General features: G+C 35.5%; 2 protein-coding genes across 2 annotated transcripts; both read left to right on the forward strand.

The window, feature by feature from the left end:
- Positions 1-20,722: 20,722 nt before the first annotated feature.
- On the forward strand, positions 20,723-26,395 carry si:ch211-93g23.2 (class I SAM-dependent methyltransferase). The gene is made up of 6 exons (XM_026204810.1): positions 20,723-20,906; positions 23,891-24,051; positions 25,001-25,214; positions 25,376-25,479; positions 25,753-25,890; positions 26,212-26,395. Exons 1-6 carry the CDS (start codon positions 20,796-20,798, stop codon positions 26,306-26,308), a joined length of 825 nt encoding a protein of 274 aa, XP_026060595.1. The 5' UTR covers positions 20,723-20,795; the 3' UTR covers positions 26,309-26,395.
- A 429-nt stretch (positions 26,396-26,824) lies between these two features.
- On the forward strand, positions 26,825-36,658 carry ube2f (ubiquitin-conjugating enzyme E2F (putative)). The gene is made up of 10 exons (XM_026204811.1): positions 26,825-27,223; positions 28,119-28,262; positions 31,941-31,970; positions 32,469-32,534; positions 32,941-33,008; positions 33,526-33,596; positions 33,719-33,776; positions 34,265-34,297; positions 34,460-34,522; positions 34,789-36,658. The coding sequence occupies exons 2-10, from the start codon at positions 28,145-28,147 to the stop codon at positions 34,837-34,839; spliced, it is 558 nt and encodes a 185-aa protein (XP_026060596.1). The 5' UTR covers positions 26,825-27,223; positions 28,119-28,144; the 3' UTR covers positions 34,840-36,658.
- The last annotated feature ends 35,431 nt before the right edge of the window (positions 36,659-72,089 follow it).

The following is a 72,089-nucleotide window of genomic DNA, read 5'->3' on the forward strand; positions in this document are numbered from 1 at the left end:
CTTGAACCATAGCTCACACACGCTTGCATGTATTTATATGAAACTTGGTACACTTATAGATCTCATTGAGCCGAACAACTTTCACACTTTATGTCATAGGCTCCGCCCAACAGGAAGTCAGCTATTCAGGGCTGTTTAAAAAAAGCATGCTCTGGAATTTGAAATACTCCTCTGAGGTTTTCAACCCGTTCGCCACGAAACTCGGTGAACATGATCTCAAGACATTGGGGATGAAAAATTGCGAGGGGATTTTTGATATCTCGAACGGTTTGCCCGTAGCGAGGCGTGGAAATTATGGCGAGAAATGAGAAACAGGAAATGTCTAATAACATCCACATACATTTCCTGAATTTGATCAAACTTCATTGGTTTGTTCGTTGTATGATACCGATCGTATATATGTGACTATTAAGAGTCAACGTTATAGCGCCACCAACTGGCAGCAGGAAGTGAGTTATTTTCAAAATGTTTTGAATTCAGCATCTTATTTTTACTCGATTTACTTAAAACTTCATCAGAATAATGACAAAACACGGCCGATGTAAATCTGTTGTGGGGATATTAATATCTAATATGGCGTTGCCATGGCAACGTGTCAAACTTGAATGTTCTGTTATGATGAGTTTGAGGCAGACAACAACCTCAGATTTACATGAAACTCAAAACACATATCAGTATTAGTGATAGCTAGACAATGGCAAAAGCTTTTAAAAGGGTGTGAAGGAGGCACGCTATAGCGCCACCTTTTGTCAAAAGTGGGGGGTTTAGTTTTAGCTACAGACACCAAACTTGGTACATAAATTGTTCTTATCAAGACGGACAACTTTCTAATTCACAGTCATCAGCTACAACCAACAGGAAGTCGGCTATTTTGATTTGAATATTTAAATTGAGCTCTGATTTAATGCATACTCCTCAGAGGAAATGTTCACTATACTCACCAAACTTTGTCTACATGTTGAAAAAACAATGAGGAACTTAAATTGCGAACGGATTTTGGTTAGCTTGAACCGTTTTGTCGTGGTGATTTTTTGAAATGACAGTAAAAAGGGAATCATTAATTGTCTTGTATTTTTAAATTGCAGCTTCCAAACACTTAAAAAAAATTTCATACAGAGATCAAATCATTCTGAGGACATATGCATAGTTTCATGACTTTACAACACTGTATGATTAAAAGAAAATTAAAAAACTGTCAGACATCTCAACTCACTCTGTCCCTCTGTTTGAGCAATGTATGTGTGCTGATTGAGTGCATGTGTGTGTGTGAGTGTGTGTGTGTGAGTGGGGGATGGGCATGAGCTGAGTGGCAGACACAATGAGAGAGAGAAAGAGAGAGAGAGAGAGACTTAATCATCTCTTTAATCACCAGAAAAAAAATGTATTTTAAATTGTTATTTTTTGTTGCTGTTGCTAACATTGCTGTTTTCATTACAGCTTAAGAAATCTCTTAGGCTTTATCCTTTTCTGACAGTTTCAGGAATTAAAAACAAAATTCTAAAAATACTTATTTGTGCTGCAAATAATAATTTCAACTCATTTGATACTGACCTATTCCATCCTGTGACATGACATGTATCTACATTTTTAAAATCTCATCGATGTAACAGTAAAACTGTTCAGTTCACAGATCAAGACTAAGCTTCTTTCACAAATGCTTATAAGTCATTAAAGGATTTAATAACACTGTAAAATAATGTCTAATTTGTTAACATAAGTAAATGCATTGGTAACACTTTATAATAACTGCACTCATTAGTAAATAGTCAGTTTATGCTTTATAAAGCCTTGTCCCAATATTAATAGTCAGTAGTAAGCAGTTTATAAATACAGCTATAAATAGCTTGTTCTTGGTTTATAAGCACATTTATTAAAAAGGAGAGTAAAGGGTCAGTTATCTTCCTATGAAAAATAAAAAAAATAAAAATAAACAAACAACAACACAGATTGATAAAGAACTCAGAAATGTTATTGTGGATTTATGATAAAATCAGCATGTAAAAATGAATTCATACTCCTCCGAGAAGACATAAGTAGTTCACACCAAACTTTTTCAACATGATGCCAATATACTGAAGATGTTAAATTGCGAATGGGTTTAGGATACCTTAAATGGTGTGGCCATACCGATTTATTAAAGTAACATAAAAAAATACAATAGTTATTTTACGATATCTTTAACATTCTTCATTCCAACTCTTCATAATTTTTTATATACGTAGAATTCATCATTTGAAAGAAGCACAGTAAGTTTCATAGCTTTATCATTTTCAAGAGCCAGCATAAAATTAAAACTATCATAACATATAAATCAAGCTTGCAATTCTTAGTACCAATAATGGCCACCAGATGGCGCTATAGGATTACTTTTAAATAATTATTGTAGAAACAAGTATGATTTAAATCATTTATAGAAATCTTTCAAAGAAAAAGAATATGTATTTTACTGATAAAATGACCCTCACTTAATTAGAATAATATGCTGAAGTATTGTGAAATACTGTGTATTAAGAATAATTATTTATAGGCTTTATGGACAGATAAGTTTGGAGTGACTCTTGAAGGATCAGCACCACATCCTCTTTTACCACTGTTTAAAGAATTTATCTTACAGAACAGGTGCGAATGAATTTTGGATACCTTGAATGGTTTTGTCGTGGTGATTTTTTGAAATAACAGTAAAAAAGGAACCAGTAAATGTCTTTTATTTTTTTTAAGTGCAGCTTCTAAACACTTCAACAAAATGTACACATAGAAGACAAGTCATGCTGAGGAAATATGCATAGTTTCATGACTATACAACACTATTACAACACTATACAACACTAGAAAATTAAAAAAACTACCATACATCTGATGTCACTGTCCCTCTGGGTAATGTGTGTGTGTGTGTGTGTGTGTGTGTTTGTGTGTTAAGTGTGTGTGTGTTAAGTGTGTGTGCTGAGTTTGTGTGAATGTGTGGGAGAGGGGATGGGCTTGGTGTCAGAGAGAGAGAGAGAGAGAGAGAGAGAGAGAGAGAGAGAGGGAGGGAGACTTATGCCGCGTTTCCACCGAAATTACCCGGAACATTTTTACCAGGAACTTTTTTCCCAGGAACTTTTTTCCCCCCAGACCTGTTGCTTTCTGCGTTTCCACCGCGGTGTAAAGTACCGGGTAGATTAGGCAAATAGACTGGTGACGTAGGTCTGCGCGCGTTTCTCAATACAAAGTACTGCTGATTTGTTTGTTTTTTTTAAAAGTACGCTGATTTTGGACGTGCATCCTCGGTAGTTAGTTCAGACTTTGTGCATTCGACTCGGGAGTGTGATGTCCGCGACGACGCAAGTCCGGTAAATCTATAAACAGCAGCGTACTTGATAACTTCAGTCAGCTCGTCTTGGCTACTGCAATTTTCCTATTTACAATAAAACGAAATGGGATATAAAATACCACTGCCTCCTTTGGTTTTCATTTAAGCATAATAACAGCTGCAGAAATGTAACGTTACTTAGTTCAGGGATATGTGTATATGCAGCCATTACAATGAAACGAAATATTATATAAATTTGCCTTTTTTATTTTCATTTTAACATATAGATAAATTGAATACAGACCAAAGAAAACCTGTTAGATTTACCCCGCAGCTGAATTATATGTTATGTTTAACCACTAAAGACACATCAGAGCCAGCGGCACATATCAGAAGGTCTAGCCGATTTGAGGCTGCATCTCGGCGGATACATGAGGACTGAGCTCTCGCTGATCGAGTGGAGCTCACCATCGCAGAGATCGGCGAAACACATTTTTTAAATAGGCACGGTCTTTATAAATAAACCATAGATTTGCGTTTTAAACAACTACATTCTCGCCTGAAATACTTTTAAAATTACATTTCATGACACAATAACAGTAATATTTGAAAATGATTCAAATAAATGGTGGTTGAACTCAACCAATGCTGCGTGAACTCAGATCGCTTTGGCTACTGCAATTTTCCCCTCAGTACATTTACAATAAAACGAAATAGGATATAAAATACCACTGCCTCCTTTCGTTTTCATTTAAACATAATAACAGCTGCAGAAATGTACTTAGTTCAGGGATATGTGTAACGTTATATACAGCCATTACAATGAAACGAAATATTATATAGACTTGCCTTTTTTATTTTCATTTTAACATATAGATAAATTGAATACAGACCAAAGAAAACCTGTTAGATTTACCCCGCAGCTGAATTATATGTTATGTTTAACCACTAAAGACACATCAGAGCCAGCGGCACATATCAGAAGGTCTATCCAAGGTGAGGCTGCCTCTGGGCGGATAGATGATCACTGAGCTCTCCCTGATCGTGTGGAGCTCACCGTCTCAGAGATCGGCGAAACACATTTTTAAATAGGCGCTGTCTTTATAAATAAACAACAGATTTGAGTTTTAAACAACTACATTCTCGCCTGAAATACTTTTAAAATTACATTTCATGACACAATAACAGTAATATTTTGAAAATGTTGATCCGAATAAATGGTGGTTGAACTCAACCAATGCTGCGTCAACTCAACCAATCAGGATGTTTAGCGCCAAAGTCCCGCCCCCGAAAGTTCCTGAACTTTAAAAAAGTACCACCTCGCCAGCAGGGACTTTCTGGGGCGCATTTTTTTACCCGGAACTTTTATTTAGTTCCTGGTTCCTGCGGTGGAAACACACCAAGTACCGGACCAAGTCCCTAGTTCCTGGGTAAAGTTCCTGCGGTGGAAACGCGGCTTTAATCATCTCTTTAATCACCAGCAGAAAAAAAAAGCAATTTGGTGTTGTTGTTGTTTTTTCATCATTACAGCTTAAGAAATATCTTAGGCCTCAACATCAACTGTTGCTAGCCTACTCCCAAAATTAATAGTCATTAGTAAGCATTTTATAAATACAGCTATAATTAAATTGTTCATGGTTTATATGCACATTTATTTTGAGGAGATTAAAGGCTGTAATCTTCCTAAAAAAAAAAAAAATAAATAAAAAATAAATAAACAAACACCGAACTCAGAAACATTTATTTCAAGATGCAATAAAAGAAAACTGTACACTATATATATATATATATATATATATATATATATATATATATATATATATATATACAATTGCATAAGTTTATATACAATTTTTTTTATCAAGTGTAAAGGTTAATAATAATAATAATAATAATAATAATAATAATAATAATGCATTTTATTTAAGGCGCCTTTCAAACCACTCAAGGTCACCGTACAACAAGTAACAACAGTAACAATATTAAAACAAAAAATAACAGCAAATAACAATGTCAATAAAAAACCACAATAATATTAGAATAGCACAACATATTGTGGAATACTAAATTAAGACTTTATATATAGGCTTTATGAACAGATAGGTTTTGAGAGATTCTTGAAGTACTAGCATCACCTCCTCTTGTACAACGGTTTGAGGAATATATCTTCCAGATAGTACCGCCGCTCCCTATATGCAGAATACGCAGTCTTCGTAGGGCACCAACTCCCAGAGGGGGCACCATCCCAGTAGCTCAAAAAAAATAAAACATGCGCCATTCTCCCATCCGCGCGTGCGACCGCTCGGACATTTGCGGATGAATGTTCGTAATTGATGGATGGACATCTATGCCAGGGTAAAAGACATCAGCAATCCGGCACAGAGAAAAGAAAAATAAAGTAAAAAACAAAACAAAAACAGGCATAAAGTTGGCTTGACATTGGACATTCGAGAGTCTCAAATTTAGGGACCGTCTCTAAAGTTACATGTGATATTGTTATACACTTTTCTAACGTCAGTAGCATTTGAAGAGAATGACTTACAGTCATAAAAACAACTGTAATTGTTCATCTAGGTGACAGCTATAATGCACCATTAAATTGAATGTTTCATATTTATTAAAACAAACTGTAAGTCATATGTACATTATGCTACTTTTTCACATGGGCTCAAAAGCAAATTTGAAGCTCAATAGCATTTGAGGAAAAAGACTTGCAGTCATAAACCAATTGTAATGTGTTCATTTAGGTGTCAGCTACGATGCACAACTTATACATTTTTTATATATATTAAAATAAAGTGTTACTAAAGTTATATATATTGTTCTGTGTATGTGATTTCAAAGTCTAGACGGGTCAGATTAACCCTTTAACTGCCATATCCCTTAAAATTTGATTGCCAGAGGGTTACTGTAAATGCTTATGCCCGCTGGGCACAGTTTTCCCGATGCCACCGGGGTGGTGTTGCACTGACGGCTTGAGCCCGCCATCGCTGCTTGCAGCTATATTTATATTTGCATTCACTGGTTTGTTACAGTATATATACAGTACAGACCAAAAGTTTGGACACACCTTCTCATTCAAAGAGTTTTCTTTATTTTCATGACTATGAAAATTGTAGAGTCACACTGAAGGCATCAAGGGCTATTTGAGCAAGAAGGAGAGTGATGGGGTGCTGCGCCAGGTGACCTGTCCTCCACAGTCACCGGACCTGAACCCAATCCAGATGGTTTAGGGGTGAGCTGGACCGCAGACAGAAGGCAAAAGGGCCAACAAGTGCTAAGCATCTCTCGGGGAACTCCTTCAAGACTGTTGAAGACCATTTCAGGTGACTACCTCTTGAAGCTCATCAAGAGAATGCCGAGAGTGTGCAAAGCAGTAATCAAAGCAAAAGGTGGCTACTTTGAAGAACCTACAATATATGAGGCTTGGTGATAGTCTGGCTTTGTAAGACTAACATTTTTTAAAACAACCAATGTTTGCAGAGCTTTGAGAATCTAGAATCTTTCCTGGCCTGTAGAGTGAAATCAGCCATTGGAAATCTGTATTATGTGTGCTTAACCACTAATGCATCATGAAGAACTGTCAGTGTGGAGAAAGATCCCAACTGTCTGACCTATTGAATGCAGATCATCTTCAGACCAATAGGAATACTCTTATAGTAATACAGTTATGTATAAAATTATTATAATAGCTGTCTACTTGGGTATAATGCTAAAAATGATGAGACATAAGTGACATTTTTATTCAGTGGCTAGTCTAAGCTGGTCAATGGCTGGTCGTCTAGCAATCATGTTCCTAAAACTAGCTTGAAAACCTTTTTGTGACAGGTCTAGGTTGGTACTGCAGCTAATAACTAGTTCCCAAAAACAGCTTCGGGCATGAACTGAACTATCCTAGAGGCTTTTGTGTATTTAGTACCGATAAAATCATGCATAATCATAATGCTCTGTTGTTATTCTGTCATGTTTTCTTATGTGGCAAATAAATTTGCTGCTGTCACTCTCGGTTTATATGCAAGTGTTGACATTTTATATCAGTACTGAATGTTGATATTGCTATCTGTGCGTCCCATGTGAGCATGTTTGATGGAGATCATAAACTCTATTTAGAGAGAGTCAGTTTGGCTTTGTTGTTGTTTGCTTTTAAGTGTGATGTGTCAAGAAAAAAAAACTCCCACAAATCCTGGCGAGAGCTAAATGCAAAGCAAATAATGAAAAGAGAAGCAACAGACCATTAACTATTTTTTGCCTTGTTGTGACATAGTGCACAGAAATATTGGGCTATAAGAAAGCAAACAAGGATATAAAGCTATTACTGGATGAGATTAATTGATCTCAAATCCTATAATGGTTTAATTGACTGGAAAATAGCAGATGGTTTGATAGCTGCATCGTAAAAGAAGCTTGTCAGCAGAGCCTTAATAGCCTCTCTGTCCAATTTCAAATATTTCGCCACACATTTTATTTCCGCCGTCTTGCTCTACCGTTCTCTGCCTTTTAGAGAGAAAAGAAAACACTGATATAATTTCACTACACACAACTTTCTCTTCATCATATCTGTCAAATGTTTCTCTTTCTTTGGCTGCATTTTGAAGGTGAAAAGAAACAGAAAAATGACAAATATTATATTAGCTGTTATTATGCTAGTGAAATCAAAATAAATGAACAATTGTAGATTTTTATATTATCTAAGAGTGCTGAGTTGGTTGCCAGGTCTTGCTATGTGGGAGCTCGGATGTTCTAAGTCATTTTAATTGTGGTGATATGTGGATAGTAGGAACATTCTGTGTGGTTGCTAAGGTGTTGCTAGTTGGTTCCTTAAAAATCTAAAATGTTTTAGCATGTAATGCGGTGTCTACGATGTATTGTATGGTTTCTGGGTGTTGCTAGGTGGTTGTTTAAAAATGTGTATTGCTATTCAGCTTTTAGAGTGTTCTGTGTGGTTGATATGGTGTTGCTAGGTTATCAGCATGTTGCTATGTGGCTTCCAGGATGTTCTGTGTTCTTGTTTAAAAAAAATATTGTTTTTGTTGTATTGCTGTACAGCTCCTAGTGTGTTCTGTATTGTTGCTAGGGTGGTTCTAGGCAGTTGTTTAAAAAATATTAATGTTTTTAGTGCATTGCTGTGCGGCTTCTAGGGTGATACTGGATGTTTTAGGTGGTTGCTGATGTTCTAAGGCGTTTCTAGTGTGGTTTGTGTGAATGTTAGGTGGTTGCATTGTTTTTAAGTGTTTTGTAGTAGGCTAGATGTTTTATAGCATGTGTACTGTTTGTGTGATGATTTTTAGGGTGTTGCTAGGTGGTTGAAGGGTCCTTGTAAATGGGTGCTAGGGCATTTCTGCTGAATCTATCTTTTGCTTTTGACACTGTGAATCATCAGATCCTCCTGTTCAACCTCTCATCACTGGTCATCCCAGGGATTTTACTTCACAATCCTGTCTAACTGGTAGGTCTTTCAAGGTGATTTGGGAAGAGGAGGTTTCCAAAGCACATCAACTGCTCACTGGAGTTCCTCAAGGATCAGTTCTTGGACACCTCCTCTTCTCCACATACACTACATCACTGGGTCCCATAATACAGGCACATGTTTTTTTCCTACCATTGATGCTAATGACACACAGCTCTATCTCTCATTTCGACCAGATGAACCAATGGGAGCTGCACAGATTTCAGGCTGCCTGGCGGACATCTCGGCATAGATGTAAGAACATCACCTACAGCTCAGCCTGGAAAAGACTGAGCTTCTTGTTTTCCTTGTCACTCCAACTCTACGACATGATTTCACCATTCAGTTAGGTTCATCAACAATTACCCCATCAAGTTTGGTCAGAAATCCTGATGCTATCTTCGATGACCAGCTGACTTTCAAAGACCACATTGCAAAAACTGCTAAATCTTGCAGGTTTGCATTGTACAAAATCGGAAAGATCAGGCCCCTGCTAATGGAGCATGCTACACAACTTCTTGCCCAGGCCTTTGTCATTTCTAGACTGGACTTCTGCAATGCTCTTCTAGCTGGACTTTCGTCATGCACAATCTAACCTTCACAAATTATTCAGAATGGAGTGGCATGACTGGTCTTCATCGAACCCAAAAGGGCCCATGTCACACTCTCTCACATCAAGTTCAAGACATTGATGCTTGCATATAGAACAGCCATAGGCACAGCACCCTCCGACTTCCACTCATTTTTTAGAATCAACATCCCCTCCAGAAGTCTGAGATCTATGAATGAGCGACGCCTCATGGTACCATCACAGAGAGGCACAAAATCATTTTCTAAAACTTTTTTGTTCACCATTTCTGGCTGGTGGAATGAACTTCCCACCCCATCCGGCATTCTGAATCCCTGACAATTTTCCCTGACAACTCTTCTCTGTCACCATTTGACTTGATTTTGATTCTTTCATCTTATAAAAACAACAACGACTTTGCTTTCACTTTCCCTAATCTCTCCCAGTACAGCTTGTACTAATCTGAACAATGCCTAAAACTTTGTATTGCAAGCACTACCCATGTTTATTTGCCTCTTTATGATGAATCACTTTCTGCATTCCTCAGTTGTAAGCCGCTTTGGATAAAAGCATCTGCTAAATGAATAAATGTAAATGTCTTCTTGGTATCAATTTTCCAGTCATATTTCAAATCTAATCAATATATAATAAATCCTAGAATGGGGAGCTGGAATGGGGTTCTATACAACATGATGGGTTTACACAAAGGAAAAATGCCTTCTTAGTCCTAACTACCCTCCACAAAAGGCAAATGTGCTCTAGCAAATAAGCAAACACGTGCTTAGCACCTGCAGCATCCTGGCCTCTGTTGCACTGAAAAAAGGGCTGAGCCATCGTTTTTTTGCTTTCAATCGCTGGTGGGTGTGTGCAAAGGAGGAAGGAGGGTGGATGCAATGTGGCAGCCATTAAAAATTAATTCAGGCCCCTGAAGTCCCAGACCACCCATCAATCTCCCAATGACCATGGCTGCATCTTACTCCGTGACAGATGCCCTGGAAATGGACAGGTTGCATGTGACTTGAATAATCTCCGGGAAAATTGGAGCACGATCAGAATGTGGAAGAGAGGAGAGGAGGCCAATAGGCTCTGTCTTGGTTAATCCTGAAGAATGGCCGGTAAAGCGGTGGAAGAACGTGTCTCGAGTAAGTCTAGACTGGATGTAGCAAACGCTGAGCGGGCAGAGCTTTAATTGATGAGTGTGCATCTGTCACAGTTTTCTGAAAGGCTTTTGTATTGCTAATGCGAATAAAGAGAGTGTTAGTCAGCAGATCTCATGGCAACCGTTGCTTGAACAGAATGCCTTTGCCAAAGTGAAAAAGGATGTGTGGATGTCTCACAAGACAAGCTTAAAGAACTGCTTCACCCAAAAATTATCCAATTTGCCATTGTCAGCTGACAATCTTTTATTTTTATTTATTTATTTATTTTTCTCTGTAGAATCTTAAAAGAGATGTGTAGTCAAGTCAAGTCACCTTTATTTATATAGCGTTTTAAACAAAATACATTGCGTCAAAGCAATTTAACAACATTCATTAGCAAAACAGTGCGTCAATAATGCAAAATGATAGTTAAAGGCAGTTCATCATTGAATTCAGTGATGTCATCTCTGTTCAGTTTAAATAGTGTCTGTGCATTTATTTGCAATCAAGTCAATGATATCGCTGTAGATGAAGTGACCCCAACTAAGCATGCCAGAGGCGACAGCGGCAAGGAACCAAAACTCCATCGGTGACAGAATGGAGAAAAAAACCTTGGGAAAAACCAGGCTCAGTTGGGGGGCCAGTTCTCCTCTGACCAGACGAAACCAGTAGTTCAATTCCAGGCTGCAGCAAAGTCAGATTGTGCAGAAGAATAATCTGTTTCCTGTGGTATTGTCCTGGTGGTCCTCTGGGACAAGGTATAGAAGAATGTCCAGGCTGTTCCTTTCCATACTTTGAAAGTGGTTGATGACTAGTAGCCATATTGGTCACCATCAACTTATATCAAGGTGTATATACTGGAAAAATGTGGCATATATATTAAATCTACCCATTATTAAGGGTTAAATCTACCCATGTCATTATTTAACATTATTCCATAAAGTTAGTGGTAAATCATTATCTAAGTCCTAAAATAAAGATATACAATCTCTGCTCCACTCAGCCAGTCAGTGCACCAATAAAAGGGTAGATCTAACCTTGTCACAACACTAGATCTCATATTTTTCTCAGAGAGTGCATGTCATAATCTGTATATAATATTTGTTTATTTATTTGTGTGTTACATATTTATTTAAGATTTGTTATTACAGACTGGATTTTTATGTAGCAAAGTACAAATAAAGAGAGACATTTGAGTATTTAAATAATAATAATAATAATAATTATTATTATTATTGCATTTAAATGTTATTAATAATGCATGAAAAGTAAAATATATATAAATATAGTATTTTTATTTATTTATTTCATATGTAATATATAATCATTTTAATTTTGTAATAGTAATGATAATTTAAAATAAAAATAATAGTTTTCAGTATTTAGCCTCTACATCTTATTTGCGTGGCATTTGGGGTTGTGCTTCAAAGAAAAGTGTCATTAATGCCATGGAATCTTTTTATTGGATTGGAAACATAAAATATGAATCCCCATCCCTAGAAAAGGCTGAAATCTTCAATCATTATTCAGTCAAACATTTGTCTTCCTCCCTACCTAAGTATCATTAATTTTTAAGTGAACTATCCCTTCAAATTCAATCTTTCAAATGTGTGCTTTAGTTAAATTGATTTTGGGTACGCTAACTATATGATGGCAGCGGTGCTTTTGGACTTGACTCTATTTATCCTCTTACACTCAGTGTCTTTTGTACATAGGAGTCCTCACACCTCTCACCGCACAGCAATAACTCCCTCAGGCAAACTATGCACACTGTAAGCCTGAAACCTCCATTCACTCTGGGTCTCCATTTTCCTCCGGTTGCAGGTTATGTAACGGAGGAGCGGTTGTCATGGCAACCCCTCTACTCCAGTGCCCCGGCGGATGGTTTGATGAGCTGCCAGCAGTTGGGTCACAACTAATGGCATTCCAGCTGTCTGCCATCAGCTATCTGCACCCCGCGTGTTCCATCAGCACTGATCCAGGACCAGACTGCAAATTCCAAACCCCTTAACAAGATCATACTCCGAGATGGAACAGAATTCTGCTCTCAGATCAACATGCTCTCCTGATTTGATCAAAATAAGAGGCTGTTAGTGATTCAACTGGAGGAAGCCCCTGCTTCCACCGGGGATTTACCCAGATGCTTATTAAAGAGTTTGAAGAAAGCAAAGGCAGGAAATACCCGTAGGAAATCAAAAGGGAGGTATTTGGTAATGTTCTACACCAGTGGTTCTCAACTCAGCTCTGCACATTTTTTATCTCTCCCTTATCTAACAGGACAAGTTCAATTCATGCATTTATTTGGTAATGAGTTGATGATTCAAACAAGACATTTAAATATGGGAAGCATACAAAATCTGCAGTTTAGATAGAAATTAGATTAAGTGGAACCTATCTTCTGCTTTTCAGTTGTTTTATCATATGAAAAGATCCTCGTGATCTCACGTGTCTCCTTATTGAGATCGTCTGCTTTTCAAAAGTTTCTCCTATGCAAAAGACCTCAATATTCTCACATGTGACACCTTAGTGAGATCTGCTTCTCAGATGTTTCTCCTACGAAAAAGACTCTCATTTGCTCATGTGTGACATCTTACTGATATCTTCTGCTACTCGGATGTTTCTCTTAGGAAATAGAACCTCATAATCTCATGTGTCTCCTTACTGAGATCTTCTGCTTTTCAGATGATTCTTCTATGCAAAAGACCTTCATAATCTGACATGTGTCTATTTTTGAATTCTTGTAAGGAATTTTAGGAAAATTATTTAAATTAAATTATCTTCTGGTCTGGGAAACCTGAGCATAATTAATGACAATCTTTTTAAAGGAGACAAATGTAAAATGACGGGTGTCGTTTTCTCTGGTAAGGAGCTCATTAAATATTGATGTTCACCTAAACTTTGAGGTGACGATACATCAATAGGGCTGACGTATGTTGGAAGAGTGGAAAAAAAATCAATCAAATTAGTAATGCTATTTTGATTAAATTCCTAAAGCAGGAATTCGACCATGTCACTTAAAGAGGCATGTCAAGGACATCATGTCTGCATACAGTCATTCATAAAGCAGAGCACGGAGGTGGTAAGCATTCAAAGAGGTATGAGTGTTTTTCTAACCCAAAATGTATCCCTTGCTCAACAAATCCATGTGCTTTTGTCTTTGCAGCACGACAACAACAGTGATCAAAGGATTTCATTAAGGAAGTGATGACAAAGGAGCACAGGCACAGGTCAGTGCTTTTGAAAAATATATGTTTAACCTTGTTACCATCACCGTGGTTGTGAATGCATTAAACATTAGACCTGATTTATTAGCCACCTGCTTCTGTTGAAGGGAAAAGATCCGCCCCCTCCACACACGACCAGAATGAACTAAAAAGAATGAGTTCAAATCAATGCAAAATCAATTTATCTTATTTCACACAAGGCTGCCTCTTAGGGATTAGATGCAAGAAACTAAATAGATCAACATTAGCAAAAGGAAACTAGTTTTTATGACACAATGCTTGCAAATAAGGAGACCTTAAAAAGATGACACTGAAAATCTATCCATAATGCAGCTGGTGCATGTTTAAGAATACCATTGTAAGATTACGATGTTACAGATGAGCAAAATTCACAACTGAAGCATATTCTTCAATTGTGAATTTTGCTCATCTGTAACATCGTAATCTTACAATTCTTTGCGGTATATGAGTGTGAATTTGAACTGGCCACACTCCACAAAATGTGAAGAACTGGAAAGAATTTGAACTGAATCTGTAATGACAGGAGTAGGACATTATTCAAAGATATTTTGATTTAAAGAAATTCTCCATAATTGCAGAATTTAGGTGATCTTTTTAAGGTTTCCTCTTTGTAATGTTAATAGACTGAAGATGGTGGAGTTGAATATATAATTTATTCAAGTTTAGAAGTCATTTCACTCTAAGACAGTACGACTTACTGTATGCACATTAGTGTGTTGTACTGTATGTTACATTCTATGTATTTTAAAGTTCATTGCATGATTTTTTTGTAAAAAAAATTTCTCCTAATAATGTTATATGTTTGTATGCACTCATTATTGTTCATGGTCATATTCACTATTGATGTACTTTAATCCATCACGTGGAATTCAAGTTTACCACCTGCATTAAGCAAATTTTAGTTGTTTAAATTAGTTGCAATATTAACATTATTTTATTAACATTAAATTAATGGCATTTTCCTTTAGGCCTAGAACCAGCTTTGCATATAATTGCTCTTTAATGCCACTGTCCAAGGTACTGGTCATCGATTAAAACATGTCCAAAATTTGTTTAGATTCTGTCAATCAAAATCTCGATATGATTGAATAACCATTCAGGCTTCTCAATCAAGGAATGACGCACAAAGATCTCTCTTTCCCCCATTCATCAGTGACTTTGATATATGCCTTTGCCACTGCATCTCATCTAATTGTCATTATGGGGTGTTGGGCAGTAATTAAAAGGGGGCTTAAATGTTGCAGCACACTATTTTCCTTAGCCAAACACGCACACACGTACGTCTCCAGAGTCAGTCATACTAACAAGGTCAGATTTAGGGGTCGGTCAGACGCTGGGCTTTGAGGTGACGGTAAATGAGAATCAGGAGGAATTTGCAGCATCGCTTAAATCAGGACATAATGGTTTGGATGACAGCAGAGAGACGGGCATTGACAAAACCACATTAATCAAAGCAACCACATCTGCACTCCAATCGTTATCCCCATTTACCTGCAAATGGCTGAATCAGGATTTATATTTTTAACCCAAACAAATTTTAATCGCATTTCACTTTAATCAATTGCATTTAAGAGATGATGAGAAATTTGTTTAATAATCTAGCACCCGCAATTGTAATTGGTTATTACGAAGTTAAACTGCCCAACACATACATGCAACTCAGAATACCCTTCGGTCTCTTTTTATCCTCTCATGTTATTTGTGGATGGATGCTTGAATAAGAAAAGCAGTGTTTGCATCTTCTTAATGCATGTTCTTCCCGTGTTATACAGTGCATTTAGATTTTTAATAATGGTACAGTACTTTTTCCTGGTATGTAGGCTTCAGAGTAGGCCCAAATAACTAAACAAACAGCACTTTAATTCTCTTAAACTCAAAGACATTGATTACTATTCTTTAGAATATCGTGTGTGTGTGTGTGTGTGTGTGTGTGTGTGTGTGTTCAACAGTAAAGAGAAATTCATACATATTTGGAACAACATAAGGGTGAGTAAATGAAGTAAATGAATTTTCATTTTTAGGTAAACTATATTCCATATATCATACTAATAAGAAAATATTCTTATAACCAATTTTTTTATAAATATTATTTTTTTAATGGTTGCTAGAGTGTCCTTGATGGTTTCCAGATCATTGTGGGATGGTTGTTGAAATTATTATTATTATTATTATTATTATTATTATTATTGCTATGCAGTTGCTGTGCATGGTGTTTTGCTTGGTGATTGCTTGTAAATTTAGGGTGGACGATGTAGATCTACAGTTTAGTATTCTACCCGTCTGCCAGATGAAAATCATAATTCTGATCTCTTAGATAAGTAATAGCACACATCTTCTCAACAATTTCATGTCAAATCATTCATGTCTGTAGTGGGTTGCGTTGCGGACCGAACATTTTGTTCAAATCACTAACCCCAAGCATCTAGTGAGAGCATGTTCATTAGAAAGACGTGTTCCTCTTCTCGCTCTATTGAATTTTTAGAGCGTGTATGTTCAGATATGAATGTTCCTGTAGCAATAACCAGAGGAACATCAGGATATTGGCCATTAGTTTCGATATAAATGCATTCATAAAACTGGCCTTTGAGAAAGTTATTTGGAAGATAGCTCTTTATGTGCACAAGGCTGAAGTCTTTTGCTATAAAAGTTATCGTTCCGTTTCAATGTTCGCAGTGATGACGTTAATCTTTCTGAAGAGTGGCATCATTCAAGAATGCATAAAAAAAAAACAATGAGCAAAAATGACCTTTTCTCTTTACAGCCAAAGCTTATTATTGAAATTGTTCTGTGTGGTATTGCTAAAATTGTTTTCTAACCTCTTTTGGTTCAATAAATGTCAATAAAAAAAAAAAAAAAAAAAAAAAAAAAAAAAAACCTCTTTTGGATTTCAGCTTGAATGAATCTGGTATCTTTACACAAGGTCTAATGACTCATGCATTTCTAAAACCTTTGTGATTTGAAGGCCTGTGTGCCTACGTTTATGAGTAAAAGGGTTTAATAGAAGTATATAATAAAGTGTGTGAATTAATTTGTAACGTCACACTGCTTGCTTACAGTGTAGACACGAGCTGGAATGAAACATAGCCTACGCATTTAACTCAAAAAGCTGTACTGTTTTTTATTTATTTATTTGAAAAAAAAAATTATACCTAGTATACATGAATAATACACATTCGTCTTAATGGTGCAGACATTTGAAAGTTATGAAAGTTTGCTACGACACAGTATTATGACATTTTTGTTGCATTATTCCAAAGATTATGAATGAAAACAAGTCTGTGACAGAGAAAAGTACTCCGACAGTGTATTTAATGGAATTAACTTTTGTTTAACAATAAATCAAATCTTTAGCTGATGAAAAATCTTTCAGAATTAAACTTTAAGTAGACAAAACCGCTATAAGAATAGGTTTAAAAGTTGTGAGTTGTGAAAATTAGGCGATCAAGGACCTTTATACAGTCTATACTACTGTAAAGACTTTAAGTCTATCCCTCACAGCTTCATTATTCATCGTTAAATTCAATGTTGGCTAGCCAGAAATAATGTTATTCCATGGCAGAAATAAGCTTTCACACCTTTGGGTGAGTCGCTGTAATATACCGTCCAAATGAACTGGTTCACTAAAATATTTCAGACCTAAAGAACTAATTTCCAACACTGGTTTAGAGATTCTGTCCAAAAATAAATAAAGTGCATCTTCTTTTTGGGTATGCTCTCTGTGTGTTTCTCCCTGACAGGTGAAGCGGTGGATGCAGAGACTGATGTGATCAGCAGTGATTGATTTTATCTGCAGGGCTGCGCGGTGCTGAGGTCCACGGGTCCAGGCCTCTCTGCCCTGACACCTATAAACCCATCCAAACACAGGCTGCTCTGATTGATTCGTGTATGGACCAGACGTGTGACCAATGAATAATTAAAACCCTTAAACCCATGCGGCTTGGGGAATTGGCTGCACGATGACCAGCTTTCTGACTTATTGACGGTCTAGCAGCTGTCATGTCAATAGCGCAGGTGATTTGACAGCCAAACACAAGTCAGCAGAGGCTTAGTGAGTAGGCGGAGCTGTTAATATTATTCATCCAATCAGCGTGCATGAAATCTAATATAGTAGATCCTTTGTTGCCTTTGACAGATTGTTTGTGACACTCACGATTTGTTGAGGGGTTCTCTCTCTCATCTGTCTTTTAAATCTGAAGAGTCAAAATACATTTATTGCAACCATTATGTGTAATCAGGAGCACATTATATTACACTGAGGTCTATGTATTGTACTTTATATTTGATATATTTGAGCAAGGTTAAAATAAAACAAACAGAGAAGTATAATTTGTAATGACAGTCTGTATATGTGTTAAAATCACAATGCATGGAAATGTATTTATTAGTGTACCGGCAGCAGATGAACATGTTCCGCTGTCAGATAGCGCCCCCTGCTGCTCATTGCATATTCTTGAGGAGAGGCACTGTTACTACAGTCAATATTTCTCAGTGTGTGTTTGTTTGTTTGATTGCCAAACAGACTATTGTAGATTTCCATGCACGTTTATTGCACAGGAAAAACGTTACTCTGTTTCAAGAAGTTGTTTTTGTAAAATACACAAATACATTAATAGGGCCTACTATAAACCTGAGCAGGTTCATCTCAGTTCAAGGTACAGTCTACTGAGGTTCTGAAGAGACACCGAAAGCAGCTTTTAGCTCACGTTATCTTTCAGTTTAAGTGTAAGTTTTAAACAATTTAGATCAACTGCTCTGTAAAATGCACAGATGTTCCAAAGGTCAAATCCCCAGTAGACGTCCAGGTGGAGTTATAAGTGAAGTACAAATGATAATGAGTACTTGGAAGTGTGAGAGAAAGCATTCTGAACAAAAGACACTTGATATTCACTTACATGTATGTAAACAGATTTTTAATAGGCCTATTAGTGGTCTGGTTTAGGAGATGTAAGCTATTACACTTATAATGTTAGTAAGCTAATAAAACTGGTTTGGACTACACTAATACTGTAGGCCTATGAAATTTTTTTGAATGCCATTTGTAAAAAGGAATGCCATTTGTTCGGTTATAATTAAGCACAGATACATTCTGTGAAATACTAGTACTGTGAATGAGAAAATAAAAAAGCTAAAGTATTTTAATTATGTGTGAAAATCACATAAAAATCACATAAAAACAAATTTAAACATTAGGTTTTTTTATGAATTATTATGGTAACACCACAATAAGGTTTCATTAGCTACCTCTGGTTAACACATTAACTAAGGATTCAAGTGATTCAGTACTTTGTTATTGTATTTATTCATCATTGTTAAGATTAGTTAACTATGGTGATGCGTGCTGACACATATTATTCAGCTGAATAAAACAATATAACACATATTACACTGCATCACAACATTTGTAAGGGTTTTACTGATTATAATGGTACTTGCATTGGTTTTAATGGAAACTGTAATGACTGTGGGTTTATTTTGGTACTTGGTCGCCTTCTGTTGGAGGGTTGTTAAAACCACTAAATCCTAATGGAATATGTCCCAAAACATACTACAGAAAACCTTTTTTAATGACCATTTTTTTCTCCATCATAAGACATATTAGGGTTAATAAAGACATATATGTGTATGTGTATGTGATGTGACCTTTACCCTGATCCAGGTCCAAAAGACCTTTAGAAGACTTTATATAAGTGCATTAATCACATTTCAGTGTTTGAAAATCAATGACAGTGTTCATAGCATAGGATTGCTGTGATTTATTAATGTACAGTTCATCGCATTAAAAAAATAGTTTATTCTGATCTCATAAGGCCTATAAAGAAAAACCTTAGATTCAATATGTTTTTACTCGCTATTACAAGATACAGCAGAATTTATTATTATTTTTTTTAGATATGACATTATTACATTATTGTTTTTTTACATTATAATTATTATTTTTATTATTATTGAGTGACATTAGTACATAATAAATACAAACTTTATGTTGACATTAGTGGTTTGTCATTTTTTGCATCAGCATACTTCAATTACAGTTGTTTAATAATTATGTATTTATTTATTTATTGAATTTCAGAATTGGACTGCAGCATACAACATTGTGAATGTTAATTTAATATTTTATTATTTTAGAAAAATGTTTAAAGAACGTAATGCTATTAAATATTATTAGAATGATTAAGAATACTGCATCAACATACTTCAATTACAGTTGTACAGTAGGGGTGTGCTGTGTCCTGACATTTGATCCTACCTGTCAGATTTTGCAACCAGGGTTTACTGCGCATGCGCAAATCTGTAGCCCTACTGGGTCCTTTTTCTCATGCTGAACTAAAAGGGTTCAGGGGGAAAATTCCAAATAGAAGTGATCATCCCTATTCCCTTGGAGTGGGGCCATTGGAGTGAGAAGGGGGCACGTGTTCGGAATGCACTTGGCAAAGGGAGAGACGCAATTTTCTCATTATCTTCAGCTGGCATGCTCCCGTGACAACACAGCACGGGTACGTCAGCAGATGTCGCTGTTTTACTGTAATAAATGTATTTTTTATTGTTGTTAGCGTAATTGTTGCAAATAAATATACATTTTACATTTTAAAAAGCTTTTAATATATATTTATATACTTTTTAAAATATAAAATGTATGCCACACCTGTGAGGTGGTTGGATTATCTCGGCAAAGGAGAAGTGCTCAATAACACAGATTTAGACAGATTTGTGAAAAATACTTGAGAGAAATAGGCCTTTTGTATACATAGAAAAAGTCTTAGATCTTTGAGTTCAGCTCATGAAAAATGGTGGCAAATACTAAAGTGTTGCATTTATAATTTTGTTATGTGTGTATATACACACACGCACACACTTCAGCATTGGATTGTAAAATAAGACGTTGTTTAAAAGCTTATATTCTTATAAAACTAAAAGGTTTAAAATAATTATAATCCATCACTATGAAACCAGCGACAAAAATCAATCAATCAGTCAATCATTTTCTGGATTGTCCAGGAAGTACAGAGTCAAAAGTCAAACCCATTGAAGGTGTTGTATTAATGAATAACTCTGAAAGGGGATCCAGTCAGTCTCAGGTTGGTCTGTGCAGCTCGAGGAGAGGCAAATGGCTCAGAGGCATTTTGAGGGAAAAGAACAGGCTGAATCTTATGAGCGGTACCGTGTGTCTCCACCTCAGGAACTCATAGATGAAGTGCTGAACTTCCTTCGAAAAAGAGTAGGCTATGTGTTTATACTTTTCTAAGAATGACCAAAGTCCTTTCAGGCTCTGGAATGACTCAGCATTTTGTGCACATGACGGTGTTTTACTTGTCTTTATTGAGGCTAAACTATAGTAAATAATCAAGGAACTGAGAATCAAAGCTCTATCATTGTTTATCTTTTGAAACATTGAACCTCTTGAGCGACATCGCACCTTTCCCAGAAGGTCCAGGGGTCCTGACATTAATACTACCCGTCAGATTTTCCTACCAGAGTTTACTGCGCATGCGCACATCAAAATCGCGTCCCTTTTCTCATGCTGAACAACACTTAATGTACATGCATTACTGTAAGTGTAGGTTTAGGTTTAGGGTTGGGGTAGGTGTAGACTTTTATAAAACAATCTAATATGTATAAAAATATGTATTCTTCTAGTTTTCCGCATACTGATATACAGTAGGCTAGATCCCTGACGCAAGCAAATTATAGCATAATATATCAAAGAAATCGAGCGTGCGCATATATATATATATATATATATATATATATATATATATATATATATATATACATATATACATATTCGGGATCGATATCCTCTTGTCAAGTGCTGACGTAAGGAATGCTGTTTCTGACAGTCCAAGCCTTAACTCGTTTCACTTGAGAATACTCAGTTTATGAGCACTGTTTATTCATATTAAATATTTCAGCTAAACGTTTCTACTTACAGTGTAGAGTCAGTGGCGGCTCCAGACAATTTTGATTGGGGGGGGCAATGGGGGGGTCCTGGTCTTTTCAAGGGGGGTCTCATGAAAACCAACAAAAAATACAGTGGACATGGCTAATAACTGCATATTTCTGCTACTAAACAACAAAAACACCTTTGCAATGTAAACAAATGACAGGCTACATTTGTTATTCATATCCTTCACACTGCACTTTCATGTCAGGTATATTATGCATTTTTATTGACATTGATATTTTTACATTTATTTCCAGATAGATATTATTGAGTTTACAGGCTAAAGTGGTCTTGCTGTTGTAAACACTGTTGCTTTTGTAGAAAAAAAAATATTTGCATCACATTTAAAATATAATTATATTTTAATTCATTTCTGAATTGTTTTTATTTTTATAATGATAATTCAGAGAATGAGAAAATCTGAATAAGCCTTACCAGTGTTGTGATAATTATTTTTACGTGTTAAAAATAAATAAGTACTGTAATATAATAAAAGTTTATTCAAATAACATAAAAAAGACCAGACCCCTCGATGCCTGTGAAACTTTTCTCCCTCAAACAGCACGCTAGTGTTACTTCTACACTACAGGCTACACACAGCAATATAAACAACGTATCTGCATGTTCTCACATCACATCGTTCTTGTAAAATAATAATAAGTAAATAAACACCAAAATCACTTCGCTGAGAATGAAACACCACTTACCAGCTGCCACGATGTTGAAAATATCCTCTAGCAATTAAAAAATGCGCGTGCAGCATGAGGAATCTTCCCGGTTGGATGAGGTCGTAGTCAGGTGAACTGTCATCATGTTGGTCATTTTATTTACGGCTACATTATTATTAATAAATTGTACTAATATTATGATTGGGCGTGGGCAGGCATTCACAAAAGTTTATGTTATTACAAAAAAAAATTGAGGAAATTTTGCTTTGACAAAAGGGCACTTAAGGGGCAAAGGAGCAGGTGCTCAAGATTCGATCAAATAAACCAGCTGAAAAAAAAAAATGGTTCACCGGTTCTTTTGCGCTCGATGTAATGCCGTCATTGGCGATGATTGCCCTTCATTCAAGCCTTTGGTTTACCCGCGCTTATAACAGTAGCACAGAATCAGTTCAGAATCAATCACCAAAAGAATCAGTTCGGTTCAGATGCGCTCTGTGTCAGTCTGCTTCACGCTGAATCACGCATGCGCAGTTATCATCAGCTCATTGGTTCTCGAATCGGACGCGTCCGACAGAAACGGTTCTCGGTTCAGTGTATGAATAAATGTCGAAATAATTATTATTTATTATTGTTCTGCGTAGTTTGAAGAGAAACATTTTTGGATCTTTATCCCGAATATATAAATTTTTTAATCAGGAAGAGGCTGGGGGGTCAAATGGGGGGTCAAGACATTTTTTGGCAGGGTCTTGAGACCCCCCAAGACCCCCCCTGGCGCCGCCGGTGTGTAGAGTAGCCTGCAGTCTCCTTGCTCACAGCATCCCAAACACAATTTATTTATTTATTTATTTATTTATTTTCTGATCTGGGATTTCGGTATGGAGTAAAAAATTAGGATTGTAATATTTTTTTGTAACATTGAATCACATTGTGAATATAGGCCTATTTTAGCACCGTTTGTTGTTTTCTCGTGGCATCTGAAATTCTTTTTATTATTAGGCTATTATTATCAATATAATTATTAATCAAAACAAAAATATACAACAGTTTACAAAAATGAACATAACATGCCAGAGTGTACAAACCATTTCTTTCTTTTTTATTATTTGTTTTTATCACTTTCAACGGAATAATACTATGCATATATCAAAATTATTTAAATTGAATATAATATTTGTTTTCCTTCTAATTAAATTTTCCATATCCACACAGAAATTCCTTGTGTATACACAATTACAAAACAAATGGACAATAGAGTCCTTTTTCCACTGAACAAAAATCTGTTATAATCAATAAAGTTTATTATTTTTATTATTATTATTATAATTATGTTGTCATGTTTTTGTTGGTATTATTGTGGATTAAGAGAATAAATATAAGCTAAATATAATTTAATATTTATTCTCATTTAAGGTAATTAGATAAATGTATTATTTATTAAAATATTTCTTTAGTTGGACACAAAATGACAGATTTTTCAGATCGCATGACTTCAGAAGACAATAGAAAGGCATAAAACTAAAACAAAAGATTTACTACATATTTTACATTTTAAAACACACAAGCGTTACTCTGTATTACCTCTCTGAACAGATCCAGGGCTATCTTGATCTGGCTGTGGATGTGGGCTGTGGATCAGGACAGGGCACAGAACTACTCGCCCCTCACTTTCTCACTGTGGTCGGGATAGATGTCAGTCCAGCTCAACTGGAGATAGCTAGTTCCAAAGAGCATGCAGCAAATGTGTGTTACAGGTATACAATAACCTACAATAAAATATAAACCTGAAGAACAATTCTTCATTTCATGATCCTTAAAAACTATAACAATAATATGGCGAGAGTATCATATACGAAAGTACTGACAAGATACTTCAAAGAATATCAAGTTACATATCTAGTTGCATATCTAGAGTCGCAATGATAATACCGTATTTTTATATAAAAATATATACCTATTAGCTAGTGAATGTTCTTGATTAAACCTCACTATAGTGCGTTCAGGTCACTTTCAACCTGACATGAATGGATGAGTGAATGAATGAATAAATAAATGAATGTAAAGGACAATTAAGATTATTTTTGTGGCTATAAATGGCTATATATATATATATATATATATATATATATATGTGTGTGTGTGTGTGTGTGTGTGTGTGTGTGTGTTTGTGTGTGTATGTGTATATATGTATGTGTATATATATGTATGTAACGGAGGCCAGCACGTGGTGCTGTGCAGGTAAAACCTCACTCCCCAATCTCAAGAAACGCACTAGCAACAGACGCTAGTGGCTGTAGCCATTTAGCCTCCTTGTTAGTGCGTCCACTTCCCATGACGGAGACCTGGGTTCGAGCCACGCTCAGAGTGTAGAATTTTTTTTTTTTTTACCCAATTTTACCTAATTGATTTAATATACAGAAGTGTACACAAAAAAAAAAAAAAAAAATGAAGTAAAATTAATTGAGATGGAAATTCTCATGCATTTTTTCTCCACTTTAGTAAGGTTTAAATCCTGAACATTTATTAACTAAAAAGTAAATATATACATACAAAATGTACAAAACAATATAAATTTACAGTTTTTGTTATATTTTTATTTATCCTCTTATCCATTTTAAAAAATATATATATTTTTTCTCATTTTGTTTCCCAGTACAATCTATGCTCGCACTATTTATAACTCTGTTTATTCCGCTCCATTAGACAGAGCCCTGCAGAGGAGTTGCCCTTTGAGGATGATGCGGCAGACTTGGTGACATCCATGGCAGCCGCTCACTGGTTTGACCATCCGCGCTTCCTGCGGGAGGCAGACAGGATTCTGAGGCCAGGAGGCTGCCTCGCTCTGCTCAGCTACACCATGGATTTTGAACTGGAATATGGAGAAAGGACCTCCAAACTCAATGAAATCTGTCAAGAGGTTAAATAAACTAACAAAATTTTTATGGGTTGTTGTTCAGGAAACCTGCATTATAAGTGCTTGATATGAGACAACACGTTTGTGACCTGCTGCATTATTTTAATTTAATGGTATCCTTGCACTTGAGATCTTCAGTGAAAATGTTATTTTTTGATTCACAGTTCTATGCAGCCCTGCACCCTTTTCGGAAAGCTTATATAGGGTCCAGTTCTGTAGATCTCTACAAGAAGATTTATGACTCTGTGTCATACAATGATAAAGAGTGGTAAGTGTGTTTTATTGCATGTGCAATAATCCTGTAAAAAAAAAAAAAAAAAAAAAAAAAAAAAAAATATATATATATATATATATATATATATATATATATATATATATATATATATATATATATATATATATATATATATGTGTATGTATTTCCTAAGGTAAAAAAAATGCTAAGAATACAGCATAATATTGTAATATATTATATTAACATTTATAAATATTTAAAGACTCAAAATATAATATTTTATAGAATTCTTGTATTTGTTTTAAGGCATGAATGTCTGAGGTGTCGGATGATTATGCCACTGTCAGGGTTTATTGGCTTGGTTGAAACCTTCTCTACCTATCAAGGTTTCCTGGAGAAAGATCCTGCTGAGGCCAAGAGACTGTCTCAGACCATCACAGACCGGTAAAACAGACAATCTCAACTCATAAATCAAAAATCATGCTCTGAATGATCATGCAATAGCCAATGGATTTGCTCCACTGTAATGCATTAAATTAAATCAAATCAACATACTAAAACAGATTATCAAGAGTGGTGTGATAATCTAAATAATCAAGTCAACACATTATCATTTTTATTTATTTGTTTATTTATTTTTATTAATTTACATATTTCAGTATATATAATATTTATAAAACAGCATACTGTAATTAATAATTTTTGACTGAGTTATATTTTATTATTTTATTTTAATTGTTCTAAATATATATATATTTTTTTCAGGTTGTTGGAAGAAATGGGAGCCTCATCAACTGACACAGAAGTAACAGTTGTAGTGAAATATTTCTATATATTAGCCTCTAAACCACAGAAATCCTAAATTTATGTTTCAATCCCATGGAGCCCTATCTGTTAAAAAACTTTTCTCAATAATTCTAAAAAAAATAAATAAAGCATTTGTGTTTTATTCCTGTTCTGGAAATGTTTAACACTTAACATCAAACTTGCATTATTATATGTGACTCTGGAGCACAAAACCAGTCTTAAGTCGCTAGGGTTTATTTGTAGAAATAGCCAAATATACATTGTAGGCTATGGGTCAAAATGATAGATTTTTCTTTAATGCCAAAAATCATTAAGTTATTAAGTAAAGATCATGTTCCATTGAGATGTTTTGTAAATTGTATACTGTAAATATATTAAAACTTAATTTTTGTTTATTAATATGCATTCCTAAGAAGCTTAAAGGTGATTATCTCTCTCTCTCTCTCTCTCTCTCTCTCTCTCTCTCTCTCTCTATATATATATATATATATATTTTTTTTTTTTTTAGATTTTAATATAGTATCTTGGCCAAATATTGTCCTTTCCTAGAAAACCATACATCAATGCTATTTATTCAGCTCTCAGATTATGTACAAATCTCAATTTTGAAAAATTTACTCTTAAAACTGATTTTGTGGTCCAGGGTCACATATCATGATTCTATGAAAATCTCTTATCTCAAGTAGCTTTGCACAGAAGAGCGGAAGTATTCTTTGTGGCGTTTGATTCTGTACGGACTTCTTATTGAATGAACGAAACAACTTCCGGCTTCTAAACAGCTCAAGCAGCGGAAATCATTAAACTCAGCGGAACTAATCTGCGCAGCATTCTCAGTTCTGTTTTTTTTTTTTTTTAACGACATCTAACGTCTTAAATTTAGAAGTTATTTGGTGTGAAACCGTGTGAAATTCAGTTTGAGCTTCCTGATTATGGTGTAAACGGAGCAGTTCAGTGACCCTGACAGCTGCAGGTAAGTGTACAATCGAGCACAGCCGAGTTATTTGACATTTTTAGAGTAGTTTTATGATCAATGTAAAGACATTTTAACCCCCGTGTTTCAGTATATATCAAGACATCCATCTCAGTCTCGATATAAATAATACACCGTGTAATGGGAATCAAGGTGTCGTTGTTAATGAACCTGTTATTCTTTTATTTCATAACACCTGTGTCAAATAACGCCCATTATATAGAAATGGTTTAAGAGTTTTAATATTTCTGGACAGGAAGAGCTGTAGCGGTAGCAGCTTCCTTTGGTACTTTGATAAATGTAGTTGTATGGACAAATTAACCTATTTCTGTACGATGGTATTTAACGTTAAATGGGGTTCCAAGGTAACTTGGAAGCTGTACTTTATACTTGAAGAATACCATGGTATTGACATATTACATGTGTAGAAAACATGGTATTGCTTTTGTACACGTCCACAAAATGTGGTAGTTTGTAAGTTAGTTCATATTAGAGACATGATATTACCGTGAAAAACAAAACATGGCAACGTTAGTACCATGGTGCTCGATTCTTTCACATTAGAAAGGTGATGGTCCTTTGTGGGCAATTTAAAGTTGTGTACAGTTTGGGAATGTAGTCAAATATTTAGCAAGTCTGTTTTTCCTCCCACTATCATTTTGTTGTTGTTTAAGTAATGCAGTGCCATGCAATGGTCAGTATAATGCGAGTCCATACAAAACAATTGTCTTATGCTTCATTTGAACTCCAGTGTGGAAAATGTTTAGCCCCCCTTTTTTAATATTTTATTTTATTGAGTTAACATTTACTTTATTTCAAGCAACAAAGAGGTTAAATTTAGTTAAGTACAGTGACCCTGGTGGTCACCATCTTTGTGTGTGTGTGTTTCTCACAGGTGTGTGTGAGAGTGTGTATGTTGGTATGCTGACGTTAGCCAGTAAGCTGAAGAGGGAGGAGGGTGTGAGGGCTGGCCGGACCCCTGCAGGCTCCAACGATGCCTCTCATAGAGTGTCCATCAGAGACCGACTGCTCATCAAAGGTACCAATCACTGACCAAACACTCCTCCTCTGTCTGCTGCGATCATGACACTGAAGCAGTGGTTCATGACCAGTATTTCGGACTTTAAAGTGATCGTATCTATTAGGGATGTCAACGATTAATCGATGATCGATTAATTGTCGATAAGAGATGCAATCGATTAAGGCTATCGATGGTCGGTTAACCGATTCAATGTTGGGCTGCGTGCGGCTCATGCGCACTCAACACGTGCGAGCGGCTGTGAGTGACGGTGATGATATATAAAAGCATCATCATTCATTCACAATGTACAAATTAAGCTTTTAATGTGATTTAAACTTTAAAGTACATTAAAATAGAAACAACATAAAAGTTCTTCAACATTAAATGCAATAGAAATGTAGTTACTAATCATTTCATCAGATAACTGTTTTATATCGTGCGCTTTGCAGGGCTGCGGGACACAGTGACAGGACAGGTAGTCTATTCATTCCTACAACTTGTTAATTCATTCCTACGAATTATTAATGTGGCAATTGTCCATGTTTCATTAATTTTGTTCCCTAAATAACCCATGATTTAAGTGAAATAAGGGAACAAATTAATAAATCGAACAAATTCTTAATTCATGAAATCTTTAATTTCCCTTCCCATGTTTACCAAAGTAAGAGATGTGAAAACAGTTATTAAAAGCGAAAGATAATAAAATAAACCTGGGAAATTAGAGGGTTAGACTATGAAGATTTAGGAAAAGAAACGATGCCTAAATATACTGAATTTGTGGAAATTCGTGACCAACCGGCAAACCAGAACAAAGCCGCATAAATGAAGACTATGGGGTCCAAAAGCATGGTCGCGATCTAACATTTTACAGTTAACCTATTATTCCTCTAATAAACAAAGCTTTTATACCACACTTGTCATAATCAGATCTTATCATTTCTAAATAAATAATTGCTGGATTCAAAACAGCGATTAATAGGCGCTGTGACCGACACATTCCCGGAGCATTCACTGCTGTCACTAAACGGTGACGCCGAGCATCGTTCACAAGTTTCTGCATGGACTTGACTAGGGCACAGGTTCTAAGCCCTGGGACAAAATGGGATGTTTTAAGGAAAATTTATAGCCTACTAAGTAATAGGCCCAACATAAAAATAACAATTTGTTTTCATGTTTTTTTTTTTTTTTTTTTTAAATAGGCAATGCGAAATATATCCGACTTAAATAGGCTAATTAAGATTAACGGATTTAAAACAGAAGTGTGGGCGCTCCATAAGTTCACAAAAAAAAAAAAAGGATGACAACGCATTCTGTTTGTTTGCTTTATTTTACAAGAGCACAAATCTTCTGTTTTTATTGTGAGTGTGCACAAATGAAAGTAAACACTTCTGCGGAAAATATATATATTTTTTAATGTCTCAGCTGTTTCGATCACGCCGGAGCCTGCTGCACACGTATATTCTAGCGATTCAAACTTACATCGCAGTCTGTTCATTATCAAAATAAAATGTCAACTAAACATTAAAAGGTTACACTGGTCAGTTTAAATAGACCGTAGTATACCGGTCCTCTGCTGTTCCAAGGACGTTTTTGCTCATATGAAGAGGATCATCTTTTCCGTCTATATGCGAATGCGTGTTAAGTACAAGCCTAGTTTACATTATAAATAATAGTTTAACATTCAAATACATTGCGAATATGGAAACATTTCGATTTGTGCCGAATGAGACATGAGCAATAACCTCCAAATAAATCTAGCCAAAGCCGCGCTCGCTCATTCTCGTCTGCACGCATGCACTGTCACGATCTAATGCGCTGTATGCCGGATTTTTAAAAATCTGACATTTTCTAGGACAGAATCCAGCAGGATCAAATTAATGTGAGCAACTGTGTTTTGGTTCAGCAGCGCCGATGTAGTTCACTTAATGTGCAGCGCAGTCACGCGCTCCACATTTTGGATAATTTTATACAATAATGTCAGTTGAAAACATTGCAATTGTGCTTTAAAATACAACAACGAGCACCACAAAACCATTTAAAGAGGCGCGTTCAGCGTTCTCCGTGCGGGATTGGAAACTGTCAACAAAGTAAAATGACCCCAAAAGTATGGCGCGCTCTCTTCATTTTATCAAATGATCATAATCGCATCTATTCATTTTATAATCCTGCTACTAGCATTTTATTCAGACTAAAACCTCTTTAATTCAAGTGAGAAAGCGTTTTGTGTGTGTGTGTGTGGCTTTTGCACATCCTGTCATACCGCTGACTGCGTGCCTGCAATAGACGCATTTTGCAGTATTATGGTTAACGATTAATCGATTAATTGATCGTTAATTTAAACGACGATCGATCATGGAAATAATCGAAATTTGACATCCCTAGTATCTATCTATCTATCTATCTATCTATCTATCTGTCTGTCTGTCTGTCTGTCTGTCTGTCTATCTATCTGTCTATTATTTCATCTGTCTTTCTATGTCTGTTTTCTGTCTGATTGTCTGTCTGTCTATCAGTCTATCATTTATTAGTTATATCAGTCGTTCTATCATTCTATTGTAATGCCATCTATCTATCTATCTATCTATCTATCTATCTATCTATCTATCTATCTATCTATCTATCTATCTATCTATCTATCTATCTATCTATCTATCTATCTATCTATCTGTCTGTTTGTCATTCTATCATTCTATCTATTGTTCTATCGTTCTATTGTTATGTTGTGTCATTCTATCTATCATTCTATTGTTATTTATCTATCTTTCTGTCTGTCTGTCTGTCTGTGTTCTATCATTCTATTATGTCATCTGTCTTTGTATCTTTCTATCTATATGTCTGTCTGTCCGTCTGTCTATCAGTCTATCATTGATTAGTTATATCAGTCATTCTATCATTCTATAATAATGTCATCTTTCTATCTGTCTGTGTGTCTTTCTGTTTGTCATTCTATCATTCTATTAAGTCATCTGTCTTTGTATCTTTCTATCTATATGTCTGTCCGTCTGTCTATCAGTCTGTCATTCATTAGTTATATCAGTCATTCTCTCATTCTATTGTAATGTCATCTATCTATGTCTGTCTATCATTCGTTCGTTCGTTCTATCACTCTATTGTTATATGTCGTCTGTCTCTCTGTCATTCTATCTATCGTTCTGTGAATTGTTCTGTGTTTATCACAGTTCAATACATTGTCACTGGCTCATTAATTACACTGTGCCAGTCTCTTTTGAAAGAGTAGTGTGAGTCTGAATGAGTGTGTTGTGTTGTGCGGTGACTGTCTGCAGGGAGTAAACTGGTGTAAGGTGAAGTGATGCAGGCCAGTTCAGAAGAGCTGTAGACTCTATTTATAACAGACTGAGAGGAGGAGCCTGTATGTTATTACCAGCAGCTTAAAAAGCACTTCCCCTCCACAGTCAAACACTCAGGCTATTTTCTGAATCAGTGAGGCCCAAATCAACATTTAGAGAGGGTATCATGAGAGAGCAGGTGGCCGTATATACACAGAGAGAGCGGTGTCTTGTATTTGTGTTCTAGAGACCATAATTCCAATAATAACAAACTCAGAAAAGAATAAATGAGTATATCATTCTAAAAAAAAAAAAAGCTGTTAATGTGAAGATGAGTAAAAGCTGGTTCTGTAAGTGTCTTTGTTACCCATGAGTACTAAACAACACTCATGCTTTCATCTGTTTACAGATGTTTCAGAACTTGAGGCTAACCTTCCAAGTGAGTATATTCAGGTCATTTTTTATGCTCTTTAAGAATGAACAATATATTGATACTACTAACTTATTATTATTGATTTAAAGGACAGTAAAAATCTAAATGAGTAAAGACAGTATATATGTATGTATATGTTTTATTTATTGCTGTAATTCGTCTTTAAAAATCAATAATTTCATACATTTCAACAAGAATTAAAACATATACATTTTCACACTGTACATTAGAGTGTTGTGATTATCTAAAATCACATGAAATGATTGGTTGGAATTTTTTTAGTGATTCATTTTTGTGTTCTTTTAACAACATGAAAATAATTGTTGGCTTATCAGTACCGCTTTGGTTTTAAAGGTGTATGCCTAACGCTATTTCTTTTTTATACATCTACAAACCTGTCTGGATGTGCCAGCTGTAATACAGATGTTAATTTTTTGTGTGTGTGTGTGTGTGTGATTAATGAACTCTTATTCTAAACATGCATTATTCTAAACATTTCTGCAGATACCTGTAAATTAACGTTTCCTGATGAAAACAAACTCTGTCACTTCCAGTTGGCCATTTCACCAGGTAATTCTGGCCTCTTTTCTGAAAGATTAAATTGTGAACATCCATTAAATGCAGAAGCTGTTGAACAGTGTGAAAGAGTTTACCTGACCTATACATGCCCTATATAAGGCCCATGCGTACAGATCACAACTATTTAAAATAAAACATTGTATGCCCTTCAAATTCACATAACCTCGTGAGCCAATATGATATTGTCTTTTGGTAACATTTTCTATTATCTTTTTGGGTTATGTGTCCTGAACAAGCAAAAATCATTAACGATTTTCACATCATATTGTTTTTTCACATTGCTCCTTCTGCAAGTAGTCCTTTGCTCGTCTTCCATTTCATTGTAAGTGTCTGTTAAATGTTAATCTGTTTTGCGAATGAAAATATAACCTTACATTTCTGCAAAACACCTCATCAGATGAAGGCTATTACCTTGGTGGAAAGTTTCAGTTTGAGATTGAAGTTCCCGAAGCCTATAATATGGTGGTAAGTGCCTGTGACATATCATGAAGTAATGAGGTAATGCCACACTTATTCCCTCGCAGTGCTACGATGATTTTATTAGTCCATTTGTATGCGGGGCTGTTAAATAGATGTTTGCAGGCACCTGTAATAGTCTGGTAAAGGCTGTGCAGAGATCCATACATGGACCCTCAACCCTGGTATCTAAGTTTAGAGCAAAATCATGAAATATTACTGAGGCAAAAGGCATCAAGCATAACATTTATACAGTGATTATATAGCTTAAATAAGTGACTAGAAGTAATTAAAATGAAGTCTCTAAGTTATTCTGATTATGATTTCTTTTGTAATTGGATGCTGCTTTTAGTCTTGTTCATTTTTGTTTTACGTGTACAAAAGCTTGGGCAATCTGCAACATATCTTTTTTTGTTCCATTGAAGTGATTAAAATCACACAATTTTAGAATGAGATTGACTTTACTTACTTTACAAATTCAAACTGTGTGCTGTAAGACAACTGCTTTCCTTTCTGCTTTCCACAGCCTCCTAGAGTCAAGTGCTTGACTCGGATATGGCATCCAAACATTGCAGAAACTGGGGAGATCTGTCTGAGGTATGTATCTGTATTTGTAGTTTATTCACGTTTTAATGCATCAGAAGCCAGATTGATTTTATTTTAACAGCTGTTTTTGTGTTCTTTGAATGTTATTATATTAATGTTAAAATCTCTAATAGTCTATTGCGAGAGCATTCAATTGATGGTACTGGATGGGCACCCACTCGTACTCTAAAGGTAATTTGTGTTTATGTAATGCATCTTGGAAAAATTCATTAGCGTTTTCTAGGCTGTATTGAAATGCCTCATATTCTTTCTCTATATAAAATATCCTTTCTTTCTTTCTTTTTATTGCCCTTAAATAACTAACGATTTGTAAAATAATATTTCGGTTAACAGCTTTTTAAACCATCATTTTAATTTTTGAAGTTTTTCCAGCATTAATATTTTATATTTTCTTTAGAAAATCTATTACAAATTTTTTTTTTTTTTTTTCTATGCGTGCGTGTTAGGGGTCATTCACACAAAACTCATTTTTGCATTCCACTAACCTGGTTTTTCGTTGTATTTCTATGTAAATGTAATAGACCATTGTCTTAAAGGCAAATGCTTATGTCTCACATCTTTTGCAGGGTCTTGTGCATAACACTGCATTCAAAAAACTGTGGCGCTCAAGTTAAATGTAATGGCTAATCTGTGTTTTCCACCAATTTATTTGTCTCTAGGATGTAGTGTGGGGACTGAATTCACTCTTCACTGTAAGTACACATGAAAGAATCTTTTATTTTATATATATATATATATATATATATATATATATATATATATATATATATATATATATAATGTGTTTTTTTTTTTTAGGTTAAAATTGTTATCCTCCAGGGGGAAGGTCAACATATGTGTTGTTTCTTTCACAGGATCTTCTTAACTTTGATGACCCACTGAATATAGATGCAGCGGAACATCATTTACGGGACAAGGTAGAGCACCAGCGCACATCTAAACATGTTTACAAACTTTTATTTTTATTTATTGGTTAAAGAAAAAAAACTAAATATAATCATCCTGATATTATGTGTATTGGTTAAGTATATAAACACACACACACACACATATATATATATATATATATATATATATATATATAAAATAAATGCTTAATACATCGCTCAGCCCTATGTGCAGAGCCTTTGCAGGTATGTGTTTAATCCAAACCCATCAATTTCCTTGATGCTTCCTGTTTTAGGAGGATTTTAGGAACAAAGTTCAGGACTTCATCAGAAACTATGCAAGATGATGTCTCTGTTGAGCCACACTCACATGCATGTGACTTTGCAGATGTACATCAATCCAGACTGCAACAGAGACAAAATCTCAAACTATTAAAACATTCTTGGGGACAGAAGAAAGTAAAAATGCATATTGAATGACCCTGCAAGTCCCTGATCAAGATTTGGGAGGGGGGTGTGGGCCTTACTTTCCATTTTCGATAGCTTTTTTTATTTGTTTTTTGAAGCGGACAATCATGCAGCTACTTCATCAAGTTTGCTTTTACCCCCACCCACAAAAAAAGAAGAAAAAAAGAAAAGAAAAAGTACAAAGACGGTGATCGTGAAAATGAGGACGTATAACCTCGCTGATGTCACCTCCTATGCTAGTGCCTCTGTTTTTGCCACTTATAACTGGACACACGTTGTAAGCCGACTTCTGCGGCCTGCTTCTTCTCAAAACTTGACTACCTACAAACACTGAGATTGATTTGTTTATAAGTGATGTCATAGAAATCCCAAAGTTCCATTGGTTCATTCGCTCTGGGGGAGGAGTCAACCGATGAGGAATCACAAAAATATATAGCACTGATGTCCCATGGAATACATTGGTGGGTTTCCGAGCGGATTCTGTAAAGCTGTTTCATGTAACTCGGCACCTCTCCATGTAAAATCACTGCACTTATCGGACTACTCAGTATCACGTGTACATGCGCAGATATCAAAATGTCTGTGGGTGCCTCTGAATGAGTCATGAAACCGTTTCAGTTCAAATATGTGAGGTGTTCACAGGTGAATCTCGTGATTGTCCGGGTCACATTTCTATGAAAGCCAGTTTACACAATGAAATAAAAGTAAAACATTTAATTGTGACCTTTTATCTAACAATTCTGACTTGATATGCAGAAAAAGATGAACCCAGAATTGCAAGAAAGTCAGAATTCTGAATTACTTTTGGAATTTGGACTTTTCCTCCCAAATTCTGTTTACATCGCACAACTCTCAACAACTTTTTTTTTTTTGGCCATGGAAATAAAGAATAAACAAAGGTAATTAAAAATGAGTTTTTATCTCATAATTTGGATTTTTATTCTTTGAATAAACAATTCTAAGAATAAAAGTCTGAATTACGAGGTTAAAGACTTAAGAACATAACTGTAAGAAACTCAGAATTGTGAGAAAAAAGTTAGAATTGTAAGATAAAAAGGTCACAATGTCCTTATTATTATATGGCAGAAAGGAGCTTTACTACTATTTACCCACAAATCACATGGTAAAAACAAGAAACTCTATTTTGAATGTAATGAAGATGTGCTGATAAAGATTTTGAGCTAATAAATTAAGCATGTTTTCCCCACATTTAAACAATATATAATTTTTCCTGCCTTGGGGCAGTGAGTTTTTTTTTTTTTTTTTTTTGTCAAAAGTTAATTATCATCAAATAATACAAAAAAAGCTAAATATTATTTAGTACTTCTAATGTTTGTGTGAAATCTGACCCAAACATGTTCAGGACGAGTTTGTGAGATTCATTTTCATCAGTGTATACACGCTGTTCAGCTTTACTGATGTATGCATGTATACAAGAATACCTGGATGCATGTACTGTGTTTGTGTGTGTGTGTGTGTGTGTGTGTGTGTGTGTGTGTGTGTGTGTGTGTGTGTTTGAGCGGGAGAGACAGTGTTTTTAATTCATGTCTGATTGGTAGCATGCACTGGGCTACTGAACTGCTCAGCCATAAAGCCTGTTTAATTAGGAAGGATTTACTTTATTTAAATTGATTTCTTTTTCTCCTTAGAGGTGTATATCCATTTGTAAAGTATATTAAAGAAGAATTCTACCACTAAGTAAAGATTTTGAGTAATTTGTGCTTAATTTTACAGTTTGCATATATATGTATATGCATTTTCTTATCATTGACAGCATTTACCTAGACAGCATTTTCAGACATTGTAATACAAGAATTTGCATACAAAACTGCTGTCTAGGTAGTTGGCCTACTAGAGCTATAAGTGGAAAAGGGTATATAATGTGGAGCTTTGTCCCTGTATGTGTCCATTAACATTGGCTGAGTCTGAACTTGGTGAGCTTCCTGCTGAAACACATTTTTGGTATTCATATAATATAAATTTGCCTGTTAACTTGGTAGGCAGCTGACTATGGCTCTGTTTGGAAAGAAATACTCATGTACTGTCCTGGCTAATTAGAGCTATTTGGACTCCTTTTATCATTGGCTGGTTCTCAAAACGTAATAATCTTCCTATTTAGATGTCTTTTGCCCAAACTGCTGTCTAGGCTTGGAGCTCACTAAAGGCTGGAATACACTGCATGACTGTTGTCCAGATTTGCAGTTTTGAGAAGTTGTGCTAGTTGCCAGAAGTCAGAAACTTGTTGAAAGTTGACCGTACATGATGGGCACCGACTCCCGATGTCTTAACTTTGATTTCATCCTATCTGAGAATATTAAACCGGTTTGATATTTCAAGACGATTTTAGGACACACATTGTTTTCATTTGTCATGCATCTCCTAGCAACAAGACACATTTTTGTGTGAGTTTGTGTCTGGAGGGACTGTTTGGAGTAAAGTCAGGTAGTTATCCTCTTTAACCATTTACAAAGTCAGCAAGTTTATGATACCTAGTGTTTAAAATCTGTTCAGATTTTAAAAGTTGTATGCATTCCAGTTCCAATTTAATAATAATAATACTTTTAAATAGTCTAATTTTGTGTAAAAATGTTTTAACATTGTAAACTAATAATAATAATAGCAACAATAATAATAACAATCTCTAATTGTGTCTGGTACAGTAACACTGGATATCTGCACAATCACATTACAGTAGTGTATTCACAGTAGCCCTCGGTTGTATACTGTACATTTTGGTATTCAGTGCATGCAAAAAAAAAAAAAAAAAAAAAAAAAAACCCAGCATGCTAATCATAGTAGGTATACAATATAGGGTGATTACACATATATTGCAATCCAGAATCCACCCTTCTGCTGAATTAGTATGAATAGTATGCTATTCCAAACGAAGGTTTCGAGCACAGCCATTGTGTTTTTAATATTTGCACCAGGTGGCGCTATTGTTTCAAAAATGGCGTTGCATATTTTGTCTGGCTTGTATATACGTAGAACATGCTGAAGGAATACTTCCATATGATCAGATATACATTACTCGTCTTCTATTTTAAAACGTAAATATATATAGGATAAGCCTCAACCCTTAAAATCATTATGGTTATGTGGAAATACCACACCACTGAATGAATACTCTGTTCTTATTCCATGATATTTATGAGGTTCTTCGTGGGAAAGTAGGTTGTCATTGTGCATGTTCAAAAAAACATTGTGTTAACGTGGGTTCCAAGTAAAAAAAAAAAACAATTTTTCTACATTTTAGAAAACGATTGGAATTAAATATACATTCCGTAAAAACTATGACTCATAATTCTATAGTATGAATACCAAATTCCCCCATAATAACGGATGTGTTTGGGGGCGTGTTTTACCTTAATTAAGTCACTCTTCCATCCAATCAGTGTTTAGATGGGCGGTGTTCAAGCGCTCAAGGCGCGCGCCCGGGCTCGGAGACCGTAACTCGGTCCGGAATTCAGTGCAGAGTGATGACAGTGCCAACGCAGTCACATTTAGACAAGGAATAACTCACTTTCAGCTCTGCCATTTAATCATCTGATCCAGTTTTACTTGCAGACATAAACTCAGGCGCAAGTACAGACCATGCGCTGTATGTGAACAGCTGTGAAAAGACGCACAGACTGAAAGACATTTGACAGCTCGCCAACGGGACACTGGAGTGGACATGTGAAGAAATGGATATGCAGCCTCTTCATATGATCAAAATGCGATCTGACATCATCATCGTCCTCTTCCTCACTGCTGTGATTGTTCCCCTGTGCACCTCGCAGTCAGGTGAGCGTCCAACTCCCGTGCGTAAAAGTGCTTGTCCGCCCTTTTATCAGTCTTGCTGGATAGCTTTGTGTTCTGGTATAGCATTTAATTCAATGTGTGAAAACATGTCATGCATTCAAAATTTTCTAATCCGTGAATTCGCGGTAATCGTGTATTCTCACTCAGCAGCGCAAATACTTATGTGCATCCAAAACTCCAAGTGGCCAAATTACATCCGTGCGCAATTCATGATGTAATTCAGTTTTATATGCGTGTTTAATGATAATTAGAAGTCAAGAAGATGTAAAAAAAATCGTCAGAGATCTATATTTAGGGGAAACTGACATCAGAAATCTACTAGTTATGATAAATCACTGTTTGCACCGCCGTTCCGCGTTTGCGCACGCTGTTGTATGTACGGATATGTCTCAGTCCGTCTCATTTGAAAATATCTTGTTTCTTCACTGATTTTTGTTTTTCGAAGAGTGAATGAGCAGTTAAAGTTATTTCGTTTCTTCTCCACACGATGGTGGCAGTCAACCGAGAAACATCAGGGCAGCTGAAGCGCGGAGCCCTGCGTTTTTACGCATCTTTCTTCACAATGTGTAATGACTGCGGAAGCGCTCTGAACCTTTAAGAATTAACACATTATGCATTCATAGAAAATTCCACGCTGTTCTTTAAAGAACACCCCACATTATTATTATTGATACTACAGAAATTGAATATTTTTTTTTTGCTATTCTGTCTTTTTAATAAGTTTATTAACGATTTTATTTATTTTGATAATTAATATATTTTCATAAGAAAATTCTAGTTATCTAATTATTTATTAAAAAACCTAATTATTTTTCATGTATGCTTGAGGTGACGTGTCTGATTTGTTATTCAGACATTTTTTTAACAAAAAATTTCTTCATAGAATATAAATTTAGTTTCAGCACTTTTGGAGTAAATCTACTTTAATGCTATATTAATAATTGGATAATGCACCAATGAAAATAATGTTAGATGTTCTATTGGCTGCTTCTGCTCAAGGTTACTGCACCTGCAAAATATCAGAACATTGAATATTTATAAACTAATTTAAGTGTTTTTCTCAACAATTTGAGCTATGCTGACTGTAGTGCATAATCTTTTTATCTGCACAATCCTGTGGTTTGAGCTCATTTCCAAAAGTTGTGCATGCAAATTTGTTCTACATTAATTTTTCATTGTTTCATAGGTCTGGTTTTTTGGAAAATCATATTTTAAAGTGTGTCCTTTAAATGCTTCTCATTTATGCATCCGCTCACACCTCTGTCGAGAACCATATGGCACCACATTTGACCCAGGCTTCCATCTGACATTTAAGTTTGATAGAAAATTACTGCTGGTCGACCTGAGAATATGATCAAATTATTAATCATCTTCAACCCAAATTAAGTTTGGTTGGAGAGTTCATGCGAGCTGTGGGAGTGAGAATATTTCCTGTTAATTAATGTAGTCATTGCTCTGATGTCTAGACGTGAACTTTATGTAGAACAGAAGAAGTTTCTTTCTTGGTAGAATATCCCAAGATTAAGACTATTATGATTTATAACAGCCCATAATATGGATCACATTCTTTGACCTAATCATTATCTTTACTAATACAGTACTTATTCACCCATCTGGTCTTTTGATCACAGGTATCATGATGTTTGCAGCTCTTAACGTATAATCATCTGTATTTAAAGACACAGTTTACTTGACCTTACATTGTTCAAAACCTGTGTGGCTTTGTTTCTTTCTTTGGTGGAACACTAAAGAAAATGTTTTGGACTGATGGCCTCAGTCACTTTTGCATCTATAAACTTTATCGGATGGACAGAATGCAGCATTCAATACAAGCTAAGCTAATTCGTATTCGACATGTTACTCAGTTTGTTAAAACATGCTTGCTTGCACATTAATGTACTTACAATAAAAGTATGTGTGGCAAGGTGTTCTGGGGTGTTTAAAGGCAAAAATGTTAACCTCATAATTTTGCATATGTGTTTTTATGAATTTTTAAGTGTATTTGTGTAGTATTGGAGTTGTAAATCACCCTTTTAGGAGTTAGATTTACTTTTCTAGGATGAACAATTTGTGTGGACTTTTCATGATGTAACTAAGAAGTCCCTTTCTGTTGGGTTAGAAAGTGATTTTTATCAGATTAGTTTTGTGTTACTTGCTGTACACTACTATTCAAAAGGTTGTGGTCGGAATTGTGTGTGTATATATATATATATATATATATATATATATTCTCCAAAATCTCTCATAAGTTTCTTATGCCCATCAAGGCTGCATTTATTTGACCAAAATACAATAAAATGGCAATTATTATGAAATATTATCACAATTTTAAATAAGTTTTTGTTCTATATGAGTATATTTGAAAATTTAACTTATTTCTGTGATTGCAAAGTTGAATTATCAGCATCCATTACTCAAGTCTTCAGTATCAATGTTATGTGCTTCTTAATATTTCTGTGAAAACTATGAAACACTTTGTTTTTCAGGACTCTTTAATTAATAGAAAATTAAAAAGTACAGCATTTAATTAAAAAAATGTAATCTTTTGAAAGATGTCTTTACTGTCATTTTTTTTTCAGTTTAATGCCTCTTGGCCAGTAGTGTATAATGTGAAAGTCTTGTGGTTATTCCTTCAAAACAACGTGTTTTTAATGTGTCTCTGTGCACTGCATTGCCTTAAAGTGCATTACTGAAGATGTGACATTATTTCTTCCTTTATTTTCTTGCATGAAAAACAATATGATTCACTGTTGTCTGTATCTGCTGTTAGATTATTTGTTTCTTTTTTCATCAGGATTTGACTGTGCTGCCACTTGGCCCTTGACCTATGTGTGCAAAACAGCGAAACGGCTTCTTTCTCTATTCAATTGAGCTCAAGCTGAGCTCAGACCCTCCGCCAAAGCAAACAGTTGGCTTCTTTTTTTTTCTTTTTTTTTCAACAACCTCTTATTGTCCCTGGCGCTTAAGAGGGAATGACATCTTCAATTTCCAGATTCTCGGTACGAAGTAAACCAATAAAGCCTGTTGTAATCCACAGACTCCCGCTTTTTTAAGAATGGTAGGAAGGCAAAAAAGCGGAGAGGATTTTCTTTTCAGTGGCTGTAGGGTTTGTTTCTCTTCCACTTGTAATTCCTCTCAGAAAACAAATGCCTTCGGGCTCTTTCTGTAGGACAGAGTTGCCAATACCCCCTCCTCACTCTACGAGTCTTTCAGGCTCGCTTTCACCCTCCCTATCCGTTTCTCTTTCAGCATCTTCTCCGCGCGCCTGGCTCTGTGCCCTCACAGTCAGCTGTAATGCTAGTCTTCTCCTCATCCTGTGTGTGATGCAGACCTGCATTTCTTATTGAGCTTTCACTGCGAGCACGCAATTATTGGTTTATACAGGTGTTGAAGCCCAATAAGTGGGATCATCAATGTCTTTCTGAGCATCAGGCATTAGATTTTTAAACCGAGATCAATTGTGTCCCCTAATGCCTCTGCAATAACTTACGTTTTATTATTTATTTATTTTTGCAAAAAGTGTTATACTGAATTTTGCTTATACAGTTTTAACGCATGTGAAACTTTGGTTTAAATGGATGTTTTTGAGACAATAAAACTGTAACTTTTCGTTTTCAGAAGAAAATGTGAGCTCCTGTCGCCATTTTGGTTTGGGGGTGCTTGCCAAATCGTTGCTATGAGGTTGATAGGGTGCTGTAATTGGTTGTAAGCATTTTATAGATGGTTGCTAAAGTGTTGTCCGAGGTGTTTCCTCCTCTTCTTCTTCTTTTGCCTAAAGTTATTGAACCAAAAATGCAATAGAAAATAGCAATACTGAGGAATATTATTTGGTCTCTGTTTGGTCTGTCCTGTAGATAAGGTTGCTGTTACCCTGACCTTGGCTCTGTGTTTCTTTAAAACCATGAGGCATTATGTCTGGGCTTTATGTTCTCAGCGGAGGGCTGGCGTTCATCTCCACTGATCCATCACTCGTTCCAGCAGTAAACATCACACTCTAATTCAAGAGGAGCGTGACTGTAATTTAAAGCGACAGCGTCTTAGCGGAGAACAATAAAGCAAGACAAAAGCAGACGTCGGTAATTTTAATTTGATAAGTTCTGGTTGTGTTCCACAGATAATTATTAGGCTCAAGTCATCAATTAAAAGTTTTCTAAGAGCCTGTCATGCTATGTCTGAGTTCATGTGGAATTTCTTTAAAATGACTAATAATGATAATCCATTCAGAAGTTTGGGTTGGTAAGATATTTTAAAATGTTCTTAAAAGTCTCTTAAGCTCACCAAGGCTGCATTTATTGTTTAAAAAGATGGTTAAAAACAGTAATCTTGTTAATTATTATCATGATTATTTCTATTTGAATATATTTTAAAACGTAGTTTATTTCTGTGATGAAAAGCGGAATTTTCTGCATCATTACTCCAGTCTTTATCACACGATCCTTCAGAAAAGCGTTTCTAATATACCGATATAAAGATTTCTTATTGTTAGCAATGTTGAAAACTGTTGTGCTGCTTAACAGTTTTGTTGAAACTGTGACACTCTTTTTCAGGATTTTTTTTTTTTTTTTTTTAAATATAAAGTTCAAAAGAACAGCATTTTATTTAAATCACTTTTTTAAAAATCATTACAACTGTATTTGTCACTTCTGATTAATTGAATGCATCCTTGCCGAATAAAAAACTCAGTCAGCCATACCAACCCACATGGTTTTAAATGTACTGTATTATTTTCAGCCTAAAACGTAAGGGAAATTTGGAGTGCAATATAATACTTTTGTTTTGTTGTATTGCATATGGTAGCATGCTTGTAAATGACGTGCTACATTACAGTTGTATATTAGCATGTATATTAGCAGTTAGCATGTTAAACCCACGTTTGCAAGTCATTGTAATGCATGACTACATATGCTGTTCTAGTCTCTGTGTAATAGAATCTAACAATAACTGTGGCTCCTTCAAAATGAGGTCAAAAACTACTGTTGTGAGATGTTTTAGTCGTGCGTGAGAAAGCATCGCTAGAGCGACGTTTTCATTGTGAGAATGGCTAGGTTATGCATTTTCTCACGCACACAGCTGAAAGAATCAAAGGTTTGTCACAGCTGTGTTGTGGCTTTGCAGGTTGTCTGAGCTCATGGATTCCCCAGGCAAAGATCCTAAATAAAGACATCCTGCTGGCTGACTCAAACTTTTGGCAGAGTCGCAATAGAAAGCCTTTTATTATAGCATCTGCCCATAGGTGCATTCATTGTGTTGGCTGAAACCCATCATCAAGTCTCAGCCGGGTGACAGTGCTCTCTGCATCTCACTCAGAGACACTGAGAATTGGTCCTCTTCTTCTGTACACTGTCAGTCGCAACTTATTTTCAGGGCTGGAAACATGTTGCAGTCTTTTTTCTGCTGGAAATGACTAAATCAGACAGAAAAGACATTTGCTACAGCCGGTTATTGCTGAAATCTTGCATATAGTGCACCAGTAACCTCCCACATCTGCTTTGTTTCAGCAAGGAACTGACTAGGATTTATATATATATATATATATATATATATATATATATATATATATATATATATAACAAAATAAATGCTTTAAGGTCTCCTAGTGGTTTTCTGCCAATATAGAGTTAAAGCAGAGAAATTTAGACAGCTATAAATATTTTTTTTAATTTTTTTGTTCAGCAATTTATTTATTTAGTTTTTACAGCACAGCAGTATTGCAATAGTAATATACACTCACCCAAAGGATTATTAGGAACACCTGTTCAATTTCTCAGTAATGCAATTATCTAATCAACCAATAACATGGCAGTTTCTTCAATGCATTTAGGGGTGTGGTCCTGGTCAAGACAATCTCCTGAACTCCAAACTGAATGTCAGAATGGGAAAGAAAGGTGATTTAAGCAATTTTGAGCGTGGCATGGTTGTTGGTGCCAGATTTCACAATCTGCTCAGTTACTGGGATTTCCATGCACAACCATTTGTAGAGATTACAAAAAATGGTGTGAAAAGGGAAAAACATCCAGTATGCGGCAGTCCTGTGGGCGAAAAAGCCTTGTTGATGCTAGAGGTCAGAGGAGAATGGGCCGACTGATTCAAGCTGATAGAAGAGCAACTTTGACTGAAATAACCAATCGTTACAACCCAGGTATGCAGCAAAGCATTTGTGTAGCCACAACACGCACAACCTTGAGGTGGATGGGCTACAACAACAGAAACCCCCACTGGGTACCACTTATCTCCACTACAGGATACAATTTGCACGAGCTCACCAAAATTGGGCAGTTGAAGATTGGAAAAATGTTGCCTGTTCTGATGAGTCTTGATTACTGTTGAGACATTCAGGTGGTAGAGTCAGAATTTGGCGTAAACAGAATGAGAACATGCTCACACTTTAGGCCCCTTAGTGCCAATTGGGCATCGTTTAAATGCCACGGTCTACCTGAGCATTGTTTCTGACCATGTCTATCTCTTTATGACCACCATGTACCCATCCTCTGATTGCTAATTCCATCAGGATAATGCACCATGTCACAAAGCTCGAATCATTTCAAATTGGTTTCTTGAACATGACAATGAGTTCACTGTACTAAAATGCCCCCCACAGTCACCAGATCTCAACCCAATAGAGCATCTTTGGGATGTGGTGGAACGGGAGCTTCATGCCCTGGATGTGCATCCCACGAATCTCCAACAACTGCAAGATGCTATAATATCAATATGGGCCAACATCTCTAAAGAATGCTTTCAGCACCTTGTTGAATCAATGCCACGTAGAATTAAGGCTGAGTGTGGTGTTCCTAATAATCCTTTAGGTGAGTGTATGTCTTCATAAATATTATTATTATTATTATCATTATTATTATTATTATATAGTCATATTGAACAGGGAACAAGGAGTTTCTGAGTTATTGATTACAATAACATAGAATATCTATTTAAATTAATTGCATAATTTTCAGATATTTGTAAAAATAAACATGTAGCTTTAGCAGAAATTACAGGGAATTTGATATAAGAAGGGATTTGTCATCACGTCATTTACAATTTTTCATGGGTTTGAGAGGTCATTTATGAACAATTTTGCAACATGATCCTTTTCCATGATAGTGACTTCACTGATTGGTAGATTTGTGGTTCTAGTGGATCTATCATCATCACTGAATCACTTTTTCTTGTCTGTAAATGTAAAGCTGCTTCGAAACCATTATATAAACACTATGGAAATAAAGTTGAACCATGTAGATTGGAAATTTGATATAACACATTTAAAATCAAAAGACCCTACAGAAGTATATTCTATTGCTTAATTCTGGAGTTCATTGCAGGTCTGCATTGACAGGTGTATACTTCATTGCTAAAAAGCTATTACCCGGTGAAGAAAATAAACAGGATTTCCACTTTCTAAAATGTATTGCAGTTGCAGCTCTGCTTGTATTTTTTTTCTAACATCTGATCAATTGCTTATGCTTATTCTTAATTTAAGCCAGGTGCATATTTTAAATGGTTACATATAAATATCACATATATATGTTGAGTCCAGTTAGCTACAGTAAATGCCTTTTGTATTTAATGATCTCCAAGTTCTGAAGAAATTCAAGACCGTGATCCCACACTATAGACTCTATAGAAGTGAAAGCTCCATATATGCTCTGGTCAGCAAGTGTAATACTAAATTATTATATCTAATGGAGTATTCCTTCAGTCCAGATGCCACATATATTTCCTGTTATTCCTCTTCTGAGAAATTGCATGGATAAAACAGTCTTGCTGTCGCATGTCATATTAATAGGCTGCAGAACGGTTTACTCTTACATCTCCATGGCTTCCCACCAGCCCAAGATAAAACTGGAATAAACCACTAAGGTTAAAATGAAGTCAAAGGCTAATGAGAGGACAAAGAAATCGGATCCGTCCAAAAACTTGTGACTGGCACATCATTTATTTGCACAATCATGCAAGCAATATTGATGTGCAGCTCTTTTCTTCAAAGGTGAATCCTACGCACAGGAAAGTCACACTTGCCCTCCAGCTGCACGTGTGTCAAGTTGAAAGGAAGTCAAATAAGACTGGACTTATTAGTCGTAAGACCTGATCAAAATCCAGCTCCTATTTGAAGTCCCAGTCTGAGTTCTCAGATCACAGAATAAACAGGCCTTGGTTTTTAGATACAAATCCACTACTTAGAAATGTGGCTGTTCATACTGCTCATACTTTAGGGTTTCTTCAAATCTGGCTTTTTTCTACCGTTTAAAAGTTTGGGGTCAGTAAGATTATTCTATTTTTTAAATGTTTAAAGTATCTTATGCATGCAAAGGAGTCATTTTGTTTGGCTAAAGATACAGTAAAAACTGAAACATTTTGAAATAATATTTCAATTTAAATGTTTTCTATTTGAATATATTTTACAATTTAATTTATTCCTGTGATGTAAAACATATTTTTTTCAGCATCATTACTCCAGTCTTCAGTGTCACATTGCTCACACTTTAGATCAACAAAGCAACCAGTCTACTCTACCAAAATGACATCAACATTTTGATCAGAAACATATGACTTTTCTTCAGAAAAATGCAAAAATCTAGTTATGAGTCATTCTAAAATAGGGTTTCTAATCTATTCTTGCTTGCTTTCTCTTTTAGGCACTTACTCACTGATGTACACACACACACACACATCATGTCTTCAGAGACAAGGTGATTAATTGGCCTGACTAGGGCTTGTGAAATTTGCAATGGTGGCGCTGTACTCGAGGGGAACCAACCGTTGCCCTGTCAGCTCAAGCACTCAGACACCCTATTCCTCGTCTCCTGAACCTGACAGCTAAAATTAGTCTTTGAGCTCTCTCTGCCTCCGTTTCTCCTTTGTAACCGATCCGCCATTGTTTCACCTCGCCCCGAGGGATAGTTTTTCATCTCTGCATGAGTTATTAAAGTAAGAAGAGAGGGATTTGATTTAATGTGCGTGATTATGAGAGCGGTTTGACTGTTTGTTTCCTCTTGAAAAGCTTGTGATTTTTCATTAAAATGCAGCTAAATGTAATGCCTGAAGATCTAAAGATAAGTAATGAATCCTCCAAAACGGCCATGTTTTGTAAGATAAAATGCTGTTAGTGTTGGGATGTTTGGGATGCTTATCTTACAGAATATGGCCTAAAACGCTTTTGTGTTTCACAAAGGCTCAGTGAAAGAAGCATAACCTCCTAACTAACCATAATGTGAGATTGTCTGAATTTTCTATTGAAATCTATTTATATTTCCTATTTGTTTTTGATGCATGAAGTTTCAAGCTCTAAACCTGTAATATTTATTTCGATCAGATTACTTTGATTTTGTTTAGTAATTTTCGTAAACAGACAAAAAACAAACAAAAAAAAAGGACAAAGGCTGTCAATGGAGTGGTATCCCTTTTTTACCCATATTAGTACCTTAAAAGTACACATTAGTACCCAAATGGTGTATTTTAGTACCTCTTGAAAACGTATCTGTCCCAGTGACATTTATTTACATTTAGTGACATTGACTTTTTTTTGCTTCTTGGCCCATACATTTATTCCATTGCCCTTTTTTTAACTGGTGCAATGATGCACTTCATAGTGATGCACTTTCATAGATTCAAGCGTTTCTTCTTCTTTCTTTAGTTCATGCACAGTACTTAGCCTGCTTAGCTTCATTTAAAAAGCCTGAGATTTAAACCATTAACAGGGGATGCTGGGATATTCACAGTAATGGTTCTGCTCAAGAGCTTCTCCAGGTCATTTATTAGGACAAGCTGGGCAGGATCAAATGAATCATAAGCACTCCCGACACTTTCATGGAGGTGGTCTTCTGCGAGACACTAGAATGAACTGAGCAGCTGAGCTTGACGGAGGAAGGTCATGAAATAGTTTAATGCCCCATCCCACCAGACAACCTCTAACCGCTTAAGGTCATTAATCACATTAATATTCATTGTTTCATTCGACGGTAATTACACAAGACATCCGCATTGTATTTGAGCCTAAATCTCATGAAAAACTTACAGTTAACAGAAATGAAACAAACGAACTCCTTTTTTTTTTTGCAGTGACATTATTTTTATGATAATTAAGCACATTTGATTCTTAAGTTCACTATCAGTGATGTGTCTGAAAAGGAAGAAAAAAATATTCATCAATCGTTTATCTTATTAGTTTAATACTGCTGAATACAGTACATTATGGCAAATTTGTGAGAATTTATGTTTTAAATTGTTATAAAAGCAATGTCACAATTCTTTACCGCAAAATATTATTTATGTTATAAAAAAAAAGAATAGCTGATATAATTGTCAGCTAAAAAAAGATTAATAGATAGATACAGTAGATATATAGATAGATAGGTAGATAGATAGATAAAAAATAAGTAAATAAATAAATTAACAAATAAACAAATAAATAAATGACCTTGCTCAAGAAAGCATTAATTATTTTACAGCAATTATTTATTTTTTCCCTCCAATCCTTGGTATAAATCTGTGTTTTGGCTTTAATTATTTTAATATGCATGTAATATTGTAGCACTGGGGTTAGTCTAATTGCAGTTAACTTTATATAAAAACAATAGAAGTCAATATTATTTCCCTATTTAGCCAAGTATACATGTATGTGTTTGTGAGTGTGTGTGTGTATTGAAAGAAACGGGGAAAATCAGGTCTGACACTGCAGCAACTGCAATCCAACAGAGAATTTAATTACATTCTTAATTAAGCTGTAATTCAAAGGCATCCTGTGTGTTTGTGTAAGAAACACAACACATGTTTGATGTGCCTGCAAACTATTTGTGCCTCCTTATCAGTGCAGGTTTCATATGCACGGCCTGAACCGCCAGCGATAGAGACGCGGGGTACAGCGGGGTGAACGCAGCTGGGCTTTGCAGCTTTCATAAGACGGCATAAAACAGGCCAGTCAACATGAGCAATCTGTCAGATAAGCCCTCATATTGTTAATACTACCTATAATGAATCAGCGCGCCGCCACCGGCAAGAACCGTCACGCCGCATAAGGCCGTCTGCTTATTGTTCTGTGCTGTTCTCGGGTAATTCACCTGACTAATTAGCGACGTTCTCTTTTCCCCTTCATTTTTGTATTTCCCCTAAAGAAATCCACATTCAGTAATGCACATTAAGAACACAAATTATTTGTACATTAGAGGAAAGACAAATACCTTGAAGAATATTTCTCTAAATTATATTAGCACAGTCTCATGGGGAAACATTGCTGTAGTGACTTTTATCATTGCAACAGCAATATATAGTTTATTTATTTATTTTCTCTGAAAGAAATGGATGGATTTAAATTGAACAAAAGTGAGATGAAATGTGAAAAAAAAAAAAAAAAAAAATATTGGTCCCACTTTATTTTAAGTGTCTCTAATACCCGTGCACTTACTGTACATAAAGTAACCTAGATGTGTACATAGTATGTAACCACAGTGTAAGTACACATTAGTACATAGTATCTACAGCTGTAAGTACACAGGTATTAGGGACACTTTATATAAAGTGGGAAGAAAATATTTATCACAGAACCCTGAAAAAAATAAAAAAATAAAATAAAATTAACCATTTTCAATAATGACAATAACAATAATTGTTTCTAGAGCAGCAAATCAGCATATCACAGTGATTTCTGAAGGATCATGTGAAATTTCAGCTTTTCCATCACAGAAATACATTACATTTTCAAACAATTCAAGTTGAAAACTATTTTAAATTGTGCCAGTTATTACTGTTTTTTTTTTTTTTTTTTACTAAATGTATCCTTGGTGAGTGTATCTAATAGTGCTCATAAAAAGAAAACATGGAATTTGTGCCTGTGATCATAAAAAAAAAATGTAATTTGGTGACAGAAGGATTCTATATGTTTGCAAAGTGACTGCTGCTTGCAGGTTATAATTTCATCATGTTTTCTGTATAGGTAATATTTGCTTTGCTATATTGAATCCCTTAAACATGTACAGTTGCAGCATATTTTATATATTTATGCTTGCATTTTGAATGTTCATGCATTTCAGTTCTATCAGTCTCGTTCCTGCGCAAACATCTTAAACTGAAGCCGCATTGATCTTTACTTTTAATCTGCTGCCCAGCTTGAAACACCAAATTCTTCAAAAGTGCTCTGATTTTTGCGCAGCAGGAGACAAACAACATTATAGTCAACTGCAGTTCTTTGTAACTCATTTATATTTGTGTTTTCCTTTATTATCCTATTGAAAACACTTAGTATTTCTCATGCTTGCTTACTTGTGTTTAAGTTCTGCTCACACGATTTTAACAAAGCCAAAGAGAAGAGAAAGGTGTTCGGAAGAATGAGGAACACAGAAAGAGAAATATTACCTATATGCCTGATCATTCTCACGTCATCAGAATGTGAGCTGAACTGATTTGATATGCTTCATGTGGTAAAACAAATTAGTGTTAAAATGTAGTGCCAACGATTCTGTAAGAGATTCTTATATCTTTGTCTTAAAAGCAGCTCAGTATGAACTCATAATATAATTTAATTTAATTTAATTTAAAACAGGTTTTGAGTTTTTTACATGTCTGAGTTGGTTTTAATTTCCATGATGTTCAAGATATACTGCATAGCACTGTATGTTGTTCCCCATATCTTCTGAACATATCTAATGTCTCATTCACTAACAACTAGTTCAATTAAACCTCTTCCTTTTAATTAATAATTCAGATTTGCAAAGGGCTTATGAATCACTTGACTATATGGAAGTGCGTTGGCTATAACTCTGGGGAGATGCAGGAATTATAAACAAACAAACACCACCACCAACAAAAGAACATAATGTGTTTTTTTCAGGGTCTTCCAGGCACACTTATGAGTCATGATTCACATGAATCTGAATCTTTTAATCTTCATTCAATTAACTGATGCAAACTAATCTGCTAAAGTGAATGAGACTTTGCAAAGCTACAGAACAAACATCCAGCATGCTTTGTGCCGTATCATCAGTTCTCTGTGTTTTCTTAATATTTAGACCCTGGAGGTTTTCTCTTACTGTGTATTAGTTCTGTGCTACATAGTTGGAGGTCTAGCATCAGCTAGTAAGAATTGAGCCCGCAGCAGACTTTCCCTCCATTCTGCTTAATTGGATGTTTGTGAGTCCAGAGGAGAGTTATTGATTGTGTACTGACCTGCAGGGAGAAGATTAGAGGCTTTTGTGATTTTCCCTCATTACTAATAAACCAAAGGAGGTTTCTATGCTAACTAGATTGGTTAAAGCAGCGAGCTTTGCCAAAAAAAAAAAAATAAATAAATAAAATGATATAGCATTAGAAATGTGCTAACTGCATATATGAGTGTATTGTTATTTAATGATCACTGGCTCATGGGTATTCAGAGCTCATGTTCCTGTTTGGTATTTTGTCTGACTTTTGAATAGTACCGCACTCTGGCATCAAATACTGTAAATTCCCAAAATGCATCTTTACATTTCATCAGAACTGCATTAGCAGAAAGCAAAGATATTTATCTACTAATGTGTGCATTTTGGAAAACTAAGTATCATAGTAGGCTATGATAAAAACTATGCCTGTTTGAGTATTACAGCAGTATCATTACATTTTGATGTATGTACATCACAGGGGAGTTTAGAGAAGAATGCATCATCCGGAAAGCATTGTGCTCTGTTTTTATGTGCTGCTTCCGGCAGTGAACTTATTAACGCCATATTGCAGAGGTGTGCTATCGAGGATTTGCCTCACAATAACTCTTAAAATAAACATGCTGAAGACATGCACGATGTTTCTATTTCATACAAATTCACTCATGCTAATTTTAGCACAAGCACGCACCCAAACTCCACCGCACTATGAGCAGACTCTCTTTTCTAGTGTCTTTTTATTCTCTAGTGTCTCACTAGGACGCTTGTTCTTAGAGCCAGCGTATCAGAGAAGTGCAATACTGTTAGCGTTAAACAGGCTCCTAATTGGACCTGTGTCGGCTAATTGTGTCCATGACGTACAGTCCCCTGGGCGGCAGGGCTGCTAATTTCAATAGGGGTAAACAAGCACTAGGTCTTTACTGACGGCTATGTTTTAATTAGAGACAGGACCAACAAATGTGCTGACATAGTGCTGCAGAGAGGGACAGGAAATCAACATTGTTAGCATGCTATCTGTTTCTGCCAAGCAGTCACAAGAGTCGTCCTATCCCCCTTTATCATGTCATTTCACAGCCGCGCTGTCTATTGAGCGAAACAGTGCCGTTTCAATTTCAGCCGCGCTGTTTGTCTAGCATCCTCATGGGGCTGTATTGCACTTTAAAAAGGGCAGCTAAACAGAACATGCTCTCTATCATTGTGATACATTGCTAACGGGAGCAGGATGAAGTATAACAGGATCTACGTTTGGGTGAATCTCACGGAAACACGTACAGGGTGTATTTAACCTCAAATCAAATGAGGGGAAACCAGGAATTGGTTTGCCTAAACAGAATTAAGCCTGTTTTCAGCAGCATCAGTTTTCCTCACTCATGCCTTTTGAAACATAATTCATGACCTGTATGCTTTTTCGTGAGATTCACTCTACATTTGAATGCAAGATTGATGTTACTGTGGGTTCAAATAATGTTAGGATGACATAGATGTTGATGGTGCAATCTAGCTGGTTTAGCATTAGATCTCATTATTAGCATGTTTTCATAGTGTGGATGTGTAGATTTAATCTCAGGTTTATAATCCGGCACCCGCTGTCATTTAATCAGCCCAGGCTCATTGGAGAAACATGCCTGTGGCGACGTGATAATATGTTGGTTCTCGTGTATTTTGTGACATTTTCAAAGTGAAATGTCCAGTGAGTGGTGCTTAAATAATATTCAGTTTAATATGAAACTAATGTATGTGAATCTGGTAATGTTTTTATTACTGTGTGCACATCGTGGCTTCTTGGAAATGAAATGTCCGGTGAGTGGTCTAAAAGGTTAATGCTTGAAAAGAACGTACTGTCCTGCCTACACTAACCATACCCTTAACTTAACCCATGGGGTTAACAAAAAACAAAACAAATGTGAAATAAAAACAAAAGCAACCATGTTAATTTTAACAATTTTAGCTTGCTTCTACAAGTATTTAAGCTATTTTGGGACCTGTGACTCATGTTTCATGGGACTTATAGTGCATGCTGTACTGAGTGAGCTAACAAGCAAGTTTACTACATCAGAAAAGTCATATGGAGCCAGTTATGGGATGCAAAATCAATCAGATGTTTTATTTTTCAAATCATGCACTATGGTAATAGTGTTTTGAGGTCTTAAGTCTTTATTAACTAATAATCTGTCCTGCACTTGTAAATTGTGAGATAAGGAATAAAGGTGGTTAGTGTTTTACTGCCGCTAGTCTTCATTTCATCTGGAAACTGCAGTGAATTATATGTACAGTACAGATAGGTTTTGCAGACATGTAGGTAGAGGCACATTTTCCAATAAGGCTGGGTTGCATTTAATTAAACCAAGGGAGCAGCATTTATTTATTTATTTATTATTATTATTATTATTATTGTGCTATGATGGTGTTTAGTTCACCAGACACTGAACTGGCCATTAACCACTGTGTCGAAAGCTATGAGACTCATAAATCTTTTCAGCGTTTCCCAAGGAGGTGCTTTTATCCTGTTTAAGATTAATGGAGTCACAGGGCGCCACCGCAGAAGTGGCCTTTGCACCAGGAATGCCCCTTCCAAAATTGTGATGTGAAGTTTAGGGAGCCAAATGTTGAATATGGGTACAAATGGTTACTGTAGCACTCAACAAAATAACGGGCGGTCTCATATGTTTAGAGGAATATTGTACAGTTTTTTTTTTTCCCTTTTTTTTCTCGGGCTGTATTAAACACCTGAGCTCCACAAGAGAAGAAAGCGACACAATAAAAGCAAGCGCACAAATGTCCTCGCCACAGTGTGTTTGCGGATCCGGCTCAAGATTTATGGGCGTAATAATGGAGGCTCAGTGGGTTCATTGCAACACATCGACACACTCTCTCTGTCATCTGACATACTTTATGTGTCAAAGCCGGAGAGGGAAGAGAAAGAACTGTATGTATGTGTTTACACCTACTGTGTCCTGTCACTTCATCCATCCATCAATATAACATTCTCTCAGTGTGTGTTAGGCTTCTGCTACGCCCAGTTAATGCTGCTTTCGCATTGTCACAACATTTGAGACTCTTGTGAGCAACATCAAACCACCATGAGGCTCTGGTCAAACAGAGCTGATGTTTTTTGTTCTGCTTGGCCTCAACTAGCCTTGTTTCTGCTTTTAATATTGTATTCTTTGTGAGTCTCTTCTTGTGAACTTCTTTTGTATATTTTCAACTCATTGTAATTTTAAGTCATGAAAAGATTTAGAGACACTACCATTTTAAAGTTTGGGGTCAGTAAGAATTATTTTATTCAGCAAGGACACATAAAAGCTTGTCTTTTTAACTTTCTAGTAATCAAAGAATCCTGAAAAACAATGTTTCCATGACAGAAATAAATGACATTTTGACAAGTATAGAAAACAGTTATTTTAATAATATTGTACAATATTATTCTTTTAGTATATTTTGGTGAGTGTAAGAGATTTTTAAAACAAGACTAAAAAATAAAATATGTAGCAGGTTACTTTATGGTTGCCAAAGCTCCTAAACACTCACTTTATTTAAATTAGTAATTATTTTCTTAAAATAAATTACTCATGGTTAAATGTGTATGGTGCATTTTTACAATGATATCAATATGAAAAAAACACATCAAAAATATTTTTAATTCAACTGAAGTTTGTTATTTATTTAAAAAAAAATATCTCTGTCCCAATTATACTGCAAAAATGTTGTAATTTAAATATTCACTTTTTACAGTTTTTTTTATTTTTTTATTTTAAGAAAACATGTTTTAAAAGGATGTGTGTTTAAATACATTTTTAATATATATATTTTTTAGAACTATAAACATAACACATAAAACTATAAACACACTATAAACATAAATACTTATTATAGTCGTTACTCCAGGTTTGACATCAATGATTTTAAAACCTTTGGTTTTTAGTCACTTTGAAGAAAGTTTGCCTATGTGGAAGTACAAATGAGATTTGAGAGCTTAATTGAACCGCATTTAAGGGTGAGTAAATGCATCCACAGCTGTTGATGAACTGTTATCCAGACTTCCAATGACTCTTCTCCAATCGCTGACCCTGAGAAAAGTAGAAAAAGTGGGGCTTGAGTGAATTATGCAGGGTTTTCTCAGCTAATCAGGTCTCTTAGGGAGCCATGAAAGTCTCTTACATCCTTCAGAATGATGCCAAATTCAATATTGTCAAGAGAAAGAACTGTGACTGACAGTACAGAGGATTTTGTCTGCTGTGGTTAAACAACAGGCTAATGTCTCACACATCTCATTTCCTCCAATGTTTTCATTTGCCTTTTAGGACGATTTGCCATCTTTGAAAATTGTGTTTGCTTATTCAGCTCAGACTCATTTATGTAACACAATACACAGCCTAGTTAGGCAAATCAGCCTGCAATAATCCAAGCCCTTGTTTTCATTCTCCTTTAATCATGTTGTGTCCGGTGACTCAACAATTTCATAGCACCCTGGAAATTTGTTACGATACAGATGCATCCCCTCCAGCTTCGAAATCTGTCCTACAGCTTTGACATGCCAACATTAAGCTAAAGCTCTTGGGTTAGAAATTATGGATTTGCTGTCAGTTGCAATACGCAAGACTGCTTAATGCAAGGGTCTCAAACTCGAATTAGCCGTGTGCCGCTAGCCAGGTGGTGTTCTCCATCAGGGACAGTTGAACAATGTTTTCATAACCATGAATTATAACTAAGCTATGTACAGTTACTGGGACAGTTATATGGTTATTGGTGCATTGACAGGCCTTTTCAGAATTGATCAACTCCCATATAAAGTATATATATGTATATATTTGGAAATTGGAAACTTGGAGACTTGAAAAAATACAGAATGCTGTTTGATTATGTCCTCAAAGACTTTTAACTTTGCAGCATTAGAGGAACAGCATTGTTTGCTCTCATTTCCTTGGAGTGGAGGATTTTGAAAGCTCTGCCTTTTTAATAAAGGCAGATTAATTAAATTAAGTTGAGCTGCAGTCCACCAAGTGAGGTTTGTTCTGTTCACACTGGGAATTTGTTGAATTAGCATCAATACTAGCAGTTTATTGAGGAAACTTGGTAAACATCCAAGTTTCCTTATTAAATTCCACTCCTTTAAAGGGATTCATTTATGTGGTGATCTAGTTAGTAACGGATATTTAACAGTACTGTATTAACAACATTGTTTAGCCTTGTTCCAAAACTTAGCAAGTTAGCATTTTATGGATTGACACACACACACACACACACACACACACACACACACACACACACACACACACACACACACACACCATGCTCTCTGTAGTGCGTTCCAGGAATGGTTTCATGAAAGCAATTTTTCCTTAGAATTTGGCCAAAAGAAGGCTTATGCATAATTGAGTTGTTTAGCTTTTGCTACAGCCATTATGTCAGAAGGGTAAAAAGCATGGTTTATACTGTGGTATTTTGTTATAAGAGGTGATTTATGCACCGTTTATTGTGGCCAGCACACCAGTGTGAACTAACGTTATCCACACGGGTGCATTGAAACTTTATCTTCACTCTCTTAAGCCTGTACATATAGAAAAATGGTACAAAACAAACTGCAGTAGCTGTGTTTTCTCATAGGTGCTTAAGTGTAAGATGTTAGTGTGTAGTATTGATCGGTCAGTGACCTTTGAGCCTTTCTTCTGAGTAACAGAATTACCTCCCATGTGCTGTTGGGTCAGGACTCGGGAAATGTCCACCACATGCCCTGTATCACCTTAGAATCGATCCCCAGATCCCCCTCGCCTTACCTACAGAGGTAAGCGAGAGTATAAAAGCTTTACAATATTACACAGCTTTGAAAATGGTGCACAAAGTTGAGCAGATGTGGGTGGAAAAAAAAAAATCATTTTCCAAAAGGAGTGTTATTAAAATAGATTAGTGTTGATCTTTCTTTTGGTTCAGACAAGCAGTATACGGAGACACCAGACCATTTACACCTCAGAGTAAAACATTTAAATAAGGGCAATTTAAGTTAAACATTAATAAGAAATCATAAGATATAAACTGGCAAATATAAGAGCTTTATTTATTTTTTACTTTGAAGTGGGAAAAGGCTTCCGACTGATGAAAGAGGTGAAGGAAAATGATGTTTTATAAGTGCTGTAATATTATTTTTTTTTTCAGCTCACAATAAAGTACTGTCAAGATGATAGCAAATATGAAATGTATTTATTCTAATTAAAATGTTATTATCATTATTATTATTATTATTATTTTAATTTTCTGTGCATCTATGATTGCATTATCCGTAAAATCTGGCAAGTACTTTCAGTTCTCACTAAGGAAAATAAATGTTTAAATTGCATAAGGTACATACAGTAATCTAGATCATATGGTAAGCCTCCAATAATGATTTATATTCAAAGGTGTTGGGTTCAATTTGGCAATTTCAGGCTTGTGATATTGATCGTTCATTCACATGAATGCCATTTCACATGTAGATGTGTCTCTTTGGCCAATGCATTACATCTTGCTGTTTTGTGTACAATATATATGTATGTACTTTATGTATTCGTTTCTGCTTTTATTTATTTATTTTTTCTTTTCTGAGTGTAGTAAATGCCTTTATTACAAAATTTATGTAAGGAGCAAATACATACATTTTAATAGTGATACTTTTTACATGTATTTTATATTATTAGGCTATTCATTTAACATGTAATTGTGATACATTAATACATTATATATTCCCCAAAGTAAAACCATTTTGAAAAAAAAAAAAAAGTCTGTGCTGATAGCACTAACTAACATCACAATATCTCGTTTCAATCTGTCTGCAGCAATTTTGGCTCAATTCTCCAAATGACAGTATCTTTTATTTAACGTCTTTGTGCTTACTCTATGAATGTTTCCTGGTGAGGTCTGAATGAGATATTCCCCCACTGTCACAATAACTGTGACTAATACCTGTGTCCTTTCGCAAAATGTATCTGATAATTTGATGCGGCTGTTACATATTCAGTGTGCATTTCGAAGCCGTTCACATTTCCCCAGAGTGAATAATATTCATAATCTGATATTAGTCATGCAGCACACTAAGATAGGTTACCCCTGAATAACTAGATGTGCTTCATCATTGAGTAAATACCTTATAGGATAACGAATAAACCTTGAATAAGTTGATAAAGAAATGTTTTGAAGTGAGATTGGCTTGCCTTTGCGTTTTGTTTGCATTTATGCAGTAGGTGCTTTCTGCAGACGAAAGACTTGTGCACACACACACACACACACACACACACACACACACACACACACACACACATACAGTACAAGCATATAATACAGCAATGAACTTCAATAAAGTGCTTTACAGTTGTATTTGTAAAGATTAGACTTTTACTATCTGAACATCCTCTTTAAATAGCACCACATCTCTTTTGACTCCTCCAGAGAGATCGAGTGAGTGCTAAGATTAGCAGAATCTATAATGAGTCATTGGAGATAGTTACGACAGTACGACTAGGCCAACTTTCTGAAGTCTGACATTCCCCCTGGGCTTTGCCTTTCACCGTACAAAGCTTTGTAGAATCAAGAGAGTTTAGAGAAGCTTCGGATCAGGGCTCTCAACTTACCAACAAATACAATGAATTGTAACCATTCCTAACAATAACATTTCCAAAGGGGGGCGGGGGGGGGATGGGGGGGGGGGGAGTTATGCCATAGAATAACCATTTTTTGTTTCCCCAAAGAACCATTCATTGAAGAATTCTTACAAAATAAAATAAAAAAATTAAATGGTTCTTTGGTTGCCAATATAAAAACAATTCATTAATCTGAATTAATAGAATATTTTTCCACCATGAAGAGACAATGTAAAATGTATCTTGGATGTTAAAGGTTCTTAGTGGGAACTATAGATGCCAATAAAGAACCTTTATTTTCAAGATTACCATACTAATACAGTTACTGAAGCTTGGTTAGACTTTTTTACACCTGTAGCAGAATGTGAAAATGTATGTATTTTTCAGACTATAAGTCGCACCTGAGTATAAGTCACAGGACCAGCCAAACTATGAAAAAAAGTTTGACTTATAGTCCGGAAAATACGGTATTTGTGGGTGGAATAAACAATTTAGGGGCTGTTATGAATCTATTAATTAGTATGAGACCCATTGCTCTAGATCTTCAGCTCATCTGGACTCAAAAAAAGGAGAGATGCAAGGTGTGATAAACGTTTTGATGTGTAGTAAAGGGGCTTTCACAGATTATTTTATTATTTTAGAAGAACAGGCAAAATAAAGTGGCTGGAATCTCTGTATAGTGGAGTTAATTTTGTTGATCATAATATTGAAGCAATCTAGTTGTATCACTCAGAAAAGCTGAAATGTTGTTTTGAAATGTTTATGTAGTGGAGATGTTATTCAGGACCTTATCCAGCCTTGAACCATGTTTTTCTTTAATGGATTTGTAACACGGACAAAGGAAAGAAAGAAGCACTTGAGTTGCCTGCATGGTTGTTTGGAGAGTATAAACTTAGAGGTTCTTCAGATCAGAAATTTGTTTTTAAAGCACTGGTACATACAACATTTTCTAAAGAATTAGAGAATAATAATACAAATAATAAAAAAAATCTTGATGACACTTAACATAAAAAAAAGAAAAAATGTTTCTCATTGGTAATATAAAAGAGCGCAAGAGAGAAAGTTGTTTTCAACCACTTTAAAAATAATTCATATATTGTTTCACAAAATATTGCAGTTATAAAAGATTTATCTGTACACATCATTTTTAAATGTACCCTCATAATATTTGATCAAAAAACATCAACTCTCCACTGCAATGATATCTACATTTTTTCATGTTCAAATAGCCTTTGTTGCATATATATATATATATATATATATATATATATATATATATATATATTACAGTATATTGTCTACAGAAAAATTAAACCTGACCTGAAAGATTCACTGTCATTATTTTCCAAGCTGTGTATCTTTCTCCTCAGTGAACATGACAAGTGAGACAGAGGTCGTGGCCGTGACAAACCTTTTGATACTGTGTTACATCTGGACCTTCACATACTGCTAAAAATAATAAAGACTTAGTCTCAGGGGTTTGAGAAGACACCGATCCATTGTTATGTGTCTGTCTGAACAAGATGCAATACAGCGATGTTATGATTTGATTGACTTTGTAAATAATAATAAATCTATACAGTCTATGTTACAAAGCTTAATATTTTGAAATATAAATCTTTGATAACATTATAAAAGTGTTTTTCAGTTTTGATCAATTGAATAATCCTTATCCCATTTTTTATTAATGTACATTATATATATATATATATATATATATATATATATATATATATATATATATATATAATTTATTGTATGAATGATATTTTATGCATTTTTGCTTTGTTTACCATCTTGGATATATTATTATTATTATTTTTATTTTTTCATTTTTTCATGGACATGAAATCGTAATACAATATTCCTCATCGGAATATCTTCTGGGACTATGTTGTCTACTGTTTGGAATGGCTTTATCTTTGGCTCACTATTAAAACAGAGTCTTTTATTACTTGCCCAGTAAATGATGGATGATAAATGGGGTTTTAAAAGAAAATAGCAAGCAAAATCCTTTTATTATTATTTTTAATAACTGTGTTTCAAAGCTTCTCCCATTATTCTTGGCTAATTAATGAGCAAAGATTTCTCCTTTTCATGCTTGAAGTTTCTAATTTGCCCCTAACTACTCAGCAGAGAGTGTTTGCTGAGGATATTGACTAACTTAACCTCCTGCTGCGTGCTAATGAACCACAAACCAGCACAATGGAAGTAAGTCGATACCGGCAAGTATAAGATTTTATAAGAAACAAGGCTTGTTTCATGTTATTCATATTTGAGTAATGAAGGTAAATCCTACTGCACGTGCAACATGAGAGTGAGTCTCGTGATGTCTAAAGCGGTTTTGTATGCTTTTATTAAATGGTGTTGCTATGCGCTGGGGGGTTCATGGACGAAAACAGCATTCGCCCGGCTTTCCCTTTTACCCTTAGTGCACAAGAGCAACTTATTGTTCCATGACAACCACAACAACACCTCAACACAAACAAGATATTTGATATGCAATCGAGAGAGGATATTTATATCTAGCACAATAGCGCTCAATAAATAGCCTGACCTGAAGATGAGGTATGATTGTCAAAGCAATAAAATGGAGAAGCCAGGAATGTTTGATGTGCTTCACAGCGGGCCATGAATATACATCATTGCCAGATAAATTATCCTCTAACATACCAGTAATACTAACAGCAAATTGCTCTCAACGTGATATTATGGCATGAAATGAGGAAATCACTAGGACTTCTCATTGATGGCGAAAGTGTTAATGTGACTTTGAGGAAGCAAATTTGTTTTTCTAGTTCGTCTCGGTATGCAGCAGTTACTTTGCTCATATTCAACCTCTTATTATGGACTTGGTTATAAATATAAGCAAGTTAATTGAACATTGTTTCAGACTGCCTCTAACTCAGCTAGTGTCTTTTTAAAGTACGAGAGAAGATGTTCTCTAATGCACCGTTTTTGGATATGAAATTAGGAACAACACTTCATCCCTGTTCTCCAAGTGTCAGCTGGCTTGTCAGGCGCTCTCTTGGATGAGGCAAATATATTAGGCATGGTTAACTATAGTGCATTCACGATGACTTGCCATTTTTATCTCACTGTGATAATACCCTTGGCCAGCCATCATGTGACATGCTTACAACTCCTGGCAACCATGTTTGTGTTTATACACAGCTCTACACACCTTTAAAAAAGGTCACAGTAATCTCGATAACCATTTTAGGTTACTAGTGAAATCTTAAACCTTAAGCTCAGAGATTTTTGTGGCCAAAACATCGGACTAGTTATGGAAATACTGAAACATTGAAAAAGCTTGGATTTTGGAGACTTTGTCTGTAAGAGAGCTAGGATTTTCCCTTCAAAATACTGGGTTTAAACACTTAATTTTTTATGAGCACCATGTGCATATAATATTTGTATGCAATCCAAATTGTATTGTGGAATTGCATTCTATCTGAAAAGTAATAACTTTCCTGGGATATATTTATATGCATTTTGTGTTTGCTTAGCAACATGCTAGCACCATCATTTATCATAACTTGAAAATCTAATATATGAGTGTTTTAATGTAGAAAATTCTTGGGGCCATGTTTGGACAAAAGTTGTAGCCTAGTCACAACGAAGGCTAATGAAACATTTAGTGTTAAGTGGGTAAAATGTAACTTAGACTCATTGGAAAATGTGCCTAATAACTACATTGTTGCAAAACTCCAGAAATACGTATACATACAATTCATCACAGTTTCCAGCGGAAATTAATGGTAGTTGCAATAAAACACAAACGTCTTTTATTCAGTTTCAACGGAGCCCCGCACATGACATGCAGGAAAAAATATTAGGCTAAATCGTGTACACGATTTACTAATTCGTTCCCTCAATGTACTAAAACGTGCACACGATTGGTATTGCGTTCCCTCGATTTACTATTTTGTTCACTCAATTTATAAATTGTGCACATGATTTACTAATTCGTTCCCTCGATTTGCTAAATCGTGCGCACGTGTATTTTTTGAAAGTGTCAGAAATTCAGCATGATCATCGCAGAGTGTGTTTGCTGCTATGACCCAAGTTTACTGACCAGCTAATAAAAAAGCAAAATGGCGCTCAAGCATGAAACTGCTTACCTCAACCTCTTATCCCTTCCTCTTTCTCTGCACACATAAAAACTACAACTACTAAAGTGTGATTCATCATGCTCTTTTTGTTTACCACTAGCACATGCTGATGACGTTTTATTCCATTAAATAAACGCGCGTCGTAACATATGAGTAAATAGGTGTCATCAACGTACAGTATAGTCTACATGTATGTCATACCCAAGTTGATTATAAACATGTTGCACAGTGTGATTTGCAGTGATCTTATAGGATTGCTAATATCAAGGCTTAAGACCTCAAAATACTTTTACCTAAATGCATGATTTATATACGAATGCGTTTTTACATTTGTGTCACAACCAGCTCCATATGTATAACTTTTCTTATGCAATAAAATTGCTCTGTAGCTCACCCAGTACAGCAGTACAGTGTGACACAAATCACTCGGGTGAAAGTCCTGACAATTGATGAAACAGCTCAAATACTTATAAAAGCAATTTAAAATGGTTAGTTACTTCAGAAACTCACATTTGCTTTTTTAACACAGTTGGCGATGTTTTATGTAGTTGGTATGTTATTTTCAAACATGACACTCACCAGATCCTTTCCGAACTGCTGTGATATGTAAACAGTGAAATAAAGCTTTGCAAGATTTATTTTCATCTGTTTCAAATAAAACTGAACATGCTTTTAGTGCAATTCACTGGCCATTTCACTTTGAAAGTGTTGCAAAATGTACTAGAAGCAGCACAATATCATTTCACAGAAATGTCTGCACAGAAAGTGGGCAAAAATGGATGTATCATTTTTGGTTAAACATTTCGATATTTGCTTAAACTACTCCTGCAATAGTCCTTATTTCCACCCCCTCTGTGCAAATAGATTAATTATCTCTTAGTTCAAGCTCAGGAGGTGAAGCTGTAATAGGGGTTAAGTGTCCTCACCGCTAGCAGCTATCCAATAATGAAGTCAAATCACTGCAGACATGCAGAACCAGACATCACAAGGTTTGAATCGCTTTCCTAATGAGGGACCTGAAAGTGGCGACTTTGACAAGGAAATGGGCTTCATCATTGCCCTGCTGTTGTGGGCAGGCTGGTTTGCGTGTTTTGTCTGTGGGGAAAGAGAAAGAAGGAATGATTTGGATAGAAAACTGTTGCGTTTTTTTTTGTGCTACACTTGTTGCATGAATAAATTCCCATTCGTTCTGTTTGATAAACTTTTGAAATGCAGATTTGGGTTTTAGAAGGAATAAATGAAACATTTTGTTTAATTATACCTAATCTTTTTTAAACAAGCACTGTTAGCCTTACGAAATTTGGCAAGCATTGCTAAGATTCTGTATGGTAGCTCGTTTTCATTCTTTTTTTTTTTTTTTCTTGCATTCTGAAATGTGTCAGAACATGACTCATAATGTAATGTAAGTCTTTTAGTGTTGCCACAATGGACTTGAAAGCAGCATTAGCTTTGAATTACAATTGTAGTTGTCTCTTTCAGGTTAAATAATGTTCAGGGAAAAATAACATTTTGAAGAAAATCTTAATTAATGTGTGCAATAACAACATCTTTCATGTCAGAATGTACAATATAGAGGATAACAGTATAAGGACTAGGGCCAAGAATGACATCCATTGCGCTAGTGTTGACAAACTTTGTGGAATTTAGTTTGGGAATTAATTAGTTTTTTTTTTTATTTTTACAAATATTTTATCATTCTGATTTATCTTTTTTTGTTGTCATTTGTGGGGAGAACAATTATTATGCTTAGAAATGTCTGCATTTTAGCCATGAATAATAACACTTTTTTTTTTTGTCTTGTTTAAGGAATTGTTTGAGTAAATAATTCAGTGATTCACTCATAACACTCACTTTTGGTAACCTGCACGAAGAGTCATAAATCACTGAGATAATCAGAATAATTCAGATTAATTAACTCCCGACCAATATCAAAGTAAACTGAATAGTACAATCATGACATGACGGCAATGCTGATTAACAGGCATTTAATGGATCCATGTACAGTTAATTTCACAACAATCCTAAAGGCTTTTTGTAGTTTCTTTGTGAATATGAATAATATTACCTAGTTCCAAATATTTTACTTTTGAGATAAAAGCTCTGCGCTCTGTGTAACCCTCCTCCGCATCTGTGGATCAGTTTTACATTACCATTCAGACTTGGCCTGGGATCAAAACTGCAGCATCTTGTATTTAATTTCATGCCTCTGAGCTCTTATGCCATGCTGGAGAGCTGAGCAATGTGTGGGAGAGACCGAGGGGCTGCTGGTCACTGATGCACCATGTGTTCACACGCTAGTGCATTGTGGATGGTGACCAGTAGCGTGCGCCTGCACCATTGGCGTGAAGGCCTGGGCATTGGTATTCTGCTGGGATGGAACTGTAACTAATGGGTTTCTACTCAGTAGAACATAAAACTGAACTGAGGTGTAGGAAAATGTCATCGTGGCTTTTTTAATGCAGGACTATCTGTTTGAAGGTGAAGTGTGCCTTTTTTATTGTGTGCAACAATCCTGCAAAGTGAAATATACTATATACTATATAAATGTTATACTATATACTATAAATGTTATACCTTACCAACTTTTCATTTTCTTTGTTATTAGCGTGATGCAGTTATTATTTAAATGATGCAGATTATTAACATTTTATTTAATTGCATTACATAGCAATTCAGTGCAGTAAAAATCATGCATAGTGCTCATGCATCAGTTCAGATGATATTATTAGCAGTAGACTGAAGGATACAAGAATGCTGCAAGTTAGTCTTAGTAAGTCTTAATAGCTCATGAGTGTATGTTTATGACTAAACGTAATTAAGAGTAGATTTAACTCAGTATGTACAGTATGGTTTATCTCACTACTGTATTTAACATGGTAAAAATACAAATTTTTCAACATGCAATGCATTTTGTCAAAGATTTTAGTTAATGGAAATAAGATACTCGCATGCAGTGTAAAAACATTTACGTATTTAATGCTTTGAGTTAGACATGTGCAATGATTAGAACATAAAGTTAGAGCATTTCAGTAATGCAATATATTAGAATATTAATAACTGACAATGTTACTAAGTAAAGTTACTTATTAAAGATGATTTGCAAGAGCAAGAAGTCAAAACATGCAAGACAGAATGCTGTTTATTTCAGAATGCAATTACTTCACAGATATTAAAGGAATCACGAATTGCATTTTTTAAAATATTTTCTGAGGTGCATGTATAAAATTTGTTGTTAAAATGTTAAAATTAGCTTTTACCTGTAGTATTTAAGAGATAAAAGGCTGTTTTTACTTTAGTCCTTTTAGAATATGTTAAAAACTATTAATAGGACCTTAGAAATTGCATTAGAGATATGCTGGAAACCACCCAGAACACTTTAGTATTTTGGCGACAAGTTTTGCATGGACAAACCCAACTGTGAACATTTAAAAGGCTAGATATTTTTGCGATTTCATTCCCTGCCGATAGTCACACAGAAATTACATCCTTCATCTTTTGTTGGGTTTTGTATTATTGTTAAAGGCCAGATGCTGTCTGAGGGATTTGCTCCGTCTGTTTCTTAAACTATGCCTTTTTAGCAATCTTCGGCCATGATGAGATGAGTTTTCTACATCGTGTGCACCATGTCATCTGTCAGCCACACAAACTGCTCCACTGCTCTGCATAACCCATCAAGTAATTTAGTGCTGTCTGTCATACAGTGGCTATTTCACCCCTCTCTCTTCAGCTGTTTTCGTTTATATCCCCCATCCTCCTGCTTCACCTCCATGACCCGTACTATACTCACTGGGATTTTCAGATGTACTCTTACACAATCCAGTGGACAGGTTAACTGATGTGCCCTTTAATATGGCCTCTCAGTACCAGGGGAATGAGGCTTTTTCTCTGTCGTTCTGTGAAAGCGGGTGATGAGCTGAGCTGTAAGTCACTGCTCAGCGCTTACTGTCATCAGTGGCGTGACCGCCGGTCATGGTGAAATAGAGATGTTTTGATAGGTCTTATGTCGTGTGTTCTTTTCACTTTAGATAATTTTCTGATTTAATTGACTTTTCTCAGGTTATGCTGACGTGATATTTAAGGATGGAAGCAGCATTTTGGAGAGCTGTCAAAGTGTTTTTACTTTAAGAGATATATAGATAGCAAAAATAATACTTTAGACAATTATTTGGCTATATTGGAAGAATGTTTGACAGATTTAACCTCAACAAGAAGTATTTTATTAATATTTTTCCATTAATAGTAAAAATTATTTTAAGAAAATATACAGATAAATGAATTCACAAACGATTTGAAACTACTACTATTTATGTACTTTTGCTATAAGGATTTACAACACTGTTCCAGATCAGTTCAATCCAAATATTCAGATGTGTTCAGATCATTTTATGGAGGAAGAGGACTGTTTCCTGATCCTGGGATAGTAGGCTACAATGCCAGCTGTTCTGACTCACAGTCTGTAAGTATGTTTGAATTTTTAAAGAATTTGCCGCTGATGATTCAAACATTAGTTTTGAGAGTAGCGCTAGTTGTTTTTCGTTTCTCCGATCACACATGCAGACATGGTTTTAAGTTTATGCAGCGCAATGCAATGCAATGCAGTGTAATGCGTCATTATAATTAGTAATTATGTCATCATTGCATGCAAAAAATGCCTTGTTTGTAATAGGATTTATTGGTTTTGTCTCGTCACGCTGGGACACGGCATCACAGTATGAAAAATGGCATAACATTTCATTTGGCCAATCATCAGCGCACACCTTGCTTTTCAGAACAATGAGCTTTGTAAAAATCGATGCGTTTCAGAAATGGTGGGGCATAGAGGAGAAACAATACTGTACAGTATGTGGAAAATAATGTTTTTTTTTACCTTAAACTGCACAAACACCTTTCATTACACCAAATACACAAAATAATATTATTTTTTTTAGCAACGTCATATGACCCTTTAAAAAAAAGCATTTATAAAGCATTTATTAATTATAGTTAATGCTGAAAATAAAAAGTTGTATCTATTAATGTTATTTAGTGCACCTGATCTAACATATGGACTAACCATGAGCAGCTGTATTTTTCTTAAAGGAATATTCCACCCCAAAATGAAAACTTTGTCATTAATTACTTGCCCACATGTCATTCCAAACCCATAAAAGCTTTGTTCAGTTTAAGATATTTTGGATGAAATCTGGGAGGCTTGTGTCCATCCCATTGACTGCCAAATAAAATACACTGTCAAGGTCCAGAAAAGTATGAAAGACATCATTCAACAATTCGTCTTCTCTATGTCTCTCTTCTGCATCACCATAGCACCATTAGGAGAACATCCGCTGAATGCAAGCAGCGTACGCTCCTCTCTGCATAATAAAACATCATTTTGTGACAAAACTCTGACATGATCTGTCGTTTTTATCCATTTGTTTACTATATTTATTTGTTTGGCCAGTTTTGTTGTGGTTTTTGTTTCTTTTGCTCTTAGGCTGTTAGGACCATTGAACCTTGCACTGCTTTTCACTGTTAATTTTGACCTACAACTGTTTAGTAGCCGCTGAAGTCCACTATAAAGAGAATAATACTGGAATGTTTTAATCAAAATCCTTAATTTATATTTGACTGAAGAAAGAAAGATGTAAACATCTTGGATGTCATGGGGGTGAGGAAATTATGAGGAAATTTTAATTTGAAAGTGAACTAATCCTGCATTAAATATAGTTAAGAAAAGGAACATTATTGTGAATTGTTACCAAAATAACACTGGTAGGCCATCTTTATTGTTGAGCCCTGATTTTGTAATACAGTGCCATCCACTACTGATTGATGTTGAAAAGTAATAATTTATTTTTTGTTGTTGTTGTTATTATTATTCAAATACAGGGTTTTGTGCAATGTACAATATATAAATAATCACCATGTTCAGCACTATATTCATAAATATAGCTGCAGTGCATAAGCTGAAAGAAATTAAACTTTCAGGGTGCCGTTTCAGTGAAACAAAAGGCTTTTAATGACTTGAAAGGAATCTGTTGGGTTTTGTCTGAAGAAAAGTTTGTTTTAATGTGCAATGTCACCACAGAGCTATAGTTGTAGGCACTTGTATTTTTAAGGTCGATAACACAACCATTGAACATAAAAGAGTTTTGAGACAGCTGTGAGATGGGAAGATGTTCTTTTCCCTCCGAAAATCTCGTTGCAAACTGCCTGCAGCATTGACACAGATGCACTTACCAGTTGGTTTCCACCCCACGACAGCTGCCTTCCATCTTACGTGGCCCAGTATGAACCCGTTTCTTGTATTCCAGCACTATGGTCCATTAAAAGTCTTGCTCCGCGTGAGTCTGGACAAATTATCAAATGACTGGTTCACTTTTCCATTACCTGCCGATGGCACAGAATATACACAATGGAGCCCATGCCAGTAGCTTTAGAAAGGTCAGGACAATATAGTCGCATGGTGAGTCCTGAGTCTGTCAGAGGGATAAAGAGATAATGCTGCGGGACTTTCTTGCTCTTTTTCTATGCCACCTTTGACTCTCTCTGTCACATGTGGCTTTATGGGCAGGGAAAGGTAAGCTATGCCGACCAGGACCCAAAATCCCAATTACAGTACAGCAGTAGAGCTGTTCAGCCATGGGTTTTGGAGCAGTGTGTTCCTCAAGGGTTTCCAGTGAAGCAGTCTTTGAAATACACCTTCTGGAAGTTTAAAAACGTATCAATATTGAGAAACCATTCTAGTGAACTGTAACTTATATTCCACTTACAATATGTAAAATCACTTCAAGATTCACGTTTGGGGTATGACCAGAGATGTATAAAGTACTAGAGACTTGAGTAAAAGTACAAGTGCTCTATCAAAAAAGTGACTTGAGTAGAAGTTGAAGTGCTCTTTAAGCACCACACGTAAGTAGAAATACTAAAGTATTCAACATTTTTTGTACTTAAGTATTGCAAGTAGTCTTTTTTAAAATTTACTACTCAAGTACTGAAAGTAAAAGTAGAAGTATTGTGTTATGTAGTTATTAAAGAAAGTAGTCAAAAGTTTGAAAATATTGTTTTTACTATTTCAAATGATTAACCTAAAGGACAATCACAATTCCTTTGATTGTAACTTCTTGTAAACAAAAAACTTTTACTAGGGTTAGTTAGCCCAATTTGCAAAATTATGTCATTAATAACTTACCCTCATGTTGTTTCAAACCCGTAAGACATCAGAGGGTCATTTAGAATTTTTTGAAGTATCGAAAATACATTTTGGTCCAAAAATAGCAAAAACTACGACTTTATTCAGCATTGTCTTCTCTTCTGTGTCTGTTGTAAGGCAGTTAAAAACAAAGCAGTTTGTGATATCTGGTTCGCGAACGAATCATTCGATGTAACCGGAACTTTTTGAAACAGTTCACCAAATCGAACTGAATCGTTTTAAACGGTTCGCGTCTCCAATACGCATTAATCCACAGATGAATTAAGCTGTTAACTTGTTTAATGTGTCTGACACTTCCTCTGAGTTAAAACAAACCAATATCCCGGAGTAATTGATTGACTAGTTCAGTCAGTACACTGACTGAACTGCTGTGAAGAGAGAACTGAAGATGAACACCGAGCCGAGCCAGATAATGACTCGTTCACGAGTCAAGAACCGTTTCTGTCAGACGCGTCCGATTCGTGAACCGAGGAGCTGATGATACTGCGCATGTGTGATTTAGCGTGAAGCAAACTGACACACAGAGCGTCTGAACCGAACTGATTCTTTTGGTGATTGATTCTGAACTGATTATGTGTTAATGTTATGAGGCCAGGTGCAGTCAACGCCAATGACGCCATTGCGTCGAGCGCGAAAGAATCGGTGAACTGTTTTCTTCAACTGGTTTATTGAATCGAACTGTCAGAAAGAACTAACGTTACTGGTCATCCGAGAACCGATGCAACCGGTTCTTGACTCGTGAACGACTCATTATCTGGTTCGGCTCTGTGTTCATTTCTCTCTTCACAGCAGTTCAGTCAGCACGCGCAGTCTTCTTAATCGCTTGTTTCGCTCAATGATGTGCCAGCTTCATCAAACCTGCCATCTACAGTTCTGGCAGTGGTTTGTAATGGAATGATTCGTAACATTATTATAATTGTAACGAGTAACATTGCAGCACATAAAAAAAATATCGAGTAAAAGTATTAAACTCAGCGAAAATATGTACTGAAGTAAAAGTGGAAGTAGGAGAAAAAAATAATACTCTAGTAAAGTACAGATACCGCCTTTTAGTACTTAAGTACAGTAGTGAAGTAGTTCTACTTCGTTACTATACATCTCTGGGTATGACTGTGCATAATTTATGCTGTAAAGAAAAACACAGATTGTTTTCTAAGATTGTGGATCTTAATTGTAAAGATTCAGGATGACATGTTCTAATCATAATCCTATCCAATGGGCATACTCTATGCATGTTTTTTATTTGATAACATAAGCAATGCTTTATAGGATGAGTAGTTCATTGTC

The sequence above is a fragment of the Carassius auratus genome, chromosome 26 (assembly GCF_003368295.1).
Source record: "Carassius auratus strain Wakin chromosome 26, ASM336829v1, whole genome shotgun sequence".
Taxonomy (NCBI): Eukaryota; Metazoa; Chordata; class Actinopteri; order Cypriniformes; family Cyprinidae; genus Carassius; species Carassius auratus.

Excerpts from the sequence above, each read along its gene's own strand:
- si:ch211-93g23.2 (XM_026204810.1), top strand. The coding sequence starts at position 20,796 with ATGGCTCAGAGGCATTTTGAGGGAAAAGAACAGGCTGAATCTTATGAG. Across the intron at positions 20,907-23,890 it reads TGAACTTCCTTCGAAAAAGA|ATCCAGGGCTATCTTGATCT; the intron begins GTAGGCTATGTG and ends CTCTCTGAACAG. Across the intron at positions 24,052-25,000 it reads GCAGCAAATGTGTGTTACAG|ACAGAGCCCTGCAGAGGAGT; the intron begins GTATACAATAAC and ends CCGCTCCATTAG.
- ube2f (XM_026204811.1), top strand. The coding sequence starts at position 28,145 with ATGCTGACGTTAGCCAGTAAGCTGAAGAGGGAGGAGGGTGTGAGGGCT. Across the intron at positions 28,263-31,940 it reads AGACCGACTGCTCATCAAAG|ATGTTTCAGAACTTGAGGCT; the intron begins GTACCAATCACT and ends ATCTGTTTACAG. Across the intron at positions 34,523-34,788 it reads AACATCATTTACGGGACAAG|GAGGATTTTAGGAACAAAGT; the intron begins GTAGAGCACCAG and ends TTCCTGTTTTAG.